The following is a 72089-nucleotide window of genomic DNA, read 5'->3' on the forward strand; positions in this document are numbered from 1 at the left end:
GTAAAAGGTAAGTGATCATTCAGTTTCTATACATGTATTGACTTTTTTTCTCTTCATACAGGTTTGCAGGACCCCTTGACTGGTTCACTTTGAAGCTGGATGCAGACAACAAGGAATTTGACGACTGCAAATGTATTTGGTTGTCTGCATCTCCATCTGGAACTTTGGCTGGCTGAAGTTCTGATGATCTGCAACTGTAGGAGGCTGACTGTTCGTATGCAGCTGTGTAACAGGTAAGTGATCATTCAGTTTCTATACATGTATTGACTTTCTTTTTTGTCATACAGGTTTGCAGGACACCATGACCGAATCCCTTTCTGAAGGTGGACCTGCAACAGTATGAGGCTGACTGTTCGTATGTAGCTTTGTAACAAGTAAGTGATCATTCAATTTTGTATACATGTATTGAGTCTCTTTCTTGACATACAGGTTCGCAGGACACCATGATCGACTCCCTCTCTGAAGGGGGACTAACAAGGTTCTATACATCTGGTTCACTGTTTACAACTATGGCTGGCTAGTTGGGTTTCTGTCCATCTGCGACTGTATTAGGCTGACTGTTCGCATACAGCTCTGTCACTGGTAAGTGATCATTCAGTTTCTATACATGTATTGACTTTTTTTCTCTTCATACAGGTTTGCAGGACCCCTTGACTGGTTCACTTTGTAGCTGGTTGAAGTTCTGATGATCTGCAACTGTAGGAGGCTGAATTTTCGTATGCATCTGTGTAACAGGTAAGTGATCATTTAGTTTCTATACATGTATTGACTTTTTCTCTTGTCATACAGGTTCGCAGGACCCCTTGACTGGTTCACTTTGAAGCTGGATGCAGACAACAAGGATTTTGACGACTGCAAATGTATGTGGTTGTCTGCATCTCCATCTGCAACTTTGGCTGGCTGAAGTTCTGATGATCTGCAACTGTATGAGGATGACTGTTTGTATGCAGCTGTATAACAGGTAAGTGATCATTCAGTTTCTATACATGTATTCTCTATCTTTTTTTGTCATACAGGTTCGCCGGACCCCTTTGACTGGTTCACTTTGAAGCTGGCTGAAGTTCTGATGATCTGCAACTGGAGAAGGCTGACGGTTCGTATGCGTCTGTGTAACAGGTAAGTGATCATTCAGTTTCTATACATGTATTCTCTATCTTTTTTTGCCATACAGGTTCGCCGGACCCCTTTGACTGGTTCACTTTGAAGCTGGCTGAAGTTCTGATGATCTGCAACTGGAGAAGGCTGACGGTTCATATGCGTCTGTGTAACAGGTAAGTGATCATTCAATCTTTATACATGTATTGACTCTCTTTCTTGTCATACAGGTTCGCAGGACCCCTTGACTGGTTCACTTTGAAGCTGGTTGAAGTTCTGATGATCTGCAACTGTATGAGGCTGACTGTTCGTATGCAGCTGTGTAACTGGTAAGTGATCATTCATTCAGTTTCTATACATGTATTGAGTCTCTTTCTTGACATACAGGTTCGCAGGACACCATGATCGACTCCCTCTCTGAAGGGGGACTAACAAGGTTCTATACATCTGGTTCATTGTTTACAACTATGGCTGGCTAGTTGGGTTTCCGTCCATCTGCGACTGTATTAGGCTGATTGTTCGCATACAGCTCTGTAACAGGTAAGTGGTCATTCAGTTTCTATACATGTATTGACTCTCTTTTTTGTCATACAGTTTCGCAGGACACCCTGATCGAATCCCTTTCTGAAGGTGGATTAACAAGGTTCTTTGCATCTGCCTCTCAGTTTACAACTATGGCTGGCTGTCTGACTTTCTGTCGATCTGCAACAGTATGAGGATGACTGTTCGTATGCAGCTGTGTAACAGGTAAGTGATCATTCAGTTTCTATACATGTATTCTCCATCTTTTTTGTCATACAGGTTCGCAGGACCCCTTAACTGGTTCAATTTGACGCTGGATGCAGACAACAAGGGACTTGCCTCCTGCAAATTTATGTGGTTGTCTGCATCTCCATCTGGACTTTTGGCTGGCTGATGTTCTGACGACGTGCAGCTGTATGAGGGTGACTGTTCGTATGCATCTGTGTAACAGGTAAGTGATCATTCAGTTTCTATACATGTATTGACTCTCTTTCTTGTCATTCAGGTTTGTAGGACCCCATGAACGAATCCCTTTCTGAAGGTGGATTAACAAGGTTCTATGTATCTGCATCACCGTTTACAACTATGGCTGGCTGGCTGACTTTCTGTCGATCTGCAACTGTATGAGGGTGACTATTCGTATGCAGCTGTATAACAGGTAAGTGATCATTCAGTTTCTATACATGTATTGACTCTGTTTCTTGTCATACAGGTTCGCAGGACCCCTTGACTGGTTCACTTTGAAGCTGGATGCAGACAACAAGGGATTTGACGACTGTAAATGAATGTGGTTGTCTGCATCTCCATCTGGAACTTTGGCTGGCTGAAGTTCTGATGATCTGCAAATATATGAGGCTGACTGTTCGTATGCATCTTTCTAACAGGTAAGTGATCTTTCAGTTTCTATACATGTATTGACTCTCTTTCTTGTCATACAGGTTCGCAGGACACCATGATCGACTCCCTCTCTGAAGGTGGACTAACAAGGTTCTATACATCTGATTCACTGTTTACAACTATGGCTGGCTAGTTGGGTTTCCGTCCATCTGCAACTGTATGAGGCTGACTGTTCGCATACAGCTGTGTAACAGGTAAGTGATCATTCAGTTTCTATACATGTATTCTCTATCTTTTTTTGTCATACAGGCTCGCAGGACCATATGACTGGCTCACTTTGAAGCTGGATGCAGACAACAAGGGATTTGACGACTGCAAATGTATGTGGTTGTCTGCATCTTCATCTGGATCTTTGGCTGGCTGAAGTTCTGATGATCTGCAACTGTAGGAGGCTGACTGTTCGCATACAGCTGTGTAACAGGTAAGTGATCATTCAGTTTCTATATATGTATTCTCTATCTTTTTTTGTCATACAGGTTCGCAGGACACCATGACCGAATCCCTTTCTAAATGTGGACTAACAAGGTTCTTTACATCTGCATCTCAGTTTACAACGATGGCTGGCTCACCTTCTGTCCATCTGCAACTGTATGAGGATGACTGTTCATATGCATCTGTGTAACAGGTAAGTGATCATTTAGGTTCTATACATGTATTCTCTATCTTTTTTTGCCATACAGGCTCGCCGGACCCCTTTGACTGGTTCACGTTGAAGCTGGCTGAAGTTCTGATGATCTGCAACTGGAGAAGGCTGACGGTTCGTATGCGTCTGTATAACAGGTAAGTGATCATTCAGTCTCTATACATGTATTGACTCTCTTTCTTGTCATACAGGTTTGCAGAACCACGTAATCGACTCCCTCTCTGAAGTTGAACTAACAAGGTTCTATGCATCTGCATCACCGTTTACAACTATGGCTGGCTGGCTGACTTTCTGTCGATCTGCAACTGTATGAGGGTGACTGTTCGTATGCAGCTGTATAACAGGTAAGTGATCATTCAGTCTCTATACATGTATTGACTCTCTTTCTTGTCATACAGGTTCGCAGGACCCCATGATCAAATCCCTTTCTGAAGTTGGACTAACAAGGTTCTGTACATCTGCATCACAGTTTACATCTATGGCTGGCTGGCTGGCTTTCCATCCATCTGCAACTGTATTAGGCTGAATAATCGTATACACCTGTGTAACACGTAAGTGATCATTCAGTGTCTGTACATGTATTGACTTTTTTTCTTGTCATAAAGGTTTGCAGGACCTTTTGACTGGTTCACTTTGAAGCTGGATACAGACAAGAAGGGATTTGACGACTGCAAATGTATGTGGTTGTCTGTATCTCCATCTTGAACTTTGGCTGGCTGAAGTTCTGATGATCTGCAACTGTAGGAGGCTGACTGTTCGTATGCATCTGTGTAACAGATAAGTGATCATTTAGTTTCTATACATGTATTGACTTTTTTTCTTGTCATACACGTTCGCAGGACCCCATGATCAAATCCCTTTCTGAAGGTGGACTAACAGGGTTCTGTTCATCTGCATCACCGCTTACATCTATGGCTGGCTGGCTGACTTTCCATCCATCTGCAACTGTATTAGACTGACTGTTCGTATGCATCTGTGTAACAGGTAAGTGATCTTTTAGTTTCTATAGATGTATTCTCTATCTTTTTTTGTCATACTGGCTCACTTTGAAGCTGGATGCAGACAACAAGGGATTTGACGACTGCAAATGTATGTGGTTGTCTGCATCTTCATCTGGAACTTTGGCTCGCTGAAGTTCTGATGATCTGCAACTGTAGGTGGCTGACTGTTCGCATACAGCTGTGTAACAGGTAAGTGATCATTCAGTTTCTATACATGTATTGACTCTCTTTCTTGTCATACAGGATTGCAGAACCACATAATCGACTCCCTCTCTGAAGTTGGACTAACAAGGTTCTGTTCATCTGCATCACCAAATATATCTATGGCTGGCTGGCTGGCTTTCCATCCATCTGCAACTGTATTAGACTGACTATTCGCATACAGCTGTGTAACAGGTAAGTGATCATTCAGTTTCTATACATGTATTGACTTTTTTTCTTGTCATACAGGTTTGCAGGACCTTTTGACTGGTTCACTTTGAAGCTGGATGCAGACAACAAGGGACTTGCCAACTGCAAATGTATGTGGTTGTCTGCATCTCCATCTGGAACTTTGGCTGGCTGAGGTTCTGATGATCTGCAACTGTATTAGGCTGACTAATCGCATACACCTGTATGACAGGTAAGTGGTCATTCAGTTTATATACATGTATTGACCCTCTTTCTTGTCATACAGGTTCGCAGGACACCATGACCGAATCCCTTTCTGAAGGTGGACTATGAAGGTTATGTACATCTGCATCTCAGTTTACAACTATGGCTGGCTAACTTTCTGTCGATCTGCAACTGTATGAGGATGACTGTTCGTATGCATCTGTGTAACAGGTAAGTGATCATTCAGTTTCTATACATGTATTGACTTTTCGTGTCATACAGGTTCGCCGGACCGCTTGACTGGTTCACTTTGAAGCTGGATGCAAACAACAAGGGATTTGACGACTGCAAATGTATGTGGTTGTCTGCATCTCCATCTGGAACTTTGGCTGGCTGAAGTTCTGATGATCTGCAAATATATGAGGCTGACTGTTCGTATGCAGCTTTGTAACAGGTAAGTGATGATTCAGTTTTTTCACATGTATTGACTCTCTTTCTTGTCATACAAGTTCGCAGGACACCATGACCGAATCCCTTTCTAAAGGTGGACTAACAAGGTTCTGTACATCTGCATCTCAGTTTACAACTATGGCTGGTCAGCTGACTTTCTGTCGATCTGCAACTGTATGAGGGTGACTGTTCGTATGCATCTGTGTAACAGGTAAGTGATCATTCAGTTTCTATACATGTATTAACTTTTTTTCTTGTCATACAGGTTCGCCGGACCACTTTGACTGGTTCACTTTGAAGCTGGCTGAAGTTCTGGTGATCTGCAACTGTAGGAGGCTGACGGTTCGCATACAGCTGTGTAACAGGTAAGTGATCATTCAGTTTCTTTACGTGTATTCTCCATCTTTTTTTGTCATACAGGTTCGAAAGACTACACGATTGGCTCAGTTTGAAGCTGGATGCAGACAACAAGGGACTTGCCTTCTGCAAATGTATGTGGTTGTCTTTATCTCCATCTCGAACTTTGGCTGGCTGATGTTCTGATGATCTGCAACTGTAGGAGGCTGACTGTTCGTATGCATCTGTTTAACTGGTAAGTGATCATTCAGTTTCTATACATGTATTTACTCTCTTTCTTGTGATACAGGTTCGCAGAACCCCATAATCAAATCCCTTTCTGAAGGTGGACTAACAAGGTTCTGTACATCTGCATCTTCGTTTAAAAGTATGGCTGGCTGGCTGGCTGACTTTCTGTCGATCTGCCACTGTATGAGGGTGACTGTTCGTATGCAGCTGTTTAACAGGTAAGTGATCATTCATTCAGTTTCTATACATGTATTGACTCTCTTTCTTGTCATACATGTTTGCAGGACCCCATGATCAAATCCCTTTCTGAAGGTGGACTAACAAGGTTCTGTACATCTGCATCTCAGTTTACAACTATGGCTGGCTGGCTGACTTTCTGTCGATCTGCAACTATATGAGGGTGACTTTTCGCATACAGCTCTGTAAGAGGTAAGTCATCATTCAGTTTCTATACATGTATTCTTCATCTTTGTTTTGTCATACAGGTTCAATAGACCCCATGATGGGCTCACTTTGAGATGCAGACAACCACATACATTTGCAGAAGGCAAGTCCCTTGTTGTCTGCATCCAGCTTTAATCTGCAACTTCGGCTGGCTGATGTTCTGACGATCTGCAACTGTATTATGCTGATTGTTCGTATGCACAGCAAAGGCTGTGCTTATATCCACTCCATGGGTTAGCATTAGACCTTGTGTAGCAAGTAAACCTACAGATATGCCAATAGGAAGCATCACTTTCATGCATGTGAAGCCTCTTCTAAAATTGATTTCCTGCTTTTTGGAGGAGAAAGTGATGAACGAGATCCCATTGGTTACCTGGAATGATGTGAATGATGTGAGTTCCTAGCTGTCCTTTCTCTTACCGATGCTGAGATACTTGCAACCCTGATGTCTGTGATAACTGGGACAGCTAAAGATTGGTTGTTGGAAGAAAGAGGATGTCACGACATGGACACAATTTAAAACAATGTTTTTGCGTGCCTTTCTGTCTAAAGACTATAAAGCTGAGGCTGAAAGGAGGATATGTGAGAGAAAACAGGTGTGCATGACTTTGCTTTTCAACATCGAGCCCGTTGTCTCAGGTGGAGAATGGATGAGAAGGAAATAATGCAAGGCATACTGAGGAACCAGACTAGCTAGCCTTTTATGAAGAACTGTAAAAACAGTGAAATTGGGAATATTATTGAGAAGGACCTGTCTCAAGCCAGAACCTTTAGCCAGAACAGGCTAACCAAGAAGGGGGTAAGAAAAAAAACACCTTCAAATAAAACACAAGACCAGTATGCTGCAGTGGAACTCCCTGAAGTTATCTATCACCATTGGCTCACACCACTGCCAGGCCATGATTGATACTGGGAGCACACTCATCAAAAAGTCCTCTTGGTGAAGCTTGAAACAGCCAACATAGCTGGAGAGCTGGAGTCCTCATCAGGCTGAGACAATGCACCCTCGCAGCCCCCTCTCCCCAGCATACTATTGGCCAATGTACAGTCTCTGGAAACAACCTGAGCGAACTTTACAGATATCATTTCAACCGGAGATAAGGGACTGCTGTATTATCTGCCTCATTGCAACCTGGATGTCAGACAAAATTCCAGACAGAGCCGGCGGGGTTCTCCCTGGTTCTCCCTGCACCGGGCTGATGGAACAAAGGACCTCTCAGGGAAAAGCAAAGATGGTGGTGTGTGTTTTTTTGATCAGCGATGCTTGGTGTGATCAGAAAAATGTACACTTCATAGAGTCTTTTTGCTCCCCGGACCTGGAATATTTCATCATCTTGTGCAGGTTGGTGTGGTTGCCGGAACAGATCTCTGGGGTCGTTGTTGCCGCCGTGTACACGTGGACACGGACCTGGTGCTCAGGAAACTGTACGAGGCGGTCAACAAGCAAGAAACCGTGTGCCCGGAGGCTGCATTCATTACTGTTGGGGACTTTAATAAAGGAAACCTGAGGAAAGTAGCACCCATGTTCTATCAGCACACCTCATGCAGCACACGGAAAACACGGATTCTAGACCACTGCTCCGCCCCTTTCCTTCCCTTCCCTTTTAAGTGTATCAACACAAATCTTCAAACATAAATCTTCTGGCCCAAATGGCATACCCAGCAGAACTCTTAAAGCATGCGTCAGTATGCTTGCTGGAGCTGACATTTTTAACACCTCTCATGCTCTCTTAGACATGCTAGCATGCTTCAAACTGGCCACCATTGACCCTGTTCCAAAGACGGGCAGAATTACCTGCTTAAATGACTGGCGCCCGGTTGCTCTAACACCTACTGGTTAGAGACTTCATCTGCTCCTCATTACCTGGTACCTTGGGCCCACTGCAACTTGCACACGGGCAGAACAGATCCATTAATGATTCCCTGACTCTGCAAATTGCCCCACCTGGACAAGAACACCACCTATGTGAAACTGCTGTTTGTGGACTACAGTTCAGCATTCATCACCATCATTCCACCAAGGTTTAACACAGAGCATCAGGATCTGCGTCTGAACAGTTCTCTGTGCAGCTGGATCCTGAACTTCTTGAAAGGATGACAGCAGATGTTAAGGGTGGGCAGAAACATGTCTTCCTTACTGACCCTCAACACTAGAACCCCCCCCCTCCCCCCCCCCTCCAGGGATGTGTGCTCAGCCCGCTCCTGTACTCCCCTCTACACCTTTGACTGCACAGCCAGATACAGCTCCAATGTCATCATTAAATTCGCTGATGACAGGACAATTGTGGACCTGATTTCCAACGATAATGAGACAGCCTACAGAAAGGAGGTTCACAATGGTGCCAGCAAAACAACCTTTCTCTTAACATCAGCAAGACCAAGGAGCTGGTAGTGGACTTTAGGAAACAGGAGAGAGTGCACACCCCTATGTCCATTGATGGGACCACTGTGGAGAAGAGTCGGCAGCTTCAAGTTCCTTGGTGTTCACATTACTGAGGAACTTACATGGGCAGAACACACCACATGGGTGGCAAAGAAAGCACATCACCACCTCTTCTACCTCAGACGGCTGAGGAGGTTTGGTATGAACCCCTGCATACTCAGGACGTTCCATCTGCACTGTGGAGAGCATTCTGATGGGATGTTTCACCACCTGGTATGGTAACTGCATAGCTCAACAGTGAAAATCTCTGCAGAGGGTGGTGCGCACAGGCCGACGCATCATCGGGGTTCAGCTGCCAAACCTTCTGGATTTAAACACCAGGCGCTGTCTGAGGAATTATCAAGGACTTCACCCACCCAAGCCATTACCTGTTCTCACAGTCGGTTCAGAGACCGCTTCTATCCTCAAGCAATTAGGCTGCTGAATGAACAAGAGCTTCTGGACTATGGAGCTCATCTGTACCATTACACCTCCTCCCCATACAAACACACTCTGCACTTACTACTGGACCCCTATGCAGTCACACAGCACCCACACTACACCTGAATTCACACCCATCTAGTGCCTTTTGTAAATAATGTATACATTTAGATTATATCAACCTGTACATTTAACTGCTTTTACCACTGTGATATTGTAAATTGAGAGTATGTGTGCAGGAAGAAACAATTGGCTAACAAAGTACAAAACTGTCTATTTTGAACTGTAAGCATGAGGATACAAAAACAAAAGTAGAAACAATGTAAACTTTATTGTAAGCCCTAAACATGGCTATACCATAGTGCAAATATAATTGCAACATTATGTGTAAGTAGCTGACCATAAAAAATACAATACATGCCTCTGAAATGCAGCAAAGTAGAGGTATAATGTATGATAAAGTCAAATTAAAGCACAAGAAAATATAAAAATATGTTCTTTAGTACAGTACTTTACTAAATGTACCAAAACCAACACCCTTCATCACATATGAAACTAAGAATGAACAAAAACACTTATCTATAATTGCATTGAGTGATTGTTCTGCTTTTAACATTGAAACTCTTTCTGTAATTATAAAATAAAAGGCGCAACCTGTGACCTAATATAGTCCCAATGTCCTCAAATGAGTACTTCATCATTACAGATGTTGTAGCATCTTATTATAGCTACAATTTGTCATCAGTGCATGCCAAATGAAGCTAGAGATGTTATTGTACATAAATGAACTATTTCACACATAAAATGAGATGAGAATTATGGTGCAGAAAAGCAGAAATGTAATGCCCCCTCATGAGGATGCAGAGTCTTAAGCGGTTAAGGAAATTTACTTAAATTGTGATATGTTTCCCTTTTTCTATAGTGCTGATTCCTTGATTCCTCAATTTGCCTGTTTTAAAAGTTAAATAATTCATTAATTCAGTGACACAATGATGCACTTTAAAAGTCAGGGGAGCCTAAATGTTTGGCAGGCTAAATGTTTATTGCATTGCATGGGACAACAAAGGCCTCTTGTGTAAAATCCTTACATGAACTCATGTTCAATACGAAGATTAGCAGTAACATGCATACATAACATACAGTTCTGTATTCTAGGGAAATGTACAGGCATAATTGTTCAAAATGGTGACAACTTTAATCTTTAAAATAAAGTGCATCAAATGTTTGTTATTTGTCATTGCCACAGAAAATGTTTAGCTAGCTACTTTTTCTATTACATGTTTGTAATAAAAATTAATGAATGTTAAGAACCTTCAATATGGTGCAGGTAAATACATCAGGTAAAAGGTTCTTCACTCAGAACTCTATTAAAAACATGGATCTTCATGGAACTAAAAGTGTCTTTTTCAAAATATTCTGGTGGGTAACGGTAACTAAGCATTCACAATCCCTCAACCTAAACCTAAAAAAGGAACAACACATGTTTAAATCTGCTAGTCACTAAAATAAACTAGACTATCTTAGTTTTTATTTTATTATTATTATTAGTAGTAGTACTATTATTAAATGTGTTTATAATTCAACTTTAATTGTGTAGCTAAAACTAGTACTGAGTTGTACATTCAGTATTAAAATAATGCAAGCCTTGGGTCAGCAAAAGTTTAGGATATTCCTGCTCTGGGCCTGGGCACATCCTAAACTTTATGTTCCTGGGACTATATAATATGCTTACACACAGATAACAGGTCAGTTTTAAAACTTACCTGATATTATTTCTTTGTACCGAGTTCTTTGTATAACCCATATTAAAACAATAAAATGTTCCTAGGACTATATGGGTAGCTCTGTTACTGCTGTAACAGAGATGTGGGATGCAGTACAGTGTACAATGCTTACTCAAAGACTTTAAAATACATATAATGCAATAAAATGCAAAACTTTATTAATGAGTTTTGTTCTTAAAATCTTAAAAAGATCAAACAAAGTGGACAGTGTCCCACCAAATACTTTTAAAGAATGAAGAAAACCATTCAGGTTTACTGGCCGTGCAGGTTTCTTAATATGGTATAATAATTTGTCTATCAATAAAAACTGGCTTTAGGCACTCTTATACTACACACACTGGAAACTGCACAAACCACAACCACACATCCACATAGACAGGGGTGGGGGGGGGGGGGGGGGGCAAATCATTTATGTGACAATTATTTTGATGTGTTTAATTTACCTGATTGTCATTCATTGTTTCAGTCCATACTCTTTAAATTGTATGATCTATATAATGATTATATTTCATTTGCTGAATGGCATCTCTTTTCTGTACAAATTCTATGGATAGCTACAATGTTTTATCATGGAATATTCATGGTGCCAACGAGCCTATCAAAAGAACTAAGTGCTTGGATTTGTTACATAGGAAAAAAGCACATATAGTCTTCATACAGAAGTCTCATTTGAAAGCATGCCATGTGCACAGATTTCAAGACAAATATTACAAAATAATAACAAAATCCTGTGCTCCTAACAAAACTAAAGGTATCTTTGTTGTAGTTGATAGGAAACTGAACTTACAAATTATTAGCTCAGGAAGTGATTACGGGGGTAGATAGTAGTCAAATTAGGCACGATAACATACTGCTTAGCTTCCATCTATGCACCAAACTTATTTGAATCTTCCTTTTTTGATGATATTAAAATCAATCTACTAGCTTTAGGTAATTATCCATTAATAATAGGAGCTGATCTCAATCTTACCATCTCAGATCTAGAAAGATCTGTTAGGACTCCCCTTTTATCACACCAGAATGCATCTGCCAGATATTTCAAAACCTTCATGACCGACCTAAACATTTCAGATCCTTGGCGTTTAAAAAAATTAGAAGAGATTTCACTTTTTATTCATGTCGTCATAACTCTTATTCTAGAATTGATTACATCTTTATGTCCCCCAACTTGCTGCCATTTATCGCTCATGCTAGCATACTACCCATGCTTATATCTGATCATGCTCCAGTTCAACTGGTGATATGTAATAATCGAAGTAATGGCAGTGCAAAACATTGCTATTTTAACGTACATCTTCTTCAAGATAAGGAGTTCCTCTGATAAGGTGTTTACAAATCCTTCTCAAGTAAACAAAGTTTTTTATGATTTTTATTCTACTCTCTACAATTCCCAAGCCCCTGGGAATTCAGAAGCACATCTATGCTCATTGCCCTAATAAACTTACTAAGGATATGAAAAAATGGTCTTTACTTCAAATTTCCATGTCTGCCAGGATTTCCATACTTAAAATGAATATCCTCCCTCATATAAATTTTCTGTTTGCAATGCTTCCCCTCTTCCCCCCACACAACTTCTTTAATGATATTGAGAAGTTATCCAAAAATTTCATATGGAACAACAAAATGGCTAAAATCTGCCTAAAATCACTTCAACATCCAGATTCATCTGGTGGTCTAGCTATTCCTAATTTTAAATATTATTTTTGGGCTTTTCATTTAAGAGCCATAAGGTCATGGTTTGATTCCACTTCTAAAGTATCGTGGCGAGCAATAGAACAGCAACTTATTTTTTTCCATTAGGCTCCAAGACTTACCCTTTGCTGGTGTTAAACATCGGACCTCACTTCTAAGATATAGCACTATTATTTCTTGCTCACTTGAGATATGGAACTCCGTTTCTAAGTTTTTTAAGTGCAATGTGAAACTGCACAAATCCTCTCCCATATGGTTTAATAATTTTCTTCTGACAGGTTCCAAGCCATTTGTTTTTCCCACTTGGTCTAATAGCAACATCCGTATTTTGAATTATATTTTTGGCACCCATGGGCTTTACTCTTTTCAAGAGTTATGTAACCTTTTCTCTATTCCTGGTACTTCCTATTTTCTATACCTGAGACTACGCTCGGCACTACGTTCATACGGGGTTCCATGGAATACTTAGTTGAAGAACCATTTCCTACTGGATCATCTGTGTAATCATGAATCTTCCCGAGGCTTAGTCTCACATTTGTATGATTTCTTTATTCGATTTAAGAATTTTTCTGTAGGTGCAGTAGGGCTCTGGAATAGAGATCTGTGTACATTCAGAATTTCTGCAAATTGGGACGTGGTGTGGCATAACATCTTTCTGTCTTCAAAAAATTTGTCTCATCAGTTAATTCACTTTAAATTAGCTCACAGCATTTACATTACTCCTTGTTGTGCTTTTTTGATGAAGCTTTCAAACGACAAAAACTGTAACAGGTGGGTTTAGTTGGAGAATATGTTCATATGTTTCGGTCATGTTCAGTTGTGAAGGCTTTATGGCTGTATGTCATACAAATCTTGTCTGGTTATTTGTCTGTGAATATTCCTTTGTCTCCAGCCTTACTTTTACTTTTTGATGATTATACTTTAATGCTTACTGTACAACAAAAGAAACTCATGATGGCAGCTCTGACTGTGGCCAAGTAATCAATCTTGAAAGGATGGTTTGACCCTAACCTTTCTTTATCTCAGTTATGGTGTAGATATTTTCTGGACATTCTTATTTTAGAACGGGCAACTGCCAGATTCCACAATGCCAAAACAATGATTTGCTTTTGGACTGAGGCCATTAATTATGTTAAGACTCTGTAAATATAGTTGCTTTTGTAGAATGTGTATTAATGTGTGATGTACGTGTACGTATGTTTGTACATGTATGTATGTGGTTCCCCCCCCCCATCCTTCTGTGGTGTTGATATGCATGAATGTTTGTTGATATGCATGAGTATTGTGAATATTCTTACTGTCTGTAAAATTGATTTGTCTGGTATTTTTCTTATTAGAAAAACACCAGACAAATCAATTTTACAGACAGTAAGAATATTCACAATAACCACAATGACAAATAACCAAATAAAAAAAATTATAAAAAAAAAATTAAAAACAACTTATCAGTAAAACAAAACAGCTGTGACTTTATGGAAGGCCCTGCTTGGCGACGATCGAAAATAGCACCTTTAAGCTTTAATCACCAGTAATGGAAAGGACCAACTTGCTCAGGTTATGATGTTCTCCTAGCCTGGGTTAGTAGGCACCCAAGTTTCATGCCCAGAGTCACTGAAAGAGTCTAATAATGTCATTGATCATCAGAACAGAGAGCAGAGATTAACATTACTTCACCTCATCCAGGTAATGGCTCAGAGCACAAAGGACAAAGAAAGGACAAAGAAAAAGTAGACAAAGAAAAAAAGACAATAACACAGAAAGGACGAAGATAAAAGACAGATGAAACCAAGACAAAGATAAAATGCAAAGAAACAGAAGATAAGAATAAAATATAAAAGACAAAGAAAAAAAGGACAGTTTTTCTTCTCTACTTTTTCTACGGTGAATGCTTTAATAAAACTACCACTTCGTTGAAACTTACCTGGAGGTGTCATGTCCTTCTTCATGTATCTTACCTTCATCCACACTAACCAGAAGATAAGGACAGATCTCACAATGTGTTCATACATGTGGTCCTTAAGTCCTCCAGTACTGATCTCAGGGACTGAAAAGCTTGAAGGAAAGAGCTTTTTTTTTGTAAATAACAGAATGGCTGAGAAAAAACTCATTGAAGGAGCTAAGGGTGCTGATCTACATCTATTAACTAGAAGAAGACAACAGGGAGTCAGACAGCGGCGTTTGGTTGGACGTCGTTTTGAACTACATGCTGAATTTAAATGATATTGTCTGTTAATGTGTTTAAAGCGTCATATGTTCATTATTTGAGTTGTGTTTTACTGGAAGACAAATGGAAAAACACACAAGATTGATGCTGTACTGAAATCAGCTTCTCTTCCAAATTTATCTGTTCCACCTTAAGTGATGCAGCTATTTCATGATGGTGCTGTACATTTGCAGCTCAAATTATTCAACCCCTCAATGCAGTTTAGCATTATTGAATTTGGAGAAAGCACTTATGTTTGCTAATAAAGCTAAATAGCAATGGGGTGGGGGGTGAATACTTTTGACTGTAACTGCTGCACCATTTAAGGTGGAACAGAAAAATTGGACTGAGTAGTCAGATTAAGCCTTGTCTTTCACAAATAAACTCTTAATAACTGTCATCTTTTTAGCCCCATCTGTCTCCCTGAACTGCTTCTTCACCATTCTGACAGCTTTTTAGACTCTAATTCAGAACCGTAGCCCCAATCTGGACTACGCATGCTCAGTAAAGGAATGTCATTTCTGATTTACTTTTATAAATTGGATTATCAAGGACTCCACCCACCCAAGCCACTGCCTGTTTTCACAGCTCTCCAGTGGCAGGAGGTACAGAAGCTTGAACACCAGAACCATTTGGTTCAGAGACAGCTTCAATCCCCAAGCAATTAGGCTGCTGAATGAACAATAGCTTGTGGACTGTTTATCTAATCTGTACCATCACATCTCCTCCCCATACAGACACCCTCTGCACCCTGCACTTGCTACTGGAACCTCTATGCACAGTCACACTGCACCCACAAAGACTTCTCCCCACCTACACTACACCTGAATTCACACCCATCCAGTGCTTTTTGTACATAATGTAAACATTTAGATCATATCAAACCTGTACATTTAACCGCTTTACACCAGTGCAATATTGTAAATAGAGAGTATGTATAATGTGTATAGTGTGTTTGCATGTATAGTATACTAGCTACTTTTCTTTGATGCTTATTCTTCCAGTAGTTTGGCGCTGGCTTTTCTAAAACCTGTTGTTTGTGCTGGATGTGGAAGATCTTCAGATCGTAGCAGAAGATCCACTTTGAGGTTATGTTTTCTTGATTTAACGAGTTACTTTTGGGACATCTGTTTGTATTTATCACAATCTAAAGATCCTAGAACAGACACTGTGGTCTGGTGTCAAATGTTACATCAGGGAGAACATGCTCTGGATGTTTAATGGCATCAGCCTAAGCCCCAGAATCTTCCAGGTTTACTGCAAGTTTAGAAATATGAAAAGGTAAATTATGCCTTCATGTTCTTCTCATTCATTGGGCTCCTGGGCTAGGCTGCACCAGCTGTGCATACATTCAAATGTAGCTTTTTGTTGTCTTCACTACAGTTACACATAAAATATTATGGTCAAAACCTCTGTTCAATAACATGACTCAAACACATGAAGGTGCATTGGAGCTCATCTTTTACTGAGTTGTTCACATAAAGTTGTTCGCTTCCACTGTAATACCCCATCTCAGATCTGCTTTCCAAGTTGGACTTGAGGAACATGATCATATCTGTTATGTGGGGATAGATGATAGATATAGAAAGCAGAAATACACCAGGACATTTACATCCAGCACATGCAGCCCATACATATACACTTCACTAGCCTTGGAACAAGACTTCTCCCTCTGTGAGAAAGAGAAGGACCAACTCAGGTTCCAAGATAGGCCAAAATTTCTGTGTAGCAAGACAGAGTAGGCCAGATGTCATGTTTGATGCTAGTCACTTGGCGTTCAAAAATGTAAGGTAGTTCTACACTTCCAACACTTAGGCAGAGACAGAGCTCTTAAACTCAGACACAGAGAAACGACTATGCCTGGAGAGAAGCAGCATACAAACACAGAAGGTTGAACATGTGCTGCAGCACAGTACAAAAGAACAGCTTGTGGACTGTAAAACCAAAAAAGGGGCCACCAGCTTATAAGTTACTTCATGCCCTGAGTGTAGGACAATGGAAACTTGATTAACAATAAATTTGGAAAGGACATAATACTTCTGTTCTGTGCTCTTGTGTTGTCTTTGTGTACTCTGTTGTTTAAATGTGTAAAAGTCTGTTCTCTATGATTATCCATTTTTTTATTTTTAAGAAGTGAGGGAGTTTAAGTCTATGATGTAGAAAGGCATTGTTTTATTAATAATCCCTTTTGTTAGCTATATTGACCTGTAAAGGTTAGTACCGCAATTCAAAAGGAAGACTTTTATTATGAAGTAATCAAGTGGGAGGGGAAAGAGAGAGCTGTGGCAGGAGTGATGGTGTAGTTGGCTGTAATGGGAGAAATAAAGAAGTTGCACTATACATGGTAAAGTTCATCTATTATTGAGTAACTGTTACAACCCTGTTTATCAAACATTTCTCAAAATACTAGTCTAGAACTTAGGGAGATAAGAAACAAACCAGCACAACAGATTTAATGCTCAAATGAAAATGTCACAGTCAACATCATATAGCATCAGGGTGAGCTAAGGCCAAAATAACAGAAACACATGACATTCCACTTTACTTGCTAACCTAAAAAAAGAGTAATAAAAAATATAGTGGTCTTAACTGCCTCTCTAACATGAAACAAGAGAAAATAAAAAATAATAAAGTAAATGGCACTCACCCCTACAAATATGTGACTATGATTAAACCACTTGAACATCAACAAGTACATAATGACACAGAAAAGAGTAGACAAAAACAGCTTCACATACATTATACTAGGTCAAACTGTAAATTGTGAGGCGAAAACAATCAGTGTAGTGCTTGCCAGCCATTATATCCAGGAACATACAAATTTACGAGAAGTACAAAGCTAAATCTAAGAGTGTTTAAATAGCAAGAAAAAAACCAAAGTATCCTGAGCAGCATAAATCACAGCAGCATTTAACCACATGGTGAGAACATTGTGGATGACTGGATAAACATCAATGGCTCCATTTTAATGACAAAGCTCAGACAACGAAACCAACCAGCATACGCATTGAGATCAGCTGATTCCAAGTCATTTCACCTGGAGAGGGAGAGAGAGACAAATAAATAAACAAGACAAACAGGCCACCAGATGGCAGCACTAACAGTATCAAATATGCAAAACTGGATCACAGGATCACATAAGTCTTGAACATAACAGTATCACTGTGAACAGAAGTGAATCTGGGCAGGTGATTGTAATGGGCACTTTAAGAGGTACAACAAGGAGTGAGATGAAGTGGACTTACCAAGAACTGTGTAGGAGGTTGGTGAAAGCCTTAGTAATGAAGTTTGTAGCCACTCCTGAATCATCTAGGGCTATGAACACAAGAGAATCTGGGCAGGCAATTGTAATGGGGACTATTAAGTGCTATAAAATGGAGTGTGATGAAGTGGACTTACCAAGAACAGTGGATGAGGTTGATGAAAGCTGTAGAAAGCTGTAGACAGTTCAGAATCAAAGAGGGCTGTGGACAGAAGAGAATCTGGGCAGTCAATTGTAATGGGCACTTTAAGAGGTACAACAAGGAGTATGATGAAGTGGACTCACCAAGAACTGTGTTGGAGGTTGGTGAAAGCCTTATTAATGAAGTTTGTAGCCACTCCTGAATCATCAAGGCTGTGGACAGAAGAGAATCCGGGCAGGCGATTGTAATGGGGACCATTAAGTGCTATAAAATGGAGTGTGATGAAGAACAAGAACTGTGGATAAGATAAGCCTCATTAATGAAGTTCGTAGCCACTTCCGAATCATACAGGGCTGTGAAAAAAGAGAATCTTGGCAGGTGATTGTAATGGGCACTGTAAGCAGTACAACAGACAGTGTGACAGAACTGTGGATGAAGTGGTTTAGCAACTCCCGAATTATCTAAGGCTGTGGACACAAGATGATCTGGCACCTTAAGAGGTACAACAACAAAGTGTGAGTGTGATGAAGTGGACCCACCAAGAACTGTAGATGAGGTTGGTGAAAGCCTCATTAATAAATATTGTAGCCACTCAAAGTCAAAACTGCAATATGTACAGGACATACACAGGCTTGAAACTCAGTTACTCTCAGACCCATGGTGCAACAATAAACATCAAACATTTAAATAAACATTAAATATTAAATAACTCAAAGCATTGAAATTTTTGTTCACTAATATGTAGGAATGTAAGAGTATAGGTGTTTGTATAAATAAGTAGAGGTCCCTGACATTGACGTCGGAAGTGAAGTGGCATATGCAGCAATGCACTCAAAGTGTATGAATAAAGTATATGTAAAGACGTAAAAGGTAAAGTGAAATATGCAGCAGATCAAAAACAATCTGGGTATGGTTAGTGCAAATCTAAACAGTATTTATCCACAGTTTTCATTCACAGTTTATATCCTGAATCATCGAGGGCTGTGGACAATCTGGGCAGTCGATTGTAATGGGCACTGTAAGTGCTACAAAATGGAGTGTGGTGAAACGGACTCACCATGAACAGTGGAGGAGGGTGGTGAAAGCCGCATTATTGAAGTTTGTAGCCACTCCCGAATCATAAAAGGCTGTGGACAGAAGAGAATCTGGGCAGTCGATTGTAATGGGCAGTGTAAGCAGTATAACAAATAATGTGATGAAGTGGACTTACCATGAACTGTGGACGAGGTTGGAAAAAGCCTTATTAAAGAAGTTTGTAGCCACTTTCGAAATCAAAGAGGGCTGTGGACAGAAGAGAATTTGGGCAGCCAATTGTAAAGGGCACTTTATAAGGTATATCAAGGAGTATAATGAAGTGGATTTACCAAGAACAAATGGATGAGGATTGTAAAAGCCGCATTAATGAAGTTTGTTGCCACTGCCTATCACAGAGGACTGTGAACAGAAGAGAATCTGGGCAGTCAACTGTAATGGGCACTATGAGCGTTATAACAGGGAGTGTGCTAAAGCTGACTCACCAAGCTCTGTGGATAAGGTTGCTGATCGCCCCATTTAAGAGGTTTGTAGGCACTTCGTAATCATAGAGGGCTGTGGACAGAAGAGAATCTGGGTAGGCAATTGTAATGGGCATTGTAAGTGCTATAAAATGGAGTGTGATGAAGTGGACTCACCAAGAACAGTGGATGAGGTTGGTGAAAGCCTCATTAAAGAATTTTGTAGCCACTTACGGATCAAAAATGGCTGTGAACAAAAAAGAATCTGGGCAGTCAACTGTAATGGGCACTTTAAAGGTACAACAAGGAGTGTGATGAAGAGGACTCACCAAGAACTGTGTAGGAGGTTGGTGAAAGCCTTATTACTTTGTAGCCACTCCTGAATCAACGAGGGCTGTGGACAGAAGAACATCTGTGCAGGCGATTGTAATGGGGGACTGTAAGTGCTATAAAATGGAGTGTGGTGAAGTGGACTCACCATGAACAGTGGAGGAGGGTGGTGAATGCCTCATTATGTGAAGTTTTTTACTTAAAATAACAACCCTTAAAATGGTGTTAAAATGGGGATAAGGATCAGTCTGGAGCAGTATGTGGATGCATATAAGATGTTTAGAGCTTATGGACAGTTCAATAAATAATTAGGTTTTAATTATTTAACTTTACATAAACTAATAATAATAATAATAATAATAATAATACTTCTTACATTAAATAGTTACGGTCATTAAGGTGAGTTTTAGAAGTTGGCACTCATTTTTTGAGACAACAGAGTAAACAGGAAGTGACTAGACTCCGTAAACTGGCTCTGATATAAGCCTCTTTTATACAACACATCTTGACACTTGGCAAAGTATTATCTGCTAATCAGTCTTCTCTATAAAGAGCTATTAAAATATCCGTAATTACAAAGGGGGTTAATACTGGGCAGTGTAAAAAACATACAAATACCTGCATGTTTATTAGAGTAACACAACAGAAATGGTTCAGAAGATAAGTGTAAGAAGTCAATTCAGTCTTATTTTCCAGATCACACAGATTAATGATGAAAATCAACTCATCAGCGCCACCTACAGGCGAAACAGCAGCACTTAAGGTGGACTGGATCATTTAAATAAGAAGCTGAGGAAAGTAAGGCTAATTTGAACAGTGCTAAGAATAAATAAGGTCTCTTCTTTTAATGGATTATTGTTGTTGTTTATTATTATTTACAGACCTGTTTTACTTTCAGCTAAACTATCTGTTTTCCTTTGTGTTTAATCAGCCTGCCATCCATATCACACCTTTACAGAGTTTCCGATTCGGTTCATCTCAGTGTAAATCGTGAAAATGAAAATAGAGAACTTCCAAAAGATTATAATAGACTATAATTATTATCACCATTAATGTTTATATCTATTTAAACACATATTTAAAAACATTATTTCACTTTATCAAAACATTTATTTATTCAACTGTGTTTCAGCTGCTTGTTTAACTGCTTCTGGTCTTCACTATAAATCAGCACAACACAGCAATCTTTTCCCAGGATCAAAGTGGAGGGACAAAAGCAGTGAAAAACAGTGTAATATGTTTACATAAATGTTTTTTTTTACTTTTTTTTAAGTACATTTGCATTTTTTTTCTAAACTTAAACAACATTTAATTGTAAATATTCTATAAAAGTTCTACATACTACATTATATTTATTAAGCCCTACATAATTAAATTACGTTCCACCAAATGAACCGTAACACAAAATACATGATGGTACACAACTTATTGCTTTTACATAAAATCTACCAAAAAGATTAGTGTGTCAAACTCCAAGTCAATCCTAGTCAAGATCATTTCAGCCAATAAATGAAAATTGTAACCCTCAATTTTAATCAAGTAATTCACAAAACATGAATTAACACCAATGTAACCATAAAAGTTATTTATTCAAGTTATTAAACAGTTATGAAACAGACTGCCATTCCATAGGCATTAACAATTATCAGAGCACAACAGACGTGAAAAAAGCAGACAAACCCAAAAGAGCACTTACCTTCCTCAGAAAATCATTTATACCTACACAGCCGCCAGTGTAGAATAAATATATAATCTTAACACAACCTCCTTGTTCCTACTTTCACTGTCCAGGGAGACAATGCTGTTGTGAAATAAGAGGAATAACTAAACCAAAAAACAGCAGTAAGACGTCCTTAAAATAAAATGACTGTAAAAAGACTTTATGAAGGGAGAGAGAAAGAGTGAAATGCCTCATGGCAACCGAGACCAGAAAGACAGAGAAATTAAAGAGCCACTAGCTGCTCTAAAATACGTAGAGATAGAGCATCTTGTGTGCAAAGTGCCCAGAGAGGCAGAGGAACTGCAGAGTGACTTAGACAACTCTGGGAGAACATCAATACCAGCATGGATTCAAGTCAATATTATTTGTGCAACTGCCGTTGTCACAAAGTAGCTTTTCAGGAATCGTGATAAAAACAACTGCATTTTTAAATGGTTGCAAACTGTTTCTATTAGGGCACTGTTATCAAGGTGTGCTAATGTGTCTACTAAAGTAAATAGTGGGTGAACACCTCTGCAGTACTGCTGTGTCTAATCCAATTGTACCAGCAGAAAACACACTAATACACCACCACTGTGTTGGGGACACGTGCCTTGTGGTGGTGTTAGTGTGTGTTCTGTTGATACAATCGGATCAGACGCGATGGTGAAAAAAATGGCTGATCAGTGTACATTTATAGAACATTTATGCACATGTGTATTTAAGCTTGTTGCTTGGTTCAGTATTTCAACTCATAAATTTTTCAGTCTCGTGAGGCATAGTTTCACTCACAACAATATCCCCCTCAACTTAAAGATGCTGCTGTGGCTGAAGGAGACTCCAACAGTAGTGAGAAGAGCAAAATACACACACTGTAATTATGAGGAGAGTTGCAAAAGAAAGGTTTCAAGTTTCATTTCATATGTTCATCACGCTTGTATAGGTTTACATTTTAAGCCCATCTTGATGAACTTACATTTAGTCTTTCTGATTTTGACCAGACAGCAAGGCCCAGCAGCACCAGCCTTGGGAAGACGTCGCAGCAGACGGACAAAGTGCCCAAGGCAGAAGCGGGGCAAGAGAGGTCAGCTACGTATCCACCCCTACCCTGCCTGTTGCTAGCCAACGCCCCCTCGAAAACTGAGAACTGATGAGCTGAGAACGAGGAGAACAACCCAACGTGAGATAAGAGAATGCTACGCTCTAATTCTCATGAAAACCTGGCTCTCAGACAGTACGCCTGACTCAGCGATCCAGCTACAAACTCACTCCTTCCACCCGATAGGTTGTTATCCTCGTTCTCAGCTCACCCAGCTTCTTTTCGAGGGAGCGAATGTTGGCTAGCAACAGGCAGGGTAGCAGGGCGGGAAGAACAGAGACGGCAGCGTCTGCGTGGGTGGGTACAGGGACTTACTTTAACCCGGTTCTAAACTTCAGCACATCCTGAGGAGAAGGGCCTGCACTGAAATAAGAAAAAAAATATATAAAAAACTAAACAAGATTCTTCAAAGACTAGAATTAAGGGCCTCTGGCACAGTCTGTTACAACTGTATCAATGTGTTTCTAAAGAACCTGTTTATATTTTACAATCTACACTAAATACCTTGTACATATAACATAAATTGTGTAGCTTGGTGCTTCCAAGAGTGCTAGGCTTCACTTAAAGGTTTCCTCTACAACATCTGCAGTCAGCCTGGTCTCAGTGTTACATATGAAAGACTGGAAGAGTGATGGATACTGTTCCAGAGAATTGGCAACGTTAAGTGTTGCTTGTCCCTCCTTAAATCTAGGAAACATGTCAGTCAGAACAGTCACTTATATATTCTGTACAGTTGTAACATTTAGCAGTGCATCCCTACATGAAGGATCAGATACATGCACATTAAACAAATGAAAAGAAAATAATTACTCTGGTAAAAGAATAATTTTATCAACTTTAGATGTACAAATTAAGTGATATACTCAAATATACTCAAAATAAATGTAATACCTCTGAATGGAGAAATGGTTGCAGTAGATGAAATACCATTGAACATAATCTTGTATGACTTTCTTCTAGTCATCCAGTGTCTTAATGAAGTGTAAGCATCCCGTTGTCTGGAGCATGCTGGAGTGTTTATCCTTGCATCTCTGTAGTTCACTCACAGATGTTGCACTGAATTTCTAGATCATAAAGATTATGTACTAATTTGAAAGACACATATTGCCCAATTTCTATATTTGCCTAAACGGAACTGAAAAGGCATTATTGCTCTTACAATTATCCTTATTATTATCTTAAAGATTTAATCAGATCATGTATTCATAAAAATTCTCCAAGTAGGAGCGGTTATTGTCACTAAGATCACTGCAAATGAGACAGAAATCTGATCTTAGATCATCACATATACTCTGAATCTTTATGAATATGGGTCTAGATTTAGTAAACCTTAAACATCAGTCAAAATTGATTTTACTGGACAACAAATGTTGTCTCATTGTATTAAATGTTACATTACCTCAAGTAGAGAATTCTTCACTTCTTCATCTGGTATATCTTTGATAGGAACCTCAGTGGAATTCAGAACCTACAAGGTACTGGAAGAGATTTGGGAAAGACACAGAGGCCCTGGACCACCGTGGACTATGGACACAGCGATCATTCTTCCTATATGGAAGTATTCATTTTTACCTGCAGCTAAATATGTAAATATTTCAGTGATCCATATCAATACAACTTTGTCAGTGACAAATTAATCAACATGATTAAAAATGTTGAGATTATTTTTAAATTAATACATTTTACCTTGACTGTTAAATGCTATATATTTAGCAAGGCCTCTGCCTTCAAAGACTCTTCTTGTTCTTATGTCCATTAGCAATGTAAGAAATTCACTTTTAGGCCCTCCTGTGTTCATAGCCTTTTCTGTCTGCCCAACATCATCAGAGAATTTTGCCAGCATGTCATAGGAAGGGTTGTACATATATCTCTTAAATCCTCATATGGCTCCATCCCACACATTTGCTTTGTTAATGTTGAATCTGCTGCAGGACGTTTTATCTATCTTCAGAGACAGATTGGACCCTACATCTGAAGTGGTCAGTCCCATACTGTAGATTAACCAGACATACAGAATAGTCAAAAAATAAAAGTAGTAACTTGACACTTAAGTGGGCAAACCACGAAAACCCAACATTAAATTGTTAGTAATAGACAGCAATTCCAATTCATTTTGTATATTAGCCTGATACTCACAATATATATTATACTTATTCTGTGTCTCTTTTTATATTGATATTTATAAGATTATGTTGGTAAATGGAGAAACTGCAAAGTAAGAATTTCATTGTATGTGTATTTTCAGTATATGTTCACTATCCAGAGAATGCTGTATCTCCAACACAGTAAATTTACAGAAGGTAAATGTTTTTAACATGTAAAGCAAGTTAATGATATGAATTGATTTAGGAGCATTTGGAGCAAGAACTGACTTTCTGCAGCATGAAAACTGACCCAAATGGAGATACATTTGTCTGGACAGCAATAACACAATTTGTATGTGTGTGTGTGTGTGTGTGTGTGTGTGTGTATGTGTGTGTGCAGGTAAATAGAACCATTTACACATTTATAATTAGGGGTAAATTACCTATTACCAATTACCTGCCTCCCACTTCTGATTCCACAATTGCCTCAGACTCTGAACTACTATCAATGACAACTGGTGCATAGAAATTGGTGTATTCACTGCGAAAAGAGTAAACAATATCCTTATTGACAAAGAGGCAAAAACCTCTGGATTAAAATAAGTGTTCATCCTGTAATCAGCACTGGCAAATGTCCATGTCTTGGGCTCTAGCAGTACTCTGTTGCATAGAAAGCAATGATCATTACAACATAAACTACATAAAAAAAGAGGAAATGATCTGTGATGTAGTATTGGTGAAATAATAATGCATTCTTCTTGGCTTGTGGATTGGGATGTTGTAGCTGATCTGAAACATAAAAATGGTTTGATTTTCATTTAAAAAAAAATTTACTGTTAAGGATCACTACTAGGTTATGCTACAATGCAGTTAGATCAGGCAAAGTAAAGCATGTACAGATTCCCATTAATATGTAAGATAACTCTCACCCATCTCCACTTTGCGGTGAACTGCTTTCAGGATCTGTCCAAATCTAATGTACAACAGCAGATTGCAGACATGGGCACAAGAATCAGCTCCCATGGCTGACACATTGGACAAAGTTGTTTTATAAGACTTTAAACCCTGTAAAACTCAAAACCCCAATCTAAACATTACCCTAACAAGACTAAATGAAGATCTACCGTACATGGCCTTCTATTTCAATAAATATACTCCTAGAATACTCAGCATACTGTAACAACACTATATGGCATCCTCAAACACCTAAGAGGCATTTCCCTCTCACTGGTTTGAACGTATGTTTTGCCTTGTTCATGAAGACTGGAGGCTGTAATCGCTGCCAAAGGTGCTTCAACTAAGTACCAAGTAAAGGGTCTGAATCCTCAAAATTTTAAATAAATAATAAATAAATTAAAAGGAAAAAAAAACAACTAAAAAAAAATCTAAAACTCTGTTTTCACTTTGTCATTATGGGATAAACATGGTGCCAGTGTCTGAAAGCTGAATATTTTCTTTCATAAGGCCACCTTTATTAAAGATGTATGTGTCCTGTGTCAGATTTCTTTTATATCTGTTATTATTTACAGTTGTTAATTTAAGTTATTTTTAATAAGCTTTTAAATTGTTGTAAACACTCTGTTTTCTTAAACTAATTTATAATTTTCAATTTAGAGAGTCAAAAGTATTTTTCTATAAGTTTAAGACGGACTTTTATTTTGACAGAAGTTCGTTCGCTACTCCTCCACCACGACAGCCGGTTTTCACCTCTGCTGACTGGTTCGAGGTCCTCGGCTCTTCACCTGCTCCGGCAGCGAGGACAGCTCCTCAGGGCGGTGTTCTCGCTGCTGGAGGGGTTTCAGTAAAACACTGAAAAGTATTGGAGCCCAAAGAGGACCGCCACGCTCTCCTGTTTTCCCTTGTCGCTATTCTCCGCCCGACGCGGAGGTCCAGAAGGAGCCCTGCCGCTTCAGAAAAACACAGACGAGAGGATCATAAGCAAACATTCATCACTGAAAAAACTACGATATTCAGGGATTGTGTTGCTGCTGCCATCCTAAGGGTAGGAAGACTAATGAATAATCATCTCCCTAGATGATCAGTATTACCCTCCTGTGTTTAGTGTGTGTGTTGTAAACAGAAGGGTCAGCTGGGTTTTGTGTAAAGCCATTTTTGATCTAGATAATAAAGGAACCATGGATCCAGGTTCCTCCAGACTGTTTGAGAGCACACAATGACTTATTCAGTTTACAGACAAGCTTTTCACCTGTATTTGACTTTCCTTCAAATCCCTCTGCTTGCTCCATACAGATCTCAGTATTAATCAGAGCGTTCAAGTAGGCTGTTGTAACGTCCATCTGGTGGAGCTGAAGGTCGGACTGTGTGGTAATCTGCATCAGAGTGTAGAACGTCTGCAGTTGGAGAAAATGTCTCCTTGTAATCCATCCCATTGCATGACTGTGTGCATGACAAGCTCTGTGGTACCTTACAGACCCTGTAGTGATGGTCAGTAGTGGTCAGTGTCTGGTCTTCAGTATCTGACTCAGTCAGCTAAGTACTGAGGTGCTTTCCTTTCTCTCTTTGGAGAGCGTGTACTATCGCTAAGTAGCTTTTACGCTTTCACCTTTTAGTTTTCTAAAAGTTCACAGACTGCACCTGAGTGATCCTCAGTAAATGCCAGAGTGTATCTACAGCCCTCTTTTGCACACTATGATCTATAGGAGCAGCTCGGTCAGTGTTTACTAGATCAAGTACTGCTTTTGCTCGTGTGTCAGGTTCTCTGTTTCTACCCTGAACCTAAACTGTGAAGCCTGCATACAAGAGAAATCTGCTCAGTTTATCAATCTTACCCTTGATTTCCATGTTCTCTACTGCATCCTGTAATGTGGAAACATCAGAATTACAGGGATTTACTAAGGATTTTATACTGCGTTTTAATGTTGCAACCATCACCACTGTGATCATTGACCACATTCAGGTAATGAAGTCTATTGTACTGGTTAATGGTAAACCTGGTACTTGGTTTTTGGGGCTATGTTCTCTACGTCCTGTGAGAGTCAAGTCAAGTCAAGTCAAGTCAAGTCAAATTTATTTGTATAGCGCTTTTTACAACTGTTGTCGTCACAAAGCAGCTTTACATAATTATTACTTAATAAAGAACAGAGACAGAGAAGAAAGAAGAAATAACATGAAGCGTCAAAGACCCCCGTGAGCAAGCCAACGGCGACAGTGGCAAGGAAAAACTCCCTCAGAGCTGGAGGAAGAAACCTTGGGAGAAACCAAGACTCACAAGGGGGACCCATCCTCCTCTGGCCAGACTGTTTTAAACATTAATGATAAAAATTACCAAACCAGGTACAACAGAAAGTTAATAGTTGTGATATTAATAGTGTCAGACAGGCACGAGTCCATCTAGGTTTCAGCACGGCCACCAAACAGGCAGCAGCGGCTGGCGGGTGAGCCATGGGTGGTGGCGGGTTGGGGGGGACCCGCTGGCTGGACTGGTAGGTGGCAGCTGGTTAGATGCAGGTAGAGGGGACCTCAGCGGGCAATCTTCCTGCAGATCGGGCTGGGTGGCCATTTACTCGGGGAAGGTAAAGAGAGAGAAGTTAGTTCTAAGAGGAATTTTATGGAGTGCAGAGAATGTTGATCATCAGCATCTGGGTATGTCTGATGACTCCGGCAGGTCTGATTATCACAGCATAATTAAAAGGAGAGAGCCAGAAGGTAACACGGACACGGGCGTACCCTGAGAACACCAGCATCTATCTGCTCCACCGTCAACAAACCTGAGTGATCGCGTGTAAGCAGCGAGACGACAGCTCCAGCATCTCAGAGTACTACAATTCCCTGGGTCCGCGAACCCCTGGACCTGCAGCCCTTATCTAAGAAACATTAATTACCAAAAGCTAAACTAAACATATAAGTTTTCAGTTTAGATTTAAAGATTGAGACTGTGTCTGAGTCCCGAACATTATCTGGAAGGTTATTCCAGAGCTGGGGGGCTTTATAGGAAAAGGCTCTTCCCCCTGCTGAGGTTTTCAGAATTTTGGGAACGCGTAAGAGGCCAGCACCCTGAGATCTAAGTAGTCTTGATGGTTCGTAATATACTATAAGATCCTGCAGGTACTCAGGAGCGAGGCCATGTAGGGCTTTATATGTTAATAAAAGAATTTTGTATTCAATACGGAATTTAACTGGGAGCCAATGAAGTGCTGATAGAACTGGACTGATATGGTCAAATTTTCTAGTTTTAGTAAGGACCCTGGCTGCAGCATTTTGCACCAGCTGAAGTTTATTGAGGTTCCTGCTGGAACAACCTGACAGTAACGCATTACAGTAATCTAGCCTTGAGGTAATAAAAGCATGTACTAGCTTTTCTGCGTCTTGTAGTGATAAGGAGTTTCTTAGTTTGGAGATGTTCCTAAGCTGCATAAAGGCTGTTCTACTAATATTAGCTATATGTTGCTCAAATGATAAATCTGAGTCGAATGTGACGCCAAGATTTTTAGCTGCTAAACCAGGAATGATGGGAGAATCTGCCAAGTCTAACATTAAGTCTGATAGTTTATTTCTAGAGTCTTTTGGACCTAAAAGGAGAACTTCGGTTTTGTCACTGTTAAGGAGAAGGAAGTTATGTGACATCCAGAGTTTTATATCCTTTACACAGTCCTCCATTTTCTGTAGTCTAAATTTATCGTCAGGTTTGGCTGATATATAGAGCTGTGTGTCATCTGCATAGAAGTGGAAATTAACGCCATGTCTGCTTATAACTGAGCCCAGTGGTAACATGTATAATGTAAATAATAGTGGTCCTAAAATTGAGCCTTGCGGAACTCCATATCTTACTTCTGTGTAGTTTGAAGATAAATCATTTATCTTTACAAATTGGAAGCGTCCCGTTAGATATGATTGGAACCATGATAGGGCTGTCCCTGTGATTCCAACCATTTTCTCTAATCTTTCTAGTAATATAGAATGATCTATTGTATCAAAGGCTGCACTAAGGTCTAGTAGGACTAATAAAGATACGTAGCCTTGATCAGAGGCAAGAAGGAGATCATTCGTAATCTTCACTAGGGCTGTCTCTGTGCTGTGATTGAGTCTAAATCCAGACTGGAATTTCTCATACATGTCATTTTTACTCAGGTATAAGCAGAGTTGTTGGGCCACAGCTTTTTCTAATATCTTAGATACGAATGTTAAGTTTGAGATGGGTCTATAATTAGATAATACGCTAGGATCAAGATTTGGTTTTTTGATTAAAGGTTTTATAACTGCTATTTTAAGGGTTTGGGGTACATGCCCAAGGCTAAGGGATGAATTTACAATTGTTAAAAGAGGTCCGATTATAATTGGGAGAATTTCTTTTAGCAATTTAGAGGGAATCGGGTCGAGTGTACATGTTGTACAATTAGCTGAGGATATAATTTTTTCTAGTTCTGGCTGTGGAAGTGGGTAGAAGGCTTCCAGCCTTTGTTCTACAACTAAGTTTTGTTCTAAAGCAACTACATCGGGTGACGGCCATGTTTGATTTAATAAGCAGGGTTGGATTTGTTGTCTAATATTTTCTATTTTATTATTAAAATAGTCCATAAAAACATGACTAGTTAAAGATGTTGGGATCTGGGGTTGAGTATCTGCCTGGCTTTTAGTAAGTTTAGAGATCTCATTAAAAAGAACTCTGGGATTGTTTTTGTTTTTCTCGATCAGCGAGGCCAGATACGCTGAGCGAGCTTTAATGAGTGCCTTTCTATACTGACTAAGGCTGTCCTTCCACGCAGAGTGGAACACCTCTAGTTTGGTCGTCCGCCATTTACGCTCTAGTTTCCGCACTGTTTGTTTTAAGGTACGAGTTTGATCACTGTACCACGGTGCAAGCCTTTTTTGCCTCATCATTTTATTTTTGAACGGTGCTACTTTGTCTAAGGTTGATCGGAGGGTATTCTCTAGATCGTTTGTTAATTTGACGAGCTCCGTTTGGTCTGACGGAGTGTAAGCTAAGGTCGATAGGGGTGGGAGATTTTTAGTAAACTGTACAGTTGTCATTGGTGTTATTGTGCGTTTTAGGCAGTGTTGGGGAGAAGAATTTACATTTTGCCTTAGATGTAGCTCAAAGGAGATTAGATAATGATCTGATATCACTGAGCTTTGAGGTAGAATATTTAGCTGATCAATGCTAACACCCAGGGTCAGGACTAAATCTAGGGTATGATTACAGTAATGTGTGGGTCCAGTTATGTTTTGTATAATGCCGACAGAATCTAAAATTGATACAAACGCCTTTGTTAATGGATCGTCTGCTTTTTCAAAGTGAATATTAAAATCTCCTACTATTATAACTTTGTTGCTGCACACTGCCAAGTCTGCAGCAAAATCACTAAATTCTTTTAAAAATTCAGAGTAGGGCCCTGGAGGCCTATAAATATTAATCAGTGAGAAAACATTTTTATTTGTGGCTGGATTTGATATATTAATGTAGATAAGCTCAAAAGAAGTCCAAGGACCGGGTCTGGAGTAAGGATTTCCCACAAGCGTTAGCGGTAGCTCCAAACGTTAGCGTTAGAGTTCACAGAGGCTGTCGCTGTTTCATTCTGAATGCATCGACTCCCCAAGGTTTTAGCTATTGCAGTTACTCAAATGGAAGTAGGGCTGTCGTGGTGAAGGAATGAACCCTGCAGTGATTTAGGGTGGTGATATGCAGTTTTACCGTCAGTAACACCTCCGGTCAATCGGGACAAAGCCAGATCGCCTGAGTTTTAGAACGTGCCCCTGAAGCTCATCAGCGCCGCTACTTACCTTCCCCTGTTTATCTCCTGTGTGCTTGTTTGCTCCGTTTTGCTTTGTGTTCTGACCTTTTTATGTTTAGACACTTTTGCCCAGTTTTGTCTGTCTTTTATACCGGACCTCTGTTTCTTGTCTTCTGATTTTGCCTCAGCCCTTCTCTTATGGTTACCACAGCTCCGGTTTTGACCCTCGCCAGTTTACTGATTAAGAAAAACATGTTCGCCTTGTGTGGTTTAGAAAAGACCTGAGTGACCAAGCACTAACACTATCTCTGATGGAGCTCTGAGTGATCTGCTTGGACTCTCTAGGGTGTGAAGGCAGAGGTTGTTGTCTGTCCAAGACTGTTGTTTTTGGTGGTGCACTACCAGCATCTCTGAGTGCGTGGTTTTGTCTACTCATTGATATGACTCCTCTATAGCTGACCTCCAACATGCAGGCTTCGTCTCACAAATTTTGCATAGTGCCATAGTGACCAAAGCACCTGCTGTTGTCTAAATCTTGCAAAACAGAGAAAACATGAACACTGTGGTGTGGAGATTGCTTGCCATTCCCTGCTGTTTGCTTGTTAATAGCACAGTATTGTTGGTTATCGCGACAGCCCTACGTGGAAGTGGTTGTGGTGGCATCTCCCCAATTTATAGGTCTATGCACAACCCAAACGTCAGGTTCTGAAGCTAAATGCTCGACAGCTAGTGTCATCATTAATAACCTTCCAGATTTCTCCTTCCCATTTCACCCTAAAGATCTAGAGCATGTAACAGATGATCTGTAGATTGTGCTCTGTTCTAGCCTTGACAGTGTTGCTCAGAATCAAACAAATTTGGTAGAAAAAGCTAGCACCATGGTATAATGACCAGACCTGTACTCTGAAACCGATCACTTGTAGCTGTGAACGTCAACGACAAGCAGAATTAGTCTTGTAGAATGCAAAAAATCATAATTAAAGCCAATCATCTCTCTAATATATACCACTGCTGAATATGCATGTAGACTGTACATCTGTTAAACACAGACTTAAATGTTAGTCAAGGTAATTTTCCATCGTTTCCAGTTTAAAACCCTGGAATACGGAGGAGGTTTGTTGCTTTTAAAATGAAACGTGTCCAAATTCTCACACTTACTATATTTATTTTATTTAAGGCCATATTTCAGTTTATATTCCGCTTATTGCGCTCTTGTCTACAGTGGGACCGGGGAACTGACGCGTATTGAAACGTGATTGTGAAATGCTGTATCGACACAGAATGTCGAGCGACCGTCCCTACTTTATAGTCTTTAATATCAGCTCTGTCTTCTTCATCTGAGACAGTTGTTGTGATCCTTGTGCTCTCTGATCCCTGTGTTACTGTACAGTACTCTGTCTCACTGACCGTCATTTGCGTTTCAGTCTCTGTGTTTACTCTGGGTTCGGAACATGGCGACCGCAGAGGGACGAGCTCTCCAGACGCTTTGCAGGGAGGACGTCAAGCTTGACCCGCAGATCCAGCTGCTGTTGTAAAGGCGCTCCAAAGTCCATCGATGGAGACGTCATCAGGGCTTCCAGCTCTTCAGTTTTCTTATATTAGAATCCTCACCCAGGTACTTTCATTTCATGTAGTTATTGTTACACATTAGTTTATTAGATTGTGTTTACCCTCATTTACTTTGTCATTTACTTTGTTTCTGAAAATAAAGTCAAATTATTAATGAACAGTGATGTTGTAACAACTGTTTCTTTAAAAACACATTAATCAGGTTGACTTATGAGTTGATGAAAGACAAGATGAAAATGATACAGAGAAAAAAGGGTTTAAGAGTTACATACACACAAAAAGTATCAAAATGGTTATCACATTGTTTAAAATGGTGGATGAACATGATTTAGAATATTAATAAGTAAAGAAAAAATAGTAGAGCTAATTGCTGTACATGGTATATAATAAACAATACTAGAAATGCTGAGATTAGTGTATAAACTCCAATCAGTACAACAATCTTATTGTAAAAATAATGCACAACTTAAATTACAGCAACACATTTGGATAAATATAATACAGAAAAATATGTAACAGACTATAAAGTGACTTGAGAGACGTGCAGCTCTTACTCCAGTGGGAATTGTTGCTCATTAGTCTGGAACACTGGCGCTGTGGAGAATCAAAGTTATTACACTAAAAATGTGTTTGTTTGTTTTTTGGGCTAGTTCTTCGGCACAGTATGATGTACAGTTGAAACTAGAAGTTTACATACAGTATATAAAAAAAACTTGCCATTTTTTTCTCACTGTGGGACATGAATTTAGAATAAACTTTTTTCCGTTTTAGGTCAATTAGGATTACCAAAATTATTTCTTTAAAATATATTCGCTAAATGCCAGAATAATGAGAGGGAATTTTTTAAGGCAATTTTTATGACTTTCTTCAAAGTCAACAGTTTAAATACATTTTATTAGTATTTGGTACCATTGTCCTTAAACTGTATGAGTTGGGTCAAACGTTTTGAATATGCTTCCACAGCTTCTCACAATAGTTAGCAGGAATTTTGGCCCATTCCTCTTGACAGAACTGGTGTAATTGAGCCATGTTTGTCAGCCGCCTTGCTTGCACAAGTCATTTCAGCTTTGCCTATAAATTTTCAATAGGATTGAGGTCAGGGCTTGACCACTCCAAAACATTGACTTTGTTCTTCTTAAGCCACTTTGTAACCAATTTGGCAGTTTGCTTCGGGTCATTGTCCATTTGGAAGACCCATTTGCGCCCAAGCTTCCTGGCTGATGTCTTGAGATGTTGCATCAGTATTTCCACATAATGTTTTTTCCTCATAATGCCATCTATTTTGTAAAGTGCACCAGTCCCTCCAGCAGCAAAACAACCCCACAACATGATGCTGCCACCCCTGTGTTTCACAGTTGGGATGGTGTTCTCAGGCTTGCAAGCTTCCCCCTTTTGCCTCCAAACATAACAATGGTCATTATGGCCAAACAGTTACATTTTAGTTTTGTCAGACCACAGGACATGTCTCCAAACATTAAGGTCTTTTTGACTTAATGACTTTTTTATGTGTCTTTTGGAGTAATGGCTTCCTCCTGGCAGAGTGACCTTCAGCCCATGTCGATACAGTACCTGTTTCACTGTGGATAATGATGCACTCTTACCAGCTTCAGCCAGCATCTTCACAAGGTCTTTTGCTTTTGTTCTTGGGTTGATCTGCACGTTTCGGACCAAAGCAAGTTCATCTCTGGGACATAGAACCTGTCTCCTTCCTGAGCGGTATGATGGCTAGACATTCCCATCTTGTTTGTACTTGCGTAAAATTGTTTGTACAGATGAACAAGGCATTTTATTAGCTACGACGTAGAAACAGCTAACGTTAGTAGCAAGCAAAGGTGTCAAGGGTATTCATTCATTACTCAGGCAGGGTTTAAAAAGACTTCTTTAAAAGTTGAAGTATCAATTTAAGCTTTTACTCAAGTAAAAGTGTAAAAGTAATGGTAAGTGGTTTCAGAACTATTTGAAGTACAAAAGTAAAAGTCATGTAAGGAAAACAAACACTACCCTACTACCCCACCTGACAAAAACATTTTTCTAAAAGCCATAATGACTATAATGTTATATGTTATATATATAGTTGGGACATTTCCTATATTCTAATTTCCTTAAGTCTCTGCCATGGACATCTTCATTCTAGGCTACATACGTTTGCTATGTCCTTGTTGGAATGTAATGTGATGTGCAGGTGCGATTTGGCGACATTGGACCAAATTTGAACTTCAGTCTTCAATAAAAATGCAGGTAGTATGTAAATGTGAAATAATAAAAGCACATACAAGTGTCCAAGGGAAGGCAAGAAGAGAGAAAGTAAATGTAAATAATAACATAGATTCCAAACCACTGCAGCCAGCCAAAGAGTATCAGATTCTTTCTAATTCCATTAACTGCATCAAATCGTTCAACCCCTTTTTGAAGTTTTTCCTCTTCACATTTAAGCAATATAAGCAGTCTTGCTACTAATGTGGCAAAAGCCACCACATTTAGATACATCACATAGATAAAGCCTTTGAGGAGTCTCCCTTAATATTGCTGTTGTAGGGGAAGGCTGGATCGGCTGTTTGAAAAGAACACTCCTGAAAAGAAGTCAAAAACAATTACTAAGTGCATCAAAGGCAATAAAAATCAAAATGCTTCAGTAAATGGACATCAAAAGGACAATTGAAAACCAATGTGTGTGAATGTGACGTAGTACTTGTCCATCGCGTATTTGTGGGGTATAAAAAGTTATTAATTCTACAGTAGACGTAACGCCGATAGAAGGATTCAAACCATCTGATAAAAACCTTGCTGTACGGTGTCCGTGTGTTTCTCTACATTCCTAAGGCTGACTGATCGAGTTGATTCTTTAAGCAAATCCGACTACCACAGTTTTGGAGGTTTCACAGAGATCCCAATATTCCTCTGGGTCCAGAGTTTTTGGAGACAGGTTCAGAAACCGACAGAGGCGGCCGCTGACATCCCAATGAGTGATTCTGAGTCAATTCAGGCGCTCTACTGACTCCGAGACGCTGTTCCCGAGGTGACGGTAAGCTAATTAATAAGAGCAGTTGCCTTAAGAATTTAGAGCACACGGGACACACAGGAGGACTCCTGACCCGGACCTTGGTGATAAGCAGACATGATGTTAAATTCCATTGTTATGCAGATGACACACTCTGACACAGCTCTATACATCAGCCAAACCTGACGATAAATTTAGATTACAGAAAATGGAGGACTGTGTAAAGGATATAAAACTCTGGATGTCACATAACTTCTTTCTCCTCCAAAACCGAGGTTCTCCTTTTAGGTCCAAAAGACACTAGAAATAAACGAACAGACTTAATGTTAGACTTGGCTGATGCTTCCATTATTCCTGGTTTAGCAGCTAAAAATCTTGGTGTCATATTCGACTCAGATTTAATCATTTGAGCAGCATATAGCCAATATTAGTAGGACAGCCTTTATGCAGCTCAGGAACATTGCCAAACTAAGAAACTCCTTATCTCTACAGGATGCAGAAAAGCTAGTATATGCTTTTATTACCTCAAGGCTAGATTACTGTAATGCACTACTGTCAGGTTGTTCCAGCAGGAACCTCAATAAACTTCAGCTGGTTCAAAATGCTGCAGCCAGGGTCCTTACAAAAACTAGAAAATTTGACCATATCAGTCCAGTTAAATCCCGTATTGATTACAAATTTTTTCAATTAACATATAAAGCCCTACATGGCCTTGCTCCTGAGTACCTGCGGGATCTTATTACATATTACGAACCATCAAGACTACTTAGATCTCAGGGTGCTGGACACTTACTCGTTCCCAAAATTCAGAAAACCTCAACAGGGGGAAGTGCCTTTTCTTATAAAGCCCCCCAATTATCTGGAATAACCTTCCAGATAATGTTCGGGACTCAGACACAGTCTCAATCTTTAAATCCAAGCTGAAAACTCATCTGTTTAGTTTAGCTTTTGGTAAGGAATGTTTCTAAGACAAAGGTTGCAGGTCCAGGGGTTCGCGGACCCAGGGAATTGTAGTACACTGAGATGCTGGAGCTGTCGTCTTGCTGCTTACACGTGATCACTCAGGTTTGTTGACGGTGGAGTAGATAGATGCAGGCGTTTTCAGGGTTCTCCCATGTCTGTGTTACCTTCTTGCTCTCTCCTTTTAATTAGGCTGTTATAGTCAGACCTGCCGGAGTTGTCAGACACACTCTGATACTGCCCAACATTCTCTGCTCTCCATAAAATTCCTCTCAGAACTAACTCTCTCTTTTTACCTTCTCAGAGTAAATGGCCACCCAGCCCGACCTGATGGAAGATTGCCCGCTGAGGTCCCCTCTACCTGCGTCAAACCAGCTGCCACCTACCGGTCCAACCAGCAGGCCCCCCACCCACCACCACCCATGGCAGACCAGCGGCTCACCCGCCTACCACTGCTACCTGTTTAGTGACCATGTTAAAACCATTTTGAACTATCTGTTTTACCTGGTTTGGTAATTTTTATCATTAATGTTTAAATAGTTCTGACCAGAGGAGAATGGGTCCCCCTTGTGAGTCTTGGTTCCTCCCAAGGTTTCTTCCTCCAGCTCTGAGGGAGTTTTTCCTTGCCACTGTCGCCGTTGGCTTGCTCACTGGGGGTCTTTGATCCATCATGTCTTATGTTATTTTCTTCTTTCTTCTTTGTCTCTTTCTTTTATTAATCACTATTTATGTAAAGCTGCTTTGTGACGACAACAGTAGTAAAAAGCGCTATACAAATAAATCTGTCTTGACTTGACTTGACTTGAGAAGATGGGACGCTGATCCGGGTTAATGTAATCCAAACGTTTTAGAACACTTAATTCTCAAATTAAGATTTTTTTAGGGGGGGGATTTCGACTCAAATTCCAAAGATTTCCAAAGCATTGCTTTAAGATAATTTGAGTCTCATAGTTGTATGAACTGGAAATTTATTTGGATCTGGATTTTATTTCAATCCGAAGATTCTAAGATATTGTCTTGGAGTATTTAAATTCTCAGGGTTGTTTAAACCAAAGAATTGTGCAGGCATCCAAATTCATTAAAATTCAAAGACACTAAGACAAGATTTCGGATTATACACATGAAATTAATATAATAATAATAATAATAATAATCATTTTTGTAAAAACTGATGGCGCCTGACTGATGGAGTTACAAGCTGACCTGAGAACTTAGAAGCAGTGCATAGTGGAATCGGGCTGTCTGACGCAGGGACAAGTAAAGGCGTTGGAAGTTTGCTGGGGGAGGCTGCCGTAGAGACAGAGAAAATGGACGTAAAATAAATGGGTTATATCAGTCTCTAGCTGCATTTTCAACTCAACAATGTGACTTACTGGGAGCTTTCAATATAAAACATACAATGTATAAGGTTATTTCCACTTTAAATAGGCCCAGTAGAATATTTTTGGGATCTGACAGAGCAGAGAACAGAGTTAATCTCTCCTTTAATGGCTTGGAGTAAAGTGTTACTGTCCTGCAGAAAGCCCTTTAATTTCTTTTAAAATCAACTTCAAATTTGCTGATTCCACTGTTTTTTTTTATCTGCCCTCCATCTTGGTCCAGTGTTTGCTGAGAAATCGCTACAACACGATTCTGGTTCTTAATCACGTTTTTTTTTTCTAAATGTTGGGTCGTCTTTTTACCTTTTAAACCTAGTGGCCATTCCTGCCTCTTCTTCCATGTGAGAATTATTGACTATTTTTGATAACACCTCCTAAGTCCAGGGGCATTTTTTTTGTCACTTTTTGTCAGGAGAGACTTTCTTAAGCTGCCATTTGGCATGAAGTTATGGGAACCCACCTAAATGAATTTCAGTAGGCTCGTCAACCCCCCATTTAGCATGTGTGTTCAAGTCACTAAAAGGATTGTGTAGATTTTCAAAAATGTCTTCTACTGCCTTTCTCCTGGAATTTTCTGGGGTCATCATGGCATCTTACATGAACAATTTTCAGGTGCTTTTCAAAGCCTGCAAACTTCTGAACTGCAGAGAACAACTATCCTGAGCACATCAGGCAATTTTTTTTCCTGCAGATGGAAAAACTTAATATGCCGAATCAAGGTGCCAGGTGTATCATGCAGTGATCTGCAAATGTAACATTATTCAACCATATTTAAAAACTATGCTGTCAGTTCTTTAACTTTTGGACTCTCTCTTGTGGTGCCTACATCACTACTATACACTGTTGTCTGGAGAAATGTGTACATGCTGCTGAGTGATTTGTCATAGCTTAGACTGAAAACCTTGAAAAGTTTATCGAATGCTGCCAACGAGGTCCTTCCCTGGCATAGTATTAGCTTCTTATCCATCTGCAGCTCTGTCTGTCCATCTGCAACGGTGTGAGGCTGACTATTTGAATGATCACCTACAAGCTGGCTGTCCCCTGACAATCACTGCAGCAGGATTACAAGGTACAAGATTACAAGTACATGAAACCTGACGCAGTCAGTTGTTTTGACCCAGAAATTTCATTCTTTATTCTAACATACAAGTAGTGTCAGAACACAATTTTGTGTAGATAACATTAAATCTTTGTGGTTGGGATATATTGTATGGATGTTAATTTCTTAACATTTTATTAACATATTCTTTGCATATTTCTGTCATTTTTTATGTGCACAGGAACCATTCTGCCATGGAGGAGGGAAAAGGTGTGTTGATGTAAAATAGAAGCTTTTTTGTTATTTTTAAATAATTATAATGTTCAGTTGTTGTAACATGCCTTGTTGCCATTCCAAGATCAATATAAAGGACTTCGGAAGCACCTTCACTGACGGAGAAGTCATTGACCACATTAGATGATGGGCAGTGGCTGGATGATGTTCTTTACAGGTGGGGTATCTTAGTAAATTTCTGCACTTGTGACCCATACTAAGGGTATTACAGTAGGAGAAGAGCTGGTACACCTTTCGAAGGCTTACCTGGTAAGAAGCCCGGCACGTTGTGGGTTTGTAGGAAGTACGTACGAAGTCTCGTAATATTTGGTCAATTATCGTTTGGTTCATTGTTTGGGACGCGTGCAGGCAGCGTGAGGAGCTACTGTAGTGCTGTTAAGACGCTTTGCGCGTGTAGGCGCTGCTTTAAAAGTCTCGCGACATCTGCTCCAATTATCGTTTGGTTCATTGCCAGGGACATGTGCAGGTAGCATGAGGAGTGCTCTCGTTAAAGTTTAGCACAGCTTGGAATACTTCATTCCAATGGTTTGGAGTATGTAGAGGAGTGAACTGCTGTACAGGCCAGGGAATCCGGTATGCACCATTGAAGGCCGGATGCAGGTATTTGCTGTTTGTTGGTTTTAGTAGTTGATGCTATAACATAGTCACAGTATATGCCTGCTGTTTAGCTTGTGTGAGAGCATGTGTCTGTTGGTTCTAGTGTGCAGCAGCTTGGACTGCAGTTTTAGTGAGGCTTTGAGTGCTTCATTTAAAATGCTAGTTCCCTGCTAGTTTAAATTAATCACTGTTCTTTCCTTCCCTTTTACATGCTTTTATAAATAAGAGTCTTAATCTCATTGCTTTATTGAGTGCCAATATCTTAGACCAGTGTTATATCTTTAGATTGTAAATCGAAGTGAGTAACAAGCTTTGGGTCATTGTGGAATGTGTGATTCACATGTATTTATAATTTGGTGGTTTTGTAGTGTTCACTTATTTATTTAATTAATTTATTTTATTTTATTTTTGTTGCGCCCTTTAAGTTCTTGTATCTCATTGTGTTTGTTTCATGGTTGTGCTACTGACTTCCTATATATCCAGTTAAATGGATAATTGGTACTTGGGGTTGTAATATGACACTTTATCATTTTTACTCATTTTTATGCACAATAATCATCTAAATACTTTGTTATATATCCTTTGTTGGCAATGACAGAGGTCAAACGTTTTCTGTAAGTCTTCACAGGGTTGGCACACACTGTTGCTGGTATGTTGGCCCATTCCTCCATGCAGATCTCCTCTAGAGCAGTGATGTTTTGGGGCTGTCCCCATAGCCCCATTCATTCTTTCATGTACACGGACCAGTCGTCCTAGTCCCTTTGCAGAGAAACAGCCCCAAAGCATGATGTTGCCACCCCCATGCTTCACAGTTGGTATGGTGTTCTTTGGATGCAACTCAGCATTCACTCTCCTCCGAGTTGTGTTTGTACCAAACAGTTCTACTTTGGTTTCATCATAAGACATTCTCCCAATACTCTTCTGGAACATCCAAATGCTCTCTAGCAAACTTCAGACGCGCCCGGATATGTACTGGCTTAAGCAGGGGAACACGTCTGGCACTGCAAGATCTGAGTCCCTGGCGGTGTAGTGTGTTACTGACGGTAGCCTTTGTAACGTTGGTCCCAGCTTTCTGCAGGTCATTCACTAGGTCCCCCCATGTGGTTCTGGGATTTTTGCTCACCGTTCTTGTGATCATTTTGACCCCACGGGCTGAGATCCTGCGTGGAGCCCCTGATCGAGGGAGATTAGCAGTGGTCTTGTAGGTCTTCCATTTTCTGATTATTGCTCCCACAGTAGATTTCTTCACACCAAGCTGCTTGCCTATTGCAGATTCAGTCTTCCCAGCCTGGTGCAGGTCTACATTTTTGTTTCTGGTGTCCTTCGATAGCTCTTTGGTCTTCACCATAGTGGAGTTTGGAGTGTGACTGTTTGAGGTTGTGGGCAGGTGTCTTTTATACTTTTTAACAGGTGCCATTAATACAGGTAATGAGTGGAGGACAGAGAAGCCCCTTAAAGAAGAAGTTACAGGTCTGTGACAGCCAGAAATCTTGCTTGTTTGTAGGTGACCAAATACTTATTTTCCACAATTATTTGCAAATAAATTCTTTAAAAATCAGACAATGTGATTTTCAGAATTTATTTTCTCATTTTGTCTCTCATAGTTGAGGTCTACCTATGATGTCAATTACAGGCCTCTCTCGTCATTTTAAGTTGGAGAACTTGCACAATTGGTGACTGACTAAATACTTTTTTTCCCCACTGTATTGAGTGTTCTAATAAAAGAATATTGTGTGCAAAGTTATCATCATCTTAATTCACCTCTGGTAATTACATACCAAACCTGCGTGGGAACTGGTGGGATTGGTTAACCTTTTATAGCCATTAGATGGTGTGGTAGCTCAATTTAACTATTTTTTTAGTTTATCCCAAGTAATAAAAGGAATGTGTTGTGTGGCCCGGCAAGTAGCAGGGCCTACACACTTATTCTTATTTCATTTAATAAATAACTAGAATTTTTTTTTTTATCTTTACAGGTCTATTTACAATGGTTTAGAACCACAAAAAGGCTGGAAATGGTTTCTGTGCAACATGCATGTACGAAATGCTCTCAACATCATTTGAAGTATTGACGGTTGTTCAAGTCGGTGTGTCCTCGAGCTCTAGAGCATCTATGGGCTTCCAAAAGAATAACATCCGGTTTAACACCTAATGAGATCTATTCTTCAATTTGTTTGATCAAATCTGGACATACTGTTTGGAAATCTTTTGTTTGTTTGAACCTTTTTTTTCAGAATCTGCAACATTCCCATTCTGCTCATTGTAAGTGCGTTGAACAGTGACTTTGTGGCTAAGCCAATCATTTTTAATCTTGAATCTTGCATCCTGATATCTTGTTGTTTCCATTACAGATAATTCCTGCCTGGATACAGTAGAAAATATCCCTTGTCCTTGTCCTTCTGACATGCTGAAATTGTGGTTCTAAAGTCATTCTAAAATTGATTGTAGCTTCTATAAATGTCCCATGATCGTCCTCTTTCTTAACCTCCTGAGACCCGGACATTTTTTATTTCTCCTAGCTATTTGGGATTCGTAGGACCTAACAAGTATAAACACTAAACTTGGTCTTTGTACAGGAAGTTGTTTTTGCAAAAGACAGTGTCCTCGTCTTACTTTGTGAAGAAGAAACAATTGGTTAACAAAGTACAAAACTGTCCATTTCAAACTGTAAACATGAGGATACAAAAATAAAACTACAAACAATGTAAACGGTTTGTTTTAAGCCCTAAACATGGCTATACAATAGTGCAAATATAATTGCAAAGTTATGAGTAAGTAGCTGACAAATAAATGGTTTCAGAGTAAAAAATGCAGCAAAGTAGAGGTATAAAGTATATTAGTCAAATTAAAAGCAGAACACCACTTATCTACAATTGCATTGTTCTGCGTTTGACATTGAAACTCTTCCTATAAACTAAATGCACAACCAGTGATGTAATATAGTCACTCAAGCTCAAGAAAAACTCCCCCATACTAAGAGGAAGAAACCTTGGGAAGACTCAGACCAAGGAACCAGCACAGCACAAACAAACAAACAAATATCATTACACAAAGAACTAGACAGATAGATAATGAAAAGCTATAGCTAATGTAGGGATGGGTTATGAAGTATGAGTGTGAGTAGGTGCTGGACAGAGAGATGATGAAGAGCTATAGCTAATGTAGGAACAGGTTATGAAGTATGAGTGTGAGTAGGTGCCGGACAGAGAGATAATGAAGAGCTATAGCTAATGTAGGAACAGGTTAAGATGTATGAGTGTGAGGAGGTGCTGGACAGAGAGATAATGAAGAGCTATAGCTAATGTAGGAGCAGGTTATGAAGTATGAGTGTAAGTAGGTGCTGGACAGAGAGATGATGAAGAGCTATAGCTAATGTAGGAACAGGTTATGAAGTATGAGTGTGAGTAGGTGCTGGACAGAGAGATAATGAAGAGCTATAGCTAATGTAGGAGCAGGTTATGAAGTATGTGTGTGAGTAGGTGCTGGATAGAGAGATAATGAAGAGCTATAGCTAATGTATGAGCAGGTTAAGAAGTATGAGTGTGACTAGGTGCTGGACAGAGAGATAATGAAGAGCTATAGCTAATGTAGGAGCCGGTTAAGATGTATGAGTGTGAGTAGATGCTGGACAGAGAGATAATGAAGTGCTATAGCTAATGTAGGAGCAGGTTATGAAGTATGAGTCTGAGTAGGTGCTGGACAGAGAGATAATGAAGAGCTATAGCTAATGTAGGAGCAGGTTATGAAGTATGAGTGTGAGTAGGTGCTGGACAGAGAGATAATGAAGAGCTATAGCTAATTTAGGAGCAGGTTCTGAAGTATGAGTGTGAGTAGGTGCTGGACAGAGAGATAATGAAGAGCTATAGCTAATGTAGGAGCAGGTTATGAAGTATGTGTGTGAGTAGGTGCTGGACATATACTCAGTGTTAATGTTAAAGTCCATACTGATTAAGGGTGTGTATGTATAGAAATGGAGTGTGGTAGGAGTGGTTTATTGCAGAACTTCAGAGTAGAACCGTAACACAGCAGGGCAGTGGAGAGCCAGGCTGAGCGAACATCAGGGCACAGCAGGAGGAACAGGGCATCTCAGTACATGTAAAAGAGAGAGAGAGAGAGAGAGAGAGAGGTTAGGATGGTTGTGTTGGAAGTTTGCTGAGTAGTGGGACAGGCCTGATACCAAGACGCAAGAACTAAACCAAACATGGGCAGCTCAAGACATGAGGGGAGAAAGATAAAAAGATGAAGATTAAAACAAGGTTTACATTTAGTGAGAGACCTGTAGCAGAAAGAAGAGACAACCACAATAATAGTAATAAAAAGCCTGTAATCTGTCCTGCTCTGATTACATTTCACCACTGTTCTGTCCTGCTCTGAACACAGAACTGGAGTGTAAAGAGAAAAGTTTTAAATCTAGATTTAAAGACTGAGAGTGTGTCTGATTCCCGGATATTAACAGGGAGGTTGTTCCAAAGTTGGGGGCTTTATAAAAGAACGCACTTCCTCCTGCATTGGTTTTCTAATATGTGGGACTGATAATAGGCCAGCATCTTGCGAGCGGAGTGTACGTGGAGGGTTAAAAGGTGTATGAAGTTCCTCCAGATAATGTGGGGCCACTGAGAGAGTAATATGTTAGAAGTAGTATTTTAGAATCTATACGAAATTTAACAGGTAACCAGTGAAAGAATGAAAGAATTGGACTAATATGATCAAATTTCCTAGCTCTGGTTAGTACCCTGGCAGCAGCATTCTGAACAAGCTGGAGCTTATGAAGCACCCCCCTGGGATAGTATGCTGCAGAGTTTAGAAAAGAAAGCCGTTTTAACTATGCTGCATATATGTGCATCAAATGAGAGAATAGAGACAATAAAAACAACCTCTAAGTTTCTCACTGTTTTACCAGGTATAACTAAGTGAGCATCTATGTTTACCACAGTATTATCATTTATATTGTTTATCTATATTAGGACCAAGTAGAAGGACCTCTGTTTTATCAGAATTGAGTAAAAGAAAATTGAGTCATCCCGTTTTGAATTCCTTTATTACAGTCTGTTATTTTGCTGAGACACAGGTCCTCGTTAGGTTTAGCTGATATGTAAATTTGAATATCATCGGCATAACAGTGAAAGTTAATACCGTGTTTACAGATTATTTTACACAGCAGTAAAATATAACGGGTAATGGGCCCAGTACTGATCCTTGTGGAACACTATATTTAATCTAGTGTGATAGGAGCATTCGTTATTTACATAAATATACTGATGTTGATCATTCAGATATGATCTAAACCAGGTGAGGGAAGATCCTTTGAGATTTTCTAACCTATTAAGAATTTTATAATCTATGGTGTCAAAGACAGCACTAAGATCTAGCAGCACATGATGGCAGTTCTGCCCCTATCAAGGGTGGAAAGTAAATCATTAGTTGCTCTTTGTAACGCTGTTTCAGTGCTATGGTTTTGTCTAAATCCAGACTAAAAAACTGTGTTTTTCATGAATGCAGTTGTTATGCAGATAGGTGCACAGCTGCTTAAACACTACTTTTTCTAAACTTTTCGTGACGAATGGTAGATTAGAAATTGGTCTAACTGGCAAGGTCATGGGGGTCCAGATTAGGCTTTTTAATAATGGGCTTTATAATTGCCAATTGCCAGAGATTTAGGTACAAAGCCCATACCAAGAGATGCATTAACTATGTCAATGAATGGTTTACCAACCGTTGGCAATGCCTGTTTAAACAACAGTGTTGGTACCGGATCTAATATACATGATGTTGATTTAGATTAATTCATTATATTGAGCAAGTCTTCTTCTATAAATGAGCCAAAGTACTGTAGGTATGTTGTGGAGCTGGTGCAGCATTCATCATTGTCTACCACTGTGGTTTGGGAATGACATTGGATTTTTAGTCTAATATTCTTTATTTTATCATCAAAGATTTCATGAAGTCGTTGCTACTATTTTCAGCAGGGTTCATTGAGCTAGTTTGTTTTGTTGGTAAGTTTAGTCACAGTATTAAAAAAATGAATCTTGGGTTGTCTTCGTTTTTCTCAATGAGAGCGGAAAAATACTGAGATTTGTTTTTAATTTGGACTTTTTTGTAGTCTGCAAGACTAGGCTGATGATGATGATGATGATGATGCTATGAGTCGGAAGCACTCTAGTTTTGTGTGTCGATATTTACGTTCATAGCTACGAGCGGTTTGTTTTAACATGCGTGTGTGATCATTATACCACAGATCTTTTTTGCCTAATTTGTTTTATCCTAATTGGCGCAACACTGTCAAGATTAGAGCAGAAGACAGAGTGTACATTTTCAGTCACATGCTCCAGATCTTTAGAATGTAATAGGGAGGAGATGGTTAAGACAAGGGGGTTATTAATAAACACATTCGCTGTTGCAGTTGTTGTTGTATGTTTGCTAATACAGCAGGCGGGTGATAGATATTCTGGTTAAGAACTATTTCAAACATGATTAGATAATGATCAGATATTGAGTCATGTTGAGAAAAGCGAACTATATTTTCTGCCTCAATACCCATCGTTAATACCAAGTCTAGTATGGATACATGAGTGGGTGTGGCCTATAACATTTTGATTGAAGCCTAAAGCATTATTTAAATGCTATTCTCACTCATTTAAATGTATATATTCATCAGGTTTAACCCATGTCTCACAGAGACATGGTGCAATAAGCCAATTGTCAGTAATAATGTCATTTACAATAACTGATTTAGGTGCTAGCAGTCTGTTATTTAACAGTCCTAATTTAATGTGGTAGTTGCTGTTGCTCTGAGGGATGGACAGGCTTGTTTTAATTCTAATGAGGTTGTTAAAACAGTTTTTCTGGCTTTTTTAAATATAAGTTACACATGGGACAGACACAGTCTCAATATTGAATTGTTTATTTGCACTGTTATGAGGAAAAGACATGGAAATTGTACATGCTGAAATACAAGCAGAAAAATGGCAGGCTGACTTATTAAAATGGTATAGATCACTTACCTGCTCATTATTTAGTACACTTACCTGGCTGGTGTGACTGGGTAGAGCCAGGTATACTGAGCATCTCAGTATACTACAATTCCCTGTGTCTGTGAACCCCTGGACCTACAACCTTAATCTAAGGGGAAACGTTACTTACCAAAAGATTAGTTTTCAGCCTAGATTTAAAAATGTAGACTGTGTTTGAGTCCTGAGCATTATCTGGAAGGTTATTCCAGAGTGGAAGGGAACTACTAAGAAGCCAGCACCCTGAGATCTAAGTAATCTTGATGGTTCAGAATATGTAATAAGGTACTCAGGAGCGAGGCCATGTAGAGTTTTGTGTGTTAATAGAAGATTTATTTGTAGTCAATACGAAATTTAACTGGGAGCCAATGCAGTGCTGATAGAGCTGGACTAATATGGTTAAATTTTCTAGTTTTAATAAAGACCCTGGCTGCAGTGTTTTGAACTAGGTGAAGTTTATTGAGGTCCCTGGACCTAAAAGGAGAACCTCGGTTTTGTTACTGTTAAGAAGAAGGAAGTTATGTGACATTCAGAGTTTAATATCCTTTACACAGTCCTCAATTTTCAATAATCTAGATTTATCGTCAGCTTTGGCTGATATATAGAGCTGTGTGTCATCTGCATAACAATAGAAATTAACACCATGTCTGCTTATAACTGATTGCAGTGGTAACTTGTATAATGTAAGTAATAGTGGTCCTAAAATAGAGCCTTGCAGAACTCCATATCTTACTTTTATGTAATTTGAAGATAAATCTTTTACCTTCATGAACTGATAGCGCCTGGTTAGATATGATTTGAACCACGTTAGAGCTGTTCCTGTAATTCCAACCATGTTCTCTAATCTTTCTCAGAGAATAGTATCAAATGCTGCACTGAGGCTTAGCAGGGCTAATAAAGATATGTAGCTTTGATTAGAGACTAGGGTTGTCTCAGTGCTATGATGGGATCTGAATCCAGATTGAAATTTCACATACATGTCATTTTTACTCATGTATAAGAATTGTTGGGTCACAGCTTTTTCTAATATCTTGGATATAAAAGTATATCCATATGATGGGTCTGTAATTAGAAATACACTAGGATCAAGATTTAGTTTCTTGATTAAAGGTTTTATGACTGCTAATATAAGGGTTTTGTGTACATGCCCCAAGCTAAGGGATGCAATTACCATTGTTAAAAGAGGTCTGATTATAATTGGGAGTATTTCTTTTAGTATTTTTGTCCAGTTTGTACAATTTGCTGAGGAAATCATTTTTTTCTAGTTCTGGCTGTGGAAGTGGGTAGGAGGCTTACGACGCAGTAAATGACTAAACAGATATATAAAAATAAGTGTTTGAACAATGAACTTTTTTAAACTAGTAAGTCTGCCACGGTGGGCACCATCTCGAAACTGAAGATGCAGTGCTTTGTGGGAACAGTGGTTTCTATGTAGGTGCTGATGTAGCTGGTTACTCCAGAGGCATATTCTTCTAAGTCAACAGTACAGTAGCAGTTCTGAAGACATCCCAGTTTGCTTTGTCAAAGCAGTCCTGGTGCTTACCAGATCAGTTTCTTCATTCCACACTAGGTCACGTGATAATGGTATACGGGGATGACAGTCCTCAGGTTGCTGTGGTTAAAACTGCCGGCGACAATGAACACAGCGTCCGAATGTGCGGCATCTTGTTTGCTGATTGCATTATGCAGCAGCCCCAGCACCGTCGCTGAGTTCGCACGTGACTGAATGGAAACAGCAAGGATAAACACAGCATTGAACTTTCTTGGCAGATAAAAGGTTCTGCACTTCACCATAAGCAGTTTAGCAGTTCTATGTCAGAGCAGTGTTTTTCAATAGTCTGTGTCTGGACACTACCTGTTGTTTACAAAGATGCAGACGCGTCTGTGTGTATATATATATATATATATATATATATATATATATATATATATATATATATATATACACACACATACATGCACAATTGGTGACTGACTAAATACTTTTTTGCCCCCCACAGTGTAAGTTCTCCCACTTAAAAAGATGAGAGAGGCCTGTAGTTGATATCTTAGGTAGACCTCAACTATGAGAGACAAAATGAGAAAAAAAAATTCAGAAAATCACATTGTCTGATTTTTAAAGAATGTATTTGCAAATAATGGTGGAAAATAAGTATTTGGTCAATAACAAAAGTTCATCTCAATACTTTGTTATATATCCTTTGTTGGCAATGACAGAGGTCAAACGTTTTCTGTAAGTCTTCACAAGGTTGGCACACACCGTTGCTGGTATGTTGGCCCATTCCTCCATGCAGATCTCCTCTAGAGCAGTGATGTTTTGGGGCTGTCAGCGGGCAACCCGGACTTTCAACTCCCTCCAAAGGTTTTCTATGGGGTTGAGATCTGGAGACTGGCTAGGCCACTCCAGGACCTTAAAATGCTTCTTACGAAGCCACTCCTTTGTTGCCCTGGCAGGGTGCTTGGGATCATGGTCTTGCTGAAAAACCGAGCCACGTTTCATCCTCAATGCCCTTGCTGATGGAAGGAGGTTTGCACTCAAAATCTCACAATACATGGCCCCATTCATTCTTTCATGTACACGGACCAGTCGTCCTAGTTCCTTTGCAGAGAAACAGCACCCAAAGCATGATGTTGCCACCCCCATGCTTCACAGTTGGTAAGGTGTTCTTTGGATGCAACTCAGCATTCACTCTCCTCCAAACACAACGAGTTGTGTTTGTACCAAACAGTTCTACTTTGATTTCATCTGACCATAAGACATTCTCCCAATACTCTTCTGGAACATCCAAATGCTCTCTAGCAAACTTCAGATGCGCCCGGATATGTACTGGCTTAAGCAGGGGAACACGTCTGGCACTGCAAGATCTGAGTCCCTGACGGCATAGGGTGTTACTGACGGTAGCCTTTGTAACGTTGGTCCCAGCTTTCTGCAGGTCATTCACTAGGCCCCCCCCGTGTGGTTCTGGGATTTTTGCTCACCGTTCTTGTGATCATTTTGACCCCACAGGCTGAGATCTTGCGTGGAGCCCCTGATCGAGGGAGATTAGCAATGGTCTTGTAGGTCTTTCATTTTCTGATTATTGCTCCCACAGTAGATTTCTTCACACCAAGCTGCTTGCCTATTGCAGAATTAGTCTTCCCAGCCCGGTGCAGGTCTACAATTTTGTTTCTGGTGTCCTTCGACAGCTCTTTGGTCTTCACCATAGTGGAGTTTGGAGTGTGACTGTTTGAGGTTGTGGGCAGGTGTCTTTTATACTGTTAACGAGTTCAAACAGGTGCCATTAATACAGTTAATGAGTGCCTACAGGTAATGACTACCTATGATGTAAATTACAGGCCTCTCTCATTTTATTAAGTGGGAGAACTTGCACAATTGGTAAATGACTAAATACTTTTTTCCCCACTGTATATATATAGAATTTTCCTTATAATGATGAAGGATTAATAGGAGACAGTCACACATGCCAGATTTAGTTATTTTCAAAAGATACTAGGCTATTCTAACATGTCTTTATAAGAGATATGACTATTAACAAAATAATCACAAATTTTGATGATTAGTTATGTGTATTGATTTGTTATTCATGTATTTAGCAGTGTTGGCTCAGGAGTTTTATTTTGAAATGTGAAGTCCAGTGAGACCAAAGGGAAGCAAGCATTGCTAATATCGGGACCAATATCCAATCCTTTTATCTGATAGGTGCATCACTAGTGTCATCGGGCCTGTTGTGCTGTTTTTGTAGGTCTCATTGGGCCTATTTTCATGTTCCTAAGTTCTCATTTGGGCCTGTTGTCATGTGCTTATGGTCTCATTGGGCCTGTTGTCATGTGCTTATGGACTCATTGGGCCTGTTGTGCTGGTTCTTTAGGTTTCATTGGGCCTTTTTTCATGTTCCTAAGTTCTCATTTGGGCATGCTGTCATATGCTTATGGTCTCATTGGGCCTAATGTACTGGTTCTTTAGGTTTCATTGGGCCTGTTTTCATGTTGCTAAATTCTCATTTGGGCCTGTTGTCATGTGCTTATGGTCTTATTGGGCCTGTTGTGCTGGTTCTTTAGGTCTCATCGGGCCTGTTGTGGCATAAAACAAATCCTACAACTTAGGCCTACTTGAAGCCACAGCTGGCACCCATATGACTCTAGTGTTGAGACAAATGGCATGTTTTTTTTCTTTTCTTGGTAATTCCTGCTCCGTCTCCTATGTGGCAGTATATTGAAGAAAAAAAAAATATGCATCACTAGTGTCATCGGGCCTGTTGTGCTGTTTTTTTAGGTCTCATTGGGCCTATTTTCATGTTCCTAAGTTCTCATTTGGGCCTGTTGTCATGTGCTTATGGTCTAATTGGGCCTGTTGTCATGTGCTTATGGACTCATTGGGCCTGTTGTGCTGGTTCTTTAGGTTTCATTGGGCCTTTTTTCATGTTGCTAAATTCTCATTTGGGCCTGTTGTCATGTGCTTATGGTCTTATTGGGCCTGTTGTGCTGGTTCTTTAGGTCTCATTGGGCCTGTTGTGGCATAAAACAAATCCTACAACTTAGGCCTACTTGAAGCCATAGCTGGCACCCATATGACTCCAGTGTTGAGACAAATGGCATGTTTTTTTCTTGGTAATTCCTACTCCGTCCACTATGTGGCAGTATATTGAAAATAGGCCAGGTTACAAGCCAAAAGAAGGGAACCGAGCAGTATCAAAGAGATTTAGTTGAGGCTCACTTCAGACCTCACTGTAATGAAGACTGAATGAAGGAACTTTAGGTTTTAATACTCATGGTAAGTTTGCAATCCTTCAATTCTTTGTATATTTTGTCAAGGTTTGTGTTTCTCACTAGTCTCATGGGGCCTGTTGTGCTGGTTCTTTAGGTTTCATTGGGCCTTTTTCATGTTCCTAAGTTCTCATTTGGGCATGTTGTCATATGCTTATGGTCTCATTGGGCCTGATGTACTGGTTCTTTAGGTTTCATTGGGCCTGTTTTCATGTTGCTAAATTCTCATTTGGGCCTGTTGTCATGTGCTTATGGTCTTATTGGGCCTGTTGTGCTGGTTCTTTAGGTCTCATCGGGCCTGTTGTGGCATAAAACAAATCCTACAACTTAGGCCTACTTGAAGCCACAGCTGGCACCCATATGACTCTAGTGTTGAGACAAATGGCATGTTTTTTTTCTTTTCTTGGTAATTCCTGCTCCGTCTCCTATGTGGCAGTATATTGAAGAAAAAAAAAAATATGCATCACTAGTGTCATCGGGCCTGTTGTGCTGTTTTTTTAGGTCTCATTGGGCCTATTTTCATGTTCCTAAGTTCTCATTTGGGCCTGTTGTCATGTGCTTATGGTCTCATTGGGCCTGTTGTCATGTGCTTATGGACTCATTGGGCCTGTTGTGCTGGTTCTTTAGGTTTCATTGGGCCTTTTTTCATGTTCCTAAGTTCTCATTTGGGCATGTTGTCATATGCTTATGGTCTCATTGGGCCTGATGTACTGGTTCTTTAGGTTTCATTGGGCCTGTTTTCATGTTGCTAAATTCTCATTTGGGCCTGTTGTCATGTGCTTATGGTCTTATTGGGCCTGTTGTGCTGGTTCTTTAGGTCTCGTTGGGCCTGTTGTGGCATAAAACAAATCCTACAACTTAGGCCTACTTGAAGCCATAGCTGGCACCCATATGACTCCAGTGTTGAGACAAATGGCATGTTTTTTTCTTGGTAATTCCTACTCCGTCCACTATGTGGCAGTATATTGAAAATAGGCCAGGTTACAAGCCAAAAGAAGGGAACCGAGCAGTATCAATGAGATTTAGTTGAGGCTCACTTCAGACCTCACTGTAATGAAGACTGAATGAAGGAACTTTAGGTTTTAATACTCATGGTAAGTTTGCAATCCTTCAATTCTTTGTATATTTTGTCAAGGTTTGTGTATGTTTTATGCATGAGGTTGTGTGCTGTTGTGCTTTTGCAGAAAGCTTCTCTTTTTTCTTGATCTTTGTTTGTTTCTCTATTTGTACTTCCTATATATATATACATTGCTAATATCAGGACCGATATCCAATTGTATTATCGTATGGGTGCATCACTAGTCTCATCGGACCTGTTGTGCTGTTTCTTTAGGTCTTATTGGGCCTGTTTTCATGTTTCTAAATTCTCATTTGGGCCTGTTGTCATGTGCTTATGGTCTTATTGGGCCTGTTGTGCTGGTTCTTTAGGTTTCATTGGGCCTGTTTTCATGTTTCTAAATTCTCATTTGGGCCTGTTGTCATATGCTTATGGTCTTATTGGGCCTGTTGTGCTGGTTCTTTAGGTCTCATCGGGCCTGTTGTGGCATAAAACAAATCCTACAACTTAGGCCTACTTGAAGCCACAGCTGGCACCCATATGACTCTAGTGTTGAGACAAATGGCATGTTTTTTTTCTTTTCTTGGTAATTCCTGCTCCGTCTCCTATTTGGCAGTATATTGAAGAAAAAAAAAATATGCATCACTAGTGTCATCGGGCCTGTTGTGCTGTTTTTTTAGGTCTCATTGGGCCTATTTTCATGTTCCTAAGTTCTCATTTGGGCCTGTTGTCATGTGCTTATGGTCTCATTGGGCCTGTTGTCATGTGCTTATGGACTCATTGGGCCTGTTGTGCTGGTTCTTTAGGTTTCATTGGGCCTTTTTTCATGTTCCTAAGTTCTCATTTGGGCATGTTGTCATATGCTTATGGTCTCATTGGGCCTGATGTACTGGTTCTTTAGGTTTCATTGGGCCTGTTTTCATGTTGCTAAATTCTCATTTGGGCCTGTTGTCATGTGCTTATGGTCTTATTGGGCCTGTTGTGCTGGTTCTTTAGGTCTCATCGGGCCTGTTGTGGCATAAAACAAATCCTACAACTTAGGCCTACTTGAAGCCACAGCTGGCACCCATATGACTCTAGTGTTGAGACAAATGGCATGTTTTTTTTCTTTTCTTGGTAATTCCTGCTCCGTCTCCTATGTGGCAGTATATTGAAGAAAAAAAAATATGCATCACTAGTGTCATCGGGCCTGTTGTGCTGTTTTTTTAGGTCTCATTGGGCCTATTTTCATGTTCCTAAGTTCTCATTTGGGCCTGTTGTCATGTGCTTATGGTCTCATTGGGCCTGTTGTCATGTGCTTATGGACTCATTGGGCCTGTTGTGCTGGTTCTTTAGGTTTCATTGGGCCTTTTTTCATGTTCCTAAGTTCTCATTTGGGCATGTTGTCATATGCTTATGGTCTCATTGGGCCTGATGTACTGGTTCTTTAGGTTTCATTGGGCCTGTTTTCATGTTGCTAAATTCTCATTTGGGCCTGTTGTCATGTGCTTATGGTCTTATTGGGCCTGTTGTGCTGGTTCTTTAGGTCTCATCGGGCCTGTTGTGGCATAAAACAAATCCTACAACTTAGGCCTACTTGAAGCCATAGCTGGCACCCATATGACTCCAGTGTTGAGACAAATGGCATGTTTTTTTCTTGGTAATTCCTACTCCGTCCACTATGTGGCAGTATATTGAAAATAGGCCAGGTTACAAGCCAAAAGAAGGGAACCGAGCAGTATCAATGAGATTTAGTTGAGGCTCACTTCAGACCTCACTGTAATGAAGACTGAATGAAGGAACTTTAGGTTTTAATACTCATGGTAAGTTTGCAATCCTTCAATTCTTTGTATATTTTGTCAAGGTTTGTGTATGTTTTATGCATGAGGTTGTGTGCTGTTGTGCTTTTGCAGAAAGCTTCTCTTTTTTCTTGATCTTTGTTTGTTTCTCTATTTGTACTTCCTATATATACAGTGAGTCCAAGAAGTATTTGATCCCTTGCTGATTTTCTTTGTTTGCCCACGAATAAAGACACTATCCTTCTGCACTTTTAATGGTAGATATATTCTAACATGGAGAGACAGAATATCAAGACAAAAATCCAGAATATAATTTTAAAGAATATATTTTAATTAATTTGTATTTCAATGAGGAAAATAAGTATTTGATCCCTCTTGCCAAACACACTCAATACTTAGCGGCAAAGCCTTTGTTTGCAAGCACAGCGGTGAGACGTTTGTTGTAGTTAACCACAAGTTTAGCACACACACCAGGGGGAATTTTGGCCCACTCTTCTTTGCAGATCCTCTCTAAATCATGAAGGTTGGTGGGCTGTCGCTTGGCAACTCTGACCTTCAGCTCCCTCCATAGATTTTCGATCGGATTGAGGTCTGGCGACTGGCTGGGCCACTCCATGACCTTAATGTGATTTTTCTTGAGCCAATCCTTTGTTGCCTTTGCTGTATGTTTAGGGTCGTTATCATGTTGGAAGACCCAACCACGGCCCATTTTCAGATCCCTGGCAGAGGGGAGGAGGTTGTCCCTCAGGATTGTGCGGTACATGGCTCCATCCATCTTCCCAGTGATGCGGTGAAGTAGCCCTGTACCCTTGGCAGAGAAACACCCCCAAAACATTATGCTTCCACCTCCATGCTTGACGGTGGGCACAGTGTTCTTGGGGTCATAGGCAGCATTTTTCTTCCTCCACACATGGCGGGTGGAGTTGAGGCCAAAAAGTTCAATTTTGGTCTCGTCTGACCACAAAACCTTCTCCCAATAACTTGGTTCATCTTTCAAATGATCATTGGCATACTTGAGGCGCGCCTCCACATGTGCTCTCTTCAGCAGGGGTACCTTTCGGGCACTGCAGGATGTGAATCCATTGTTGCGCAAAGTGTTGCCAATTGTTTCCTTGCAAACTGTGGTCCCAGCTGCCTTCAGGTCATTTGCTAACTCCTGCCGAGTGGTTGCAGGACGATTTCTGACTGTTCTCAGCATCATTGCCACCCCACGAGGCGAAATCTTCTTTGGAGCACCGGGCCGAGGTCTGTTGATTGTCATGTTATACTCTTTAAACTTTCTGATAATTGCACCAATAGTTGTTACTTTCACATCCAACACCTTACTAATCTTTTTGTAGCCCATTCCAGCTTTGTGAAGGTCAACAATTCTGACTCTGAGGTCCTGTGACAGCTCTTTGGTTTTACCCATGTTGGAGACTTGAAATCTGTGTGATCTGTCTGATTCTGTGGACAGGTGTTTTTCACACAAGTGATTAGTGAGAACAGGTGGCTTCAGGTCAGGTAACAAGTTGATTGGGAGTGTCTAACTGGTCTGTAAAAGCCAGAACTGCTAATGAATACTAAGGGATCAAATACTTATTTCACTCCATGAAATACAAATCAATTAATATATATTCCTTAGATTTATTTTCTGGATTTTCTTTTTAATATTCTGTCTCTCCATGTAAGAATACATCTACCATTAAAAGTATAGAATGATCATGTCTTTATTAGTGGGCCAACGAAGAAAATCAGCAAGGGATCAAATACTTCTTGGACTCACTGTATATACATTGCTAATATCAGGACCGATATCCAATTGTATTATCGTATGGGTGCATCACTAGTCTCATCGGACCTGTTGTGCTGTTTCTTTAGGTCTTATTGGGCCTGTTTTCATGTTTCTAAATTCTCATTTGGGCCTGTTGTCATGTGCTTATGGTCTTATTGGGCCTGTTGTGCTGGTTCTTTAGGTTTCATTGGGCCTGTTTTCATGTTTCTAAATTCTCATTTGGGCCTGTTGTCATATGCTTATGGTCTTATTGGGCCTGTTGTGCTGGTTCTTTAGGTCTCATCGGGCCTGTTGTGGCATAAAACAAATCCTACAACTTAGGCCTACTTGAAGCCACAGCTGGCACCCATATGACTCTAGTGTTGAGATAAATGGCATGTTTTTTTTCTTTTCTTGGTAATTCCTGCTCCGTCTCCTATGTGGCAGTATATTGAAGAAAAAAAAAATATGCATCACTAGTGTCATCGGGCCTGTTGTGCTGTTTTTTTAGGTCTCATTGGGCCTATTTTCATGTTCCTAAGTTCTCATTTGGGCCTGTTGTCATGTGCTTATGGTCTCATTGGGCCTGTTGTCATGTGCTTATGGACTCATTGGGCCTGTTGTGCTGGTTCTTTAGGTTTCATTGGGCCTTTTTTCATGTTCCTAAGTTCTCATTTGGGCATGTTGTCATATGCTTATGGTCTCATTGGGCCTGATGTACTGGTTCTTTAGGTTTCATTGGGCCTGTTTTCATGTTTCTAAATTCTCATTTAGGCCTGTTGTCATATGCTTATGGTCTTATTGGGCCTGTTGTGCTGGTTCTTTAGGTCTCATCGGGCCTGTTGTGGCATAAAACAAATCCTACAACTTAGGCCTACTTGAAGCCACAGCTGGCACCCATATGACTCTAGTGTTGAGACAAATGGCATGTTTTTTTTCTTTTCTTGGTAATTCCTGCTCCGTCTCCTATGTGGCAGTATATTGAAGAAAAAAAAAATATGCATCACTAGTGTCATCGGGCCTGTTGTGCTGTTTTTTTAGGTCTCATTGGGCCTATTTTCATGTTCCTAAGTTCTCATTTGGGCATGTTGTCATATGCTTATGGTCTCATTGGGCCTGATGTACTGGTTCTTTAGGTTTCATTGGGCCTGTTTTCATGTTTCTAAATTCTCATTTGGGCCTGTTGTCATATGCTTATGGTCTTATTGGGCCTGTTGTGCTGGTTCTTTAGGTCTCATCGGGCCTGTTGTGGCATAAAACAAATCCTACAACTTAGGCCTACTTGAAGCCACAGCTGGCACCCATATGACTCTAGTGTTGAGACAAATGGCATGTTTTTTTTTTTTTTTTTGGTAATTCCTGCTCCGTCTCCTATGTGGCAGTATATTGAAGAAAAAAAAATAAATAAATAAATAAAAAAAAAAATAAAATAAAAAAAAAAATATATATATATATATTATATATTATATATTATATACACACTATAACTCCTATGTTTTGAATTGTTTTTATGGACTCCACATTTTCCATACTCATCATGATGCAGTTAAAAAAAGTGCTGACACCTGCAGAGCTGATTGTGCTGACTCCCACAGAACTGAGAACTTTGGACGCTCTCCAAGCTGTTCACCTGTATTTCACCCCTAACTAAGCCCCTCCCTTTTTCGCAAGGGCTTTACACCAGTTTAAGTGCGAGTGTGAGTTTAAGTGTAAGTTGTGTCACGCTAAGGCCTATTGGTATAATATATTTGTTTAACATATTTTTAATGTAAATAACCATCACTTCTCTCTGTGAGAGTTTTAGGTTTCCGCACTTTATAGACAGGCTTTTACCATCTACAGCACCTGCTGCAGGAATTCTGGCTATTTTGATTATAAGACTGGAAATGTTGAGGAAATATAATGATTGTAGTTTCTGTTCTCCATCGTTTAAAAAAAATCTGAGATTTTAAGACCTTGTGAGTGAGAGAAGAAAAGAAGTGAATATCTGCTGATCCAATATCAAACTAACTTGACTGAGCTCTTAAGTGAAAAAACTTAAGTGAAATTTAATTTGCTAGCGTTTTCTGAGGAGACCCTGAAAGCTGTTTGTCATGAAATTCACATGTGTCATACTGTTATATGTGTTCTCTTGTATGATCTTTGTTCTTTGAAATGCAGCTTCTCCTAGTCTTAGAAATATGTGGAAATAGTACCACCAGTGAAAGTGGTGAGATTGGGTATGGGGGGTGAGATTCGGCGCAGACATGTTAACTGAGTTTAGTAAGTTTCTGTGGGTTGCTTTCCTGTCAAACCACAACGCTCTGTCTGTCGATCTAGGCTGATGGGTCTTCTCCTCTGCTGTTTGCTAACTCTCATGTTGCTTGTTAATCCTAGTCATTTTTTATTATTATTTTATTAGCTTTGGCTTGTTTTTTAGCCAGTGTCAATCCTTGTGCTATCGACTATGTGTGTTCCTTTACATTGCTTTGCTTTACTAACCTCTGTGTTTATTCTCAGGAAACATGATGGCCGTGGAGAGACACTGTTAGGAAGAAGACAGACGCCAGAATCGAAGGAACAAGCCATTCAGCAGACTTTTTGCGCTCCACTGCTGACTGCAGGTTTGACGTCCGGTCCTCTACCACCTAGAAAGGCTTCACCTGCGCTGCCTGGGATCTGTCTTGCTTTCCGGTAACATTGAGAAGGTGCTACTCTAGGAATTATTGTCCCTACCCAGTCACACAGGTAAGTCAGGTAAGTATTGATTTACTCGATTCAAATAATTTGTTCTGCCATTTCTCTACTTGTATTAACATACTAATATTATCATTTGCTCATATTTCAAACCCTGCAGTATCGAGACTATGTCTGTGTTTGTAATCATAGATGAGAAATTGAGTTATAACAATCTTTGGAACAAAAGGAAACATATGTATCAATTTGCCTTCAGCAAATGTATATGGTTGTCTGCATCTCCATCTGGAACTTTGGCTGGCTGATATTCTGATGATCTGCAACTGTATGAGGCTGACTGTTTGTATGCAGCTGTGTAACAGGTAAGTGATCATTCAGTTTCTATACATGTATTGACTCTCTTTCTTGTCATACAGGTTTGCAGGACACCATGATCGACTCCCTCTCTGAAGGTGGACTAACAAGGTTCTATACATCTGATTCACTGTTTACAACTATGGCTGGCTAGTTGGGTTTCCGTCCATCTGCATCTGTATTAGGCTGACTGTTCGTATGCAGCTGTGTAACAGGTAAGTGATCATTCAGTTTCTATACATGTATTGACTTTTCTTGTCATACAGGTTCACCGGACCCCTTGACTGGTTCACATCGAAGCTGGTTGAAGTTCTGATGATCTGCAACTGAAGGAGGCTGACTGTTCATATGCATCTTTGTAACAGGTAAGTGATCATTTAGTTTCTATACATGTATTGACTTTTCTTGTCATACAGGTTCACCGGACCCCTTGACTGGTTCACTTTGAAGCTGGTTGAAGTTCTGATGATCTGCAACTGTAGGAGGCTGACTGTTCGTATGCATCTGTGTAACAGGTAAGTGATCGTTCAGTTTCTATACATGTATTGACTTTTTTTCTCTTCATACAGGTTTGCAGGATCCCTTGACTGGTTCACTTTGTAGCTGGTTGAAGTTCTGATGATCTGCAACTGTAGGAGGCTGACTGTTCGTATGCATCTGTGTAACAGGTAAGTGATCATTCAGTTTCTATACATGTATTGACTTTTCTTGTCATACAGGTTCACCGGACCCCTTAACTGGTTCACATCGAAGCTGGTTGAAGTTCTGATGATCTGCAACTGTAGGAGGCTGACTGTTCGTATGCATCTGTGTAACAGGTAAGTGATCGTTCAGTTTCTATACATGTATTGACTTTTTTTCTCTTCATACAGGTTTGCAGGACCCCTTGACTGGTTCACTTTGTAGCTGGTTGAAGTTCTGATGATCTGCAACTGTAGGAGGCTGAATTTTCGTATGCATCTGTGTAACAGGTAAGTGATCATTTAGTTTCTATACATGTATTCTCTATCTTTTTTTGCCATACAGGTTCGCCGGACCCCTTTGACTGGTTCACTTTGAAGCTGGCTGAAGTTCTGATGATCTGAAACTGGAGAAGGCTGACGGTTCGTATGCGTCTTTGTAACAGGTAAGTGATCATTCAGTCTTTATACATGTATTGACTCTCTTTCTTGTCATACAGGTTCGCAGGACCCCTTGACTGGTTCACTTTGAAGCTGGTTGAAGTTCTGATGATCTGCAAATATATGAGGCTTACTGTTCATATGCATCTTTGTAACAGGTAAGTGATCATTTAGTCTCTATACATGTATTGACTCTCTTTCTTGTCATACAGGTTTGCAGAACCACATAATCGACACCCTCTCTGAAGCTGGTCTAACAAGGTTCTATGCATCTGCATCACCGTTTACAACTATGGCTGGCTGGCTGACTTTTTGTCAATCTGCAACAGTATGAGGGTGACTGTTCATATGCAGCTGTGTAACAGGTAAGTGATCGTTCAGTTTCTATACCTGTATTGACTTTTTTTCTTGTCATACAGGTTCGACGGACCCCTTTGACTGGTTCACTTTGAAGCTGGCTGAAGTTCTGATGATCTGCAACTCTAGGAGTCTGACTGTTCGTATGCAGCTGTGTAACAGGTAAGTGATCATTCAGTTTCTATACATGTATTGACTTTTTTTCTTTTCATACAGGTTCGCAGGACCTTTTGACTGGTTCACTTTGAAGCTGGATGCAGACAACAAGGGACTTGCCTTCTGCAAATGTATTTTGTTGTCTGCATCCAGCTTCAATCTGGAACTTTGGCTGGCTGATTTTCTTATGATCTGCAACTGTATGAGGCTGCCTGTTCGTATGCAGCTGTGTAACAGGTAAGTGATCATTCAGTTTCTATACATGTATTGACTTTCTTTTTTGTCATACAGGTTTGCAGGACACCATGACCGAATCCCTTTCTGAAGGTGGACCTGCAACTGTATGAGGATGACCGTTCGTATGCATCTGTGTAACAGGTAAGTGATCATTCAGTTTCTATACATGTATTGACTTTTTTTCTTGTCATACAGGTTCGCAGGACCCCTTGACTGGTTCACTTTGAAGCTGGTTGAAATTCTGATGATCTGCAACTGTAGGAGGCTGACTGTTCGTATGCATCTATGTAAAATGTAAGTGATCATTCAGTTTCTATACATGTATTCTCCATCTTTTTTGTCATAAAGGTTCGCAGGACCCCTTAACTGGTTCAATTTGACCCTGGATGCAGACAACAAGGGACTTGCCTTCTGCAAATTTATGTGGTTGTCTGCATCTCCATCTGGAATTTTGGCTGGCTGATGTTCTGACGACGTGCAGCTGAGGGTGACTGTTCGTATGCATCTGTGTAACAGGTAAGTGATCATTCAGTTTCTATACATGTATTGACTCTCTTTCTTGTTATACAGGTTTGCAGGACCCCATGACTGGCTCACTTTGAAGCTGGATGCAGACAACAAGGGATTTGACGACTGCAATTGTTCGCAGGACCCCTTGACTGGTTCACTTTGAAGCTGGTTGAAGTTCTGATGATCTGCAAATATATGAGGCTGACTGTTCATATGCATCTTTGTAACAGGTAAGTGATCATTTAGTCTCTATACATGTATTGACTCTCTTTCTTGTCATACAGGTTTGCAGAACCACATAATCGACTCCCTCTCTGAAGCTGGTCTAACAAGGTTCTATGCATCTGCATCACCGTTTACAACTATGGCTGGCTGGCTGACTTTCTGTCGATCTGCAACAGTATGAGGGTGACTGTTCGTATGCAGCTGTGTAAGAGGTAAGTGATCGTTCAGTTTCTATACTTGTATTGACTTTTTTTCTTGTCATACAGGTTCGACGGACCCCTTTGACTGGTTCACTTTGAAGCTGGCTGAAGTTCTGATGATCTGCAACTGTATGAGGCTGACTGTTCATATGCATCTTTGTAACAGGTAAGTGATCATTTAGTTTCTATACATGTATTGACTTTTCTTGTCATACAGGTTCACCGGACCCCTTGACTGGTTCACTTTGAAGCTGGTTGAAGTTCTGATGATCTGCAACTGTAGGAGGCTGACTGTTCGTATGCATCTGTGTAACAGGTAAGTGATCGTTCAGTTTCTATACATGTATTGACTTTTTTTCTCTTCATACAGGTTTGCAGGATCCCTTGACTGGTTCACTTTGTAGCTGGTTGAAGTTCTGATGATCTGCAACTGTAGGAGGCTGACTGTTCGTATGCATCTGTGTAACAGGTAAGTGATCATTCAGTTTCTATACATGTATTGACTTTTCTTGTCATACAGGTTCACCGGACCCCTTAACTGGTTCACATCGAAGCTGGTTGAAGTTCTGATGATCTGCAACTGAAGGAGGCTGACTGTTCATATGCATCTTTGTAACAGGTAAGTGATCATTTAGTTTCTATACATGTATTGACTTTTCTTGTCATACAGGTTCACCGGACCCCTTGACTGGTTCACTTTGAAGCTGGTTGAAGTTCTGATGATCTGCAACTGTAGGAGGCTGACTGTTCGTATGCATCTGTGTAACAGGTAAGTGATCGTTCAGTTTCTATACATGTATTGACTTTTTTTCTCTTCATACAGGTTTGCAGGACCCCTTGACTGGTTCACTTTGTAGCTGGTTGAAGTTCTGATGATCTGCAACTGTAGGAGGCTGAATTTTCGTATGCATCTGTGTAACAGGTAAGTGATCATTTAGTTTCTATACATGTATTCTCTATCTTTTTTTGCCATACAGGTTCGCCGGACCCCTTTGACTGGTTCACTTTGAAGCTGGCTGAAGTTCTGATGATCTGAAACTGGAGAAGGCTGACGGTTCGTATGCGTCTTTGTAACAGGTAAGTGATCATTCAGTCTTTATACATGTATTGACTCTCTTTCTTGTCATACAGGTTCGCAGGACCCCTTGACTGGTTCACTTTGAAGCTGGTTGAAGTTCTGATGATCTGCAAATATATGAGGCTTACTGTTCATATGCATCTTTGTAACAGGTAAGTGATCATTTAGTCTCTATACATGTATTGACTCTCTTTCTTGTCATACAGGTTTGCAGAACCACATAATCGACACCCTCTCTGAAGCTGGTCTAACAAGGTTCTATGCATCTGCATCACCGTTTACAACTATGGCTGGCTGGCTGACTTTTTGTCAATCTGCAACAGTATGAGGGTGACTGTTCATATGCAGCTGTGTAACAGGTAAGTGATCGTTCAGTTTCTATACCTGTATTGACTTTTTTTCTTGTCATACAGGTTCGACGGACCCCTTTGACTGGTTCACTTTGAAGCTGGCTGAAGTTCTGATGATCTGCAACTCTAGGAGTCTGACTGTTCGTATGCAGCTGTGTAACAGGTAAGTGATCATTCAGTTTCTATACATGTATTGACTTTTTTTCTTTTCATACAGGTTCGCAGGACCTTTTGACTGGTTCACTTTGAAGCTGGATGCAGACAACAAGGGACTTGCCTTCTGCAAATGTATTTTGTTGTCTGCATCCAGCTTCAATCTGGAACTTTGGCTGGCTGATTTTCTTATGATCTGCAACTGTATGAGGCTGCCTGTTCGTATGCAGCTGTGTAACAGGTAAGTGATCATTCAGTTTCTATACATGTATTGACTTTCTTTTTTGTCATACAGGTTTGCAGGACACCATGACCGAATCCCTTTCTGAAGGTGGACCTGCAACTGTATGAGGATGACCGTTCGTATGCATCTGTGTAACAGGTAAGTGATCATTCAGTTTCTATACATGTATTGACTTTTTTTCTTGTCATACAGGTTCGCAGGACCCCTTGACTGGTTCACTTTGAAGCTGGTTGAAATTCTGATGATCTGCAACTGTAGGAGGCTGACTGTTCGTATGCATCTATGTAAAATGTAAGTGATCATTCAGTTTCTATACATGTATTCTCCATCTTTTTTGTCATAAAGGTTCGCAGGACCCCTTAACTGGTTCAATTTGACCCTGGATGCAGACAACAAGGGACTTGCCTTCTGCAAATTTATGTGGTTGTCTGCATCTCCATCTGGAATTTTGGCTGGCTGATGTTCTGACGACGTGCAGCTGAGGGTGACTGTTCGTATGCATCTGTGTAACAGGTAAGTGATCATTCAGTTTCTATACATGTATTGACTCTCTTTCTTGTTATACAGGTTTGCAGGACCCCATGACTGGCTCACTTTGAAGCTGGATGCAGACAACAAGGGATTTGACGACTGCAATTGTTCGCAGGACCCCTTGACTGGTTCACTTTGAAGCTGGTTGAAGTTCTGATGATCTGCAAATATATGAGGCTGACTGTTCATATGCATCTTTGTAACAGGTAAGTGATCATTTAGTCTCTATACATGTATTGACTCTCTTTCTTGTCATACAGGTTTGCAGAACCACATAATCGACTCCCTCTCTGAAGCTGGTCTAACAAGGTTCTATGCATCTGCATCACCGTTTACAACTATGGCTGGCTGGCTGACTTTCTGTCGATCTGCAACAGTATGAGGGTGACTGTTCGTATGCAGCTGTGTAAGAGGTAAGTGATCGTTCAGTTTCTATACTTGTATTGACTTTTTTTCTTGTCATACAGGTTCGACGGACCCCTTTGACTGGTTCACTTTGAAGCTGGCTGAAGTTCTGATGATCTGCAACTGTATGAGGCTGACTGTTCGTATGCAGCTTTGTAACAAGTAACTGATCATTCAATTTTGTATACATGTATTGAGTCTCTTTCTTGACATACAGGTTCGCAGGACACCATGATCGACTCCCTCTCTGAAGGGGGACTAACAAGGTTCTATACATCTGGTTCACTGTTTACAACTATGGCTGGCTAGTTGGGTTTCCTTCCATCTGCGACTGTATTAGGCTGACTGTTCGCATACAGCTCTGTAACAGGTAAGTGGTCATTCAGTTTCTATACATGTATTGACTCTCTTTTTTGTCATACAGGTTCGCAGGACACCCTGATCGAATCCCTTTCTGAAGGTGGATTAATAAGGTTCTTTGCATCTGCATCTCAGTTTACAACTATGGCTGGCTGTCTGACTTTCTGTCGATCTGCAACTGTATGAGGGTGACTATTCGTATGCAGCTGTATAACAGGTAAGTGATCATTCAGTTTCTATACATGTATTGACTCTTTCTTGTCATACAGGTTTGCAGGACCCCATGACCGAATTCCTTTCTGAAGGTGGACTAACAAGGTTCTATGTATCTGCATCACCGTTTACAACTATGGCTGTCTGGCTGACTTTCTGTCGATCTGCAACTGTATGAGGGTGACTACTCGTATGCAGCTGTATAACAGGTAAGTGATCATTCAGTTTCTATACATGTATTGACTCTCTTTCTTGTCATACAGGTTCGCAGGACCCCTTGACTGGTTCACTTTGAAGCTGGATGCAGACAACAAGGGATTTGACGACTGCAAATGAATGTGGTTGTCTGCATCTCCATCTGGAACTTTGGCTGGCTGAAGTTCTGATGATCTGCAAATATATGAGGCTGACTGTTTGTATGCATCTTTATAACAGGTAAGTGATCTTTCAGTTTCTATACATGTATTGACTCTCTTTCTTGTCATACAGGTTCGCAGGACACCATGATCGACTCCCTCTCTGAAGGTGGACTAACAAGGTTCTATACATCTGATTCACTGTTTACAACTATGGCTGGCTAGTTGGGTTTCCGTCCATCTGCAACTGTATGAGGCTGACTGTTCGCATACAGCTGTGTAACAGGTAAGTGATCATTCAGTTTCTATACATGTATTGACTCTCTTTCTTGTCATACAGGTTTGCAGGACCCCATGACTGGCTCACTTTGAAGCTGGATGCAGACAACAAGGGATTTGACGACTGCAATTGTTCGCAGGACCCCTTGACTGGTTCACTTTGAAGCTGGTTGAAGTTCTGATGATCTGCAAATATATGAGGCTGACTGTTCATATGCATCTTTGTAACAGGTAAGTGATCATTTAGTCTCTATACATGTATTGACTCTCTTTCTTGTCATACAGGTTTGCAGAACCACATAATCGACTCCCTCTCTGAAGCTGGTCTAACAAGGTTCTATGCATCTGCATCACCGTTTACAACTATGGCTGGCTGGCTGACTTTCTGTCGATCTGCAACAGTATGAGGGTGACTGTTCGTATGCAGCTGTGTAAGAGGTAAGTGATCGTTCAGTTTCTATACTTGTATTGACTTTTTTTCTTGTCATACAGGTTCGACGGACCCCTTTGACTGGTTCACTTTGAAGCTGGCTGAAGTTCTGATGATCTGCAACTGTATGAGGCTGACTGTTCGTATGCAGCTTTGTAACAAGTAACTGATCATTCAATTTTGTATACATGTATTGAGTCTCTTTCTTGACATACAGGTTCGCAGGACACCATGATCGACTCCCTCTCTGAAGGGGGACTAACAAGGTTCTATACATCTGGTTCACTGTTTACAACTATGGCTGGCTAGTTGGGTTTCCTTCCATCTGCGACTGTATTAGGCTGACTGTTCGCATACAGCTCTGTAACAGGTAAGTGGTCATTCAGTTTCTATACATGTATTGACTCTCTTTTTTGTCATACAGGTTCGCAGGACACCCTGATCGAATCCCTTTCTGAAGGTGGATTAATAAGGTTCTTTGCATCTGCATCTCAGTTTACAACTATGGCTGGCTGTCTGACTTTCTGTCGATCTGCAACTGTATGAGGGTGACTATTCGTATGCAGCTGTATAACAGGTAAGTGATCATTCAGTTTCTATAGATGTATTGACTCTTTCTTGTCATACAGGTTTGCAGGACCCCATGACCGAATTCCTTTCTGAAGGTGGACTAACAAGGTTCTATGTATCTGCATCACCGTTTACAACTATGGCTGTCTGGCTGACTTTCTGTCGATCTGCAACTGTATGAGGGTGACTACTCGTATGCAGCTGTATAACAGGTAAGTGATCATTCAGTTTCTATACATGTATTGACTCTCTTTCTTGTCATACAGGTTCGCAGGACCCCTTGACTGGTTCACTTTGAAGCTGGATGCAGACAACAAGGGATTTGACGACTGCAAATGAATGTGGTTGTCTGCATCTCCATCTGGAACTTTGGCTGGCTGAAGTTCTGATGATCTGCAAATATATGAGGCTGACTGTTTGTATGCATCTTTATAACAGGTAAGTGATCTTTCAGTTTCTATACATGTATTGACTCTCTTTCTTGTCATACAGGTTCGCAGGACACCATGATCGACTCCCTCTCTGAAGGTGGACTAACAAGGTTCTATACATCTGATTCACTGTTTACAACTATGGCTGGCTAGTTGGGTTTCCGTCCATCTGCAACTGTATGAGGCTGACTGTTCGCATACAGCTGTGTAACAGGTAAGTGATCATTCAGTTTCTATACATGTATTCTCTATCTTTTTTTGTCATACAGGCTCGCAGGACCACATGACTGGCTCAATTTGAAGCTGGATGCAGACAACAAGGGATTTGACGACTGCAATTGTACCATCTGGAACTGTGGCTGGCTGAAGTTCTGATGATCTGCAACTGTAGGAGGTTGACTGTTCGCATACAGTGATCATTCAGTTTCTATATATGTATTCTCTATCTTTTTTTGTCATACAGGTTCGCAGGACACCATGACCGAATCCCTTTCTAAATGTGGACTAACAAGGTTCTTTACATCTGCATCTCAGTTTACAACGATGGCTGGCTCACCTTCTGTCCATCTGCAACTGTATGTGGATGACTGTTCATATGCATCTGTGTAAAGGGTAAGTGATCATTCAGTTTCTATACATGTATTCTCTATCTTTTTTTGCCATACAGGCTCGCCGGACCCCTTTGACTGGTTCACGTTGAAGCTGGCTGAAGTTCTGATGATCTGCAACTGGAGAAGGCTGACGGTTCGTATGCGTCTGTATAACAGGTAAGTGATCATTCAGTCTCTATACATGTATTGACTCTCTTTCTTGTCATACAGGTTCGCAGGACACCATGATCGACTCCTTCTCTGAAGGTGGACTAACAAGGTTCTATACATCTGATTCACTGTTTACAACTGTGGCTGGCTAGATGGGTTTCCATTCATCTGCAACTGTATTAGGCTGACTGTTCGCATACAGCTGTGTAACAGGTAAGTGATCATTCAGTTTCTATACATGTATTCTCTATCTTTTTTTGTCATACAGGCTCGCAGGACCACACGACTGGCTCACTTTGAAGCTGGATGCAGAAAACAAGGGATTTGATGACTGCAAATGTATGTGGTTGTCTGCATCTCCATCTTGATCTTTGGCTGGCTGAAGTTCTGATGATCTGCAACTGTACGAGGCTGACTGTTCGCATACCGCTGTGTAAGAGGTAAGTGATCATTCAGTTTCTATACATGTATTGACTTTTTTTGTCATACAGGTTCGACGGACCCCTTTGACTGGTTCACTTTGAAGCTGGCTGTAGTTCTGATGATCTGCAACTGTATGAGGATGACTGTTCGTATGCATCTGTGTAACAGGTAAGTGATCATTCAGTTTCTATACATGTATTGACTTTTTTTCTCTTCATACAGGTTTGCAGGACCCCTTGACTGGTTCACTTTGTAGCTGGTTGAAGTTCTGATGATCTGCAACTGTAGGAGGCTGAATTTTCGTATGCATCTGTGTAACAGGTAAGTGATCATTTAGTTTCTATACATGTATTGACTTTTTTTCTTGTCATACAGGTTCGCAGGACCCCTTGACTGGTTCACTTTGAAGCTGGATGCAGACAACAAGGAATTTGACGACTGCAAATGTATGTGGTTGTCTGCATCTCCATCTGGAACTTTGGCTGGCTGAAGTTCTGATGATCTGCAACTGTATGAGGATGACTGTTCGTATGCATCTGTGTAACAGGTAAGTGATCATTCAGTTTCTATACATGTATTGACTTTTCTTGTCATACAGGTTCACCGGACCCCTTGACTGGTTCACATCGAAGCTGGTTGAAGTTCTGATGATCTGCAACTGTAGGAGGCTGACTGTTCATATGCATCTGTGTAACAGGTAAGTGATCGTTCAGTTTCTATACATGTATTGACTTTTTTTCTCTTCATACAGGTTTGCAGGATCCCTTGACTGGTTCACTTTGTAGCTGGTTGAAGTTCTGATGATCTGCAACTGTAGGAGGCTGAATTTTCGTATGCATCTGTGTAACAGGTAAGTGATCATTTAGTTTCTATACATGTATTCTCTATCTTTTTTTGCCATACAGGTTCGCCGGACCCCTTTGACTGGTTCACTTTGAAGCTGGCTGAAGTTCTGATGATCTGCAACTGGAGGAGGCTGACGGTTCGTATGCGTCTTTGTAACAGGTAAGTGATCATTCAGTTTCTATACATGTATTCTCTATCTTTTTTTGTCATACAGGTTCGCCGGACCCCTTTGACTGGTTCACTTTGAAGCTGGCTGAAGTTCTGATGATCTGCAACTGTATGAGGATGACTGTTCGTATGCATCTGTGTAATAGGTAAGTGATCATTCAGTTTCTATACATGTATTCTCTATCTTTTTTTTGTCATACAGGTTCGCCGGACCCCTTGACTGGTTCACTTTGAAGCTGGATGCAGACAACAAGGGACTTGCCTTCTGCAAATGTATTTTGTTGTCTGCATCCAGCTTCAATCTGGAACTTTGGCTGGCTGATGTTCTTATGATCTGCAACTGTATGAGGCTGACTGTTCGTATGCAGCTGCGTAACAGGTAAGTGATCATTCAGTTTCTATACATGTATTGACTTTTTTTCTTTTCATACAGGTTCGCAGGACCTTTTGACTGGTTCACTTTGAAGCTGGATGCAGACAACAAGGGACTTGCCTTTTGCAAATGTATTTTGTTGTCTGCATCCAGCTTCAATGTGGAACTTTGGCTGGCTGATGTTCTTATGATCTGCAACTGTATGAGGCTGACTGTTCGTATGCAGCTGTGTAACAGGTAAGTGATCATTCAGTTTCTATACATGTATTGACTTTTTTTTTGTCATACAGGTTTGCAGAACACCATGACCGAATCCCTTTCTGAAGGTGGACCTGCAACTGTATGAGGCTGACTGTTCGTATGCATCTATGTAAAATGTAAGTGATCATTTAGTGTCTATACATGTATTGACTCTCTTTCTTGTCATACAGGTTTGCAGAACCACATAATCGACTCCCTCTCTGAAGCTGGTCTAACAAGGTTCTATGCATCTGCATCACCGTTTACAACTATGGCTGGCTGGCTGACTTACTGTCGATCTGCAACAGTATGAGGGTGATTGTTCGTATGCAGCTGTGTAACAGGTAAGTGATCGTTCAGTTTCTGTACATGTATTGACTTTTTTTCTCTTCATACAGGTTTGCAGGACCCCTTGACTGGTTCACTTTGTAGCTGGTTTAAGTTCTGATGATCTGCAACTGTAGGAGGCTGAATTTTCGTATGCATCTGTGTAACAGGTAAGTGATCATTTAGTTTCTATACATGTATTGACTTTTTTTCTTGTCATACAGGTTCGCAGGACCCCTTGACTGGTTCACTTTGAAGCTGGATGCAGACAACAAGGAATTTGACGACTGCAAATGTATGTGGTTGTCTGCATCTCCATCTGGAACTTTGGCTGGCTGAAGTTCTGATGATCTGCAACTGTATGAGGATGACTGTTCGTATGCATCTGTGTAATAGGTAAGTGATCATTCAGTTTCTATACATGTATTGACTTTTTTTCTTTTCATACAGGTTCGCAGGACCTTTTGACTGGTTCACTTTGAAGCTGGATGCAGACAACAAGGGACTTGCCTTTTGCAAATGTATTTTGTTGTCTGCATCCAGCTTCAATGTGGAACTTTGGCTGGCTGATGTTCTTATGATCTGCAACTGTATGAGGCTGACTGTTCGTATGCAGCTGTGTAACAGGTAAGTGATCATTCAGTTTCTATACATGTATTGACTTTTTTTTTGTCATACAGGTTTGCAGAACACCATGACCGAATCCCTTTCTGAAGGTGGACCTGCAACTGTATGAGGCTGACTGTTCGTATGCATCTATGTAAAATGTAAGTGATCATTTAGTCTCTATACATGTATTGACTCTCTTTCTTGTCATACAGGTTTGCAGAACCACATAATCGACTCCCTCTCTGAAGCTGGACTAACAAGGTTCTATGCATCTGCATCACCGTTTACAACTATGGCTGGCTGGCTGACTTTCTGTCGATCTGCAACAGTATGAGGGTGA

This window comes from Salminus brasiliensis, chromosome 16, assembly GCF_030463535.1.
Source record: "Salminus brasiliensis chromosome 16, fSalBra1.hap2, whole genome shotgun sequence".
Taxonomy (NCBI): Eukaryota; Metazoa; Chordata; class Actinopteri; order Characiformes; family Bryconidae; genus Salminus; species Salminus brasiliensis.